The 72,089-nt window shown below is 34.3% G+C and overlaps 2 protein-coding genes across 3 annotated transcripts in view; both read right to left on the bottom strand.

Annotated features, from left to right (window-relative positions):
* Positions 1 to 15,349: 15,349 nt before the first annotated feature.
* LOC132557179 (nuclear valosin-containing protein-like) lies at positions 15,350 to 68,717 on the bottom strand. 2 transcript variants are annotated; one of them, XM_060221674.1, is made up of 27 exons: positions 68,711 to 68,717; positions 68,378 to 68,492; positions 66,608 to 66,749; positions 60,783 to 60,887; positions 36,470 to 36,546; positions 35,815 to 35,864; positions 35,463 to 35,556; positions 32,493 to 32,571; positions 31,370 to 31,795; positions 31,022 to 31,085; positions 29,448 to 29,512; positions 28,764 to 28,898; positions 28,154 to 28,255; positions 26,565 to 26,682; positions 26,265 to 26,406; positions 25,612 to 25,749; positions 24,615 to 24,889; positions 21,424 to 21,503; positions 20,828 to 20,950; positions 20,392 to 20,496; positions 20,078 to 20,140; positions 19,592 to 19,714; positions 18,640 to 18,739; positions 17,677 to 17,783; positions 16,426 to 16,502; positions 15,585 to 15,738; positions 15,350 to 15,441 (listed from the first exon to the last, which is right to left on the bottom strand). In XM_060221674.1, the coding sequence occupies exons 2-27, from the start codon at positions 68,488 to 68,490 to the stop codon at positions 15,394 to 15,396; spliced, it is 3,105 nt and encodes a 1,034-aa protein (XP_060077657.1). In that variant the 5' UTR covers positions 68,491 to 68,492; positions 68,711 to 68,717; the 3' UTR covers positions 15,350 to 15,393. The 2 variants fall into 2 exon arrangements, with proteins under 2 accessions (XP_060077657.1, XP_060077658.1); XM_060221675.1 differs by lacking the exons at positions 60,783 to 60,887; positions 66,608 to 66,749; positions 68,378 to 68,492; positions 68,711 to 68,717 and adding an exon at positions 36,959 to 37,327.
* A 3,020-nt stretch (positions 68,718 to 71,737) lies between these two features.
* LOC132557183 (uncharacterized) overlaps positions 71,738 to 72,089 on the bottom strand; it is an 828-nt gene continuing 476 nt past the window's right edge. Inside the window, exon 1 of the mRNA XM_060221680.1 lies at positions 71,738 to 72,089. This exon is cut by the window's right edge and continues 476 nt beyond it. Within this exon, the coding sequence (XP_060077663.1) occupies positions 71,738 to 72,089 (352 nt within the window).

Genomic DNA, 72,089 nt, shown 5'->3' with positions numbered 1-72,089 from the left:
TTGTAATTAGAGAGAAATTGATACCGAATTAAAAGTGGAACTTCAACATAAAATTTGATTATGAATAAAAACCAATTAAGAGCCATGCGAAGGCTAAAATCAAAACGGAAATAATGTCCTATGTCCTGTGTCCTGAGATGCTCTTGCTGGAGTAATTAACTTTGTATAACTATAAAGCCGGTTTGTTGATACTTGCAATTATTGAACAGCGCTGTGCTGAATTCAAATAATGACGCCGACGCCGCAAAAGTAACACTGCGGAAAAAATATCCAAAACTCAGAAAGGGATCTGCCAGGGTTAGAGCCCAGATGTGTTCCTGTACAGTTATTTCTTCTCTAGCTGGAGGACATTTCATCACCTAAGTTAAAAGAAACAAAGTGGACACTTACATATAAACACAATGTCTACACAACGGCAATGTAAAATAACTGATAATGACAAACTAGACAAACCATCCAGAATCAGGCAGTTCAGACCTGACACTCATTTTGTAATTAGCCCTAGCACAGGATTAAACTAAAACAACCTTACTTGACAGATATGTACATATACCTACTTAAACATGAGGAAAACTTCAGATTATAGTATTAATTAATTGTTGTCGTCTCTTCTTCAGAGCGAGAATCCCAGTGATGGGGAAAAGAATCAACACGAACGCAATCCCACGCAAAATCATACAGCCATTCAGACATCCAGGAGCATTCCTACTACAAATTCTATAAACACCTTGCCTTCCATCGATACATCATCCATGACTCCTGAACAGTCGTCTTTTGCACAAATGACACAGGCTGCAGCCTCAGCAATGGCTAATGTCAAATGGAATAGTAGGGATGGAGTCAATGTGGAGGTTGTGGAAAAGGGTCTGGTAGAGATTGCCCCTGCAATTGCCGAGTTAATGAAAAACATAGTTGCCACTACGAGTAGTGATCCTTCTAAGCTGGAAGAATATCAAAAAGTTCGAAATGAAAATGAGGCCCTCAGAAAGACAAATCGTGCTCTTGTGGAACAATTAAATTCGTTTCAACAAAAAATAATACAGCTCCAAATCGAAAACAAGAAGTTGCGCGACACTGGAGAAGGTACAAAGATATTGAAGGATGACCTGGAAAGCAAAGCGGCAACTCTCGAAAGTATTCGGAAGCGTTTAGAAGACCAAAAGGAGCAGTTAGAAGAAAAGGAAAGGGAATTAAACATACAGCTTCAGAAAATAAAGGACATCGAAGAAGAAAGGGATCGTTTCAGCCTTCAGATAATGAAACTTCAAGTACTGCATGACGATGGACTAGCAGAGCGTAACGCTCAAAAGGAACAAATAATAGAGCTCCGTGTTATAAAGGAAAAACAACAAAATCATATTGAACTATTAGAGGACATTCAGAGGCACGACGAAGAGGCCATGAAAATGCTGGAAGAACGCCTCAACTGTCTTGAACAATACGGAACTCCTCGGTATCAGACTGCCTCTTATCAAAAAAGTTCCACACGTGCTCGAAGAAACACCCGCGTTGTGTCTCCGCCACGTACGATGCCCTGGATGAACGGTATGGTGAGTCGTTCACACCACGCAAATGTAAAATTCCTCCCTCCTTCTCCGTCACCGCGAGAAGCAAAGAAAGAAAAAGGTTGGTCTTTCTAAAAGGAGTTAGGTCCGTGTATGTTTAAGGTTACATCTTACCGCTGACATGGACAGCCACCTCAGTCGAGCTCAATGAAGGATGCGAGACACAGATGGAGTGGAGATACTTTCTTCGTATGTTTAATAAGAAAAATATAGTAACGTAATCAATGCTGCTGTTCTCGCGCATGCACGGTGATTGGTTAGTGCAATGTAACTATAAACCCATACACATCTAGAGATATTTCACACTCAAATGATAACTATCAATTACTCGTGTTGTTATAATATTTCATATGGTCAATTATACTTCGTTAACCTGTAACATTGATATAAAAGGTGTAAACGCGCTGCCTAGGATATATCATTTCTTCAGATGATTTTTTTTTCTGTTTTGTGGGTGTAATTATGATTTTAATGGTAGATTATAAACCATGTCATATTATTATGTAAAAAACTGTTTTGAAGAAAGAAAACATGTCATAAGATTTGTAATGTTCACCTAGGATGATGTAATGTTATTATTTTGACGGGTAGTAACCATGGTGTAGTTCTGTAAACTTAAGGATATTGCAGGGTAACGCATGTCATACACGTATTCAAATATTAAACTATACACTATGTCATACTATATTAGGTAAAGTGACACGTGTATTCTAATTGGAATTTTAGCATAGCCTATTAAAATGTGGCACATTTCATCTAATTATATTAAAGGAAAAATATATATTGCCGCGTTGACTGAAATATGTACTTTTCTAATGTTAAACCATGTCACATTTCTGACATGAAGAATTTATTCCAGATAAAGTTATGTAATGTTACCAAACATGACAGACTGTTACTAGATAAAACATAACGAACGTTAAAAAACAGAGTATAGCCCTATTTGGAGGGTCGTTTGATATCACACAACTTTGTAGTGGATAGTTGACAGTGACACATCCTATGTTGCTGCTAAACTAAATGAAACTACTATTTGGAATTGTAAACTATCTTATATTGTTTTGGTTGATGTTTAAAATTACAACATTAATGTTTATAAAGATTTATCATTATCAAAGATACATCTCCAACAAACACTGCCATTTTCCTTCGAGATAATTTCTATGGTACCCTTGTCATTTCTTAGACTTTTCGATTGTCGACTTGGTACACAGAAATTCACGTAGCTAAAATAAGGTCACGTAAATGACATTTCATAATTTTTGAGTGTGATAGGCAACGGTTTTAATTGTGAGGAAAAAAAAAGGTGTCAAGATTTTTTAAAAAAAGAAAAATATCAGTCCTACCAGTTAAATATAAGAATATATACCATAGATATGTAGCAGTGAAAATACAATTTAAGAAAAAATGAAAATGCACCATGATGATAGCGCATGTGAAAGTATAAGTAATATCAAACACAAAGAGAGAACAATAAAGACACTGATCGAATGACGTTCAGGTGAAAATGTGTGATGGAGAAATTGTGTAAATCGAGTATAAAATATTCAAATGTCGTCTTATTATGTACAAATGTATATATAACTACATTCATGTAGCAATATTTGTTTTGCTCCATATGAATTTTCATTACCTGAAACAAGTCCACGGGATGTATCATATCTATATGACAGATGATGCAAATGAATATTGAAAAATCGTGGAATACATCCAATAGATATGGCATACATTTGTATATAAATCGCATCTTTATTACATGGATATCCATAATTATGACATATATGGATACTATAAATTATCATATGTTTTATGCTTATTCTCTATCATTATATGTTAGTAATACTTACTCCTTTGATAAATATTGCAATCACGTTCCATACCTTATAAGTACAATCCTATTATTTTGTATTGTTCGTAATTACTTTATTTGCTCTTGCTTCGTTACAGATGATCTTTAAATCTGAATTTTGTTTAATGGTAAACATACCAAGTTACAAACACACATATATATCATTACTTGACTTTTAATTGTCAATATAACTTATGAAGAAACTGCTACCTTTCTCAGGAATTATGTTTAAACATATCTCAAACATTAAACCCACTTATATATAATAACTACATGGCACTTAAATAATACATTGAGTTATCGGAAAGTTAATTGAAATATAAAATGTGAGAGAAATATTAAATAGATTGCAAGTGAATTCACATTATCTATAACACCATACAGCACATATTGAGGAAAATGTATACCCATATTTTTACTTTTAATTACGAATATAATTAACATATGGTTATCATTACATTAATTATATATATTAATTTTAACCTAAGTATAATATGTAAGTATCATATTTACTTTATTGCCTGTGCAATGTCAGTTAAATTAAACATGTTTCTTGCATCATTTACATTTCAAGTTCGAATACCGATTACAGCATGGAAAGTATTATCGCATCAGACGTATCCCGAGGTAAATTTTAGTAGTTAGGGAAAATTTGCTGAATTCAAAGTAATGTAATATCATCTGAAATTATTTGACTACCGAATGCTTATTGGTTCTGTTTAGGTCTAGATTTAAAATCAAACTGAAAGACTACATACAACCAACTTTCCATCACCACATATCAACAAATGAAGAGGAGGCCTGTGTCACCAATAACTAGCTTTAATTATTCATCCAATCATAACATTATCATGTTGTATAAACAAAACTTTACTGTTTCGTTAATGTGTGCTGTTTTAACTTTTATTTCGATTCAAATTGGGTTTATGTACTTGTAACATTTAACAAAAAATGTAAATTTCTGTCAATGAAATAAAATCAATTTAAACCCAATGAGTTGCCTTTGTTGATGCCTTGAAATCCAATCATGCTGTTCAGTGAAGCACTTTGAACATGTTTTTGTTCCCACACACATTGGAAATCTATTCAGCGTTGCGCTATCCTTAGATCAAGCGTCCAAGAGATCTTTATCTTGGTGAGTTAAATGATTACCAGTCGGATTATCTCTCATTAATATACCTATATCTTATTATCTTCAGTTCAAATACAATGTCCTTGAATGTGTTCGCTGGAACCGTACGTAAGCACTCCATTGTTTGAGACAATAAGCAGGTCGTTAGACTGTTTGTATATGTAGGTATACGACACTGGAGAAACAGTGGGTTTATGTTACCACCTATCCCACGTACACGACGAAGACACCCGTGGTAAAAAAGATCGTGACTCCGGCTCCTAACTCGAGACAAGTTCTGTCCGAAAGGCAGACCTGTCTATAAAACCAGAAGACACAAATTTAACTGCGGTTTATAAAACTCGAAGAATTTATTGGCACACATGCGAATTGTAAAGTGAACATTTGTGGCATATCACATTTAGTATAACTGTGAACCACGTAGCATCGCAATGCTTAACGGCAACAAATTCGACCTATCAAATAGAACATAAACACTAGATTATATGTAATATTATGCAATATAGTACTTCGATAATTTTAAAGATTTAGTTATGAATGGTACATATTTGATTGTTTACACCACAATAATTATTAACAAGGATCAGTAAAACAATGTGTGACCTGAATGAAACGTGTTATTGTCGTTCAGATATATTTATAGCGTTGGTGATCATCTCTATTGTGTTACGGCGCAATCAATCGTTTTACACAACACACAATGGGACAGTTTTAGAGGGAAAGTATTACTGGTTTGATTGAAGAACTATTTTACAAATCTAGTTAAAATATTTCTCATAATAAACTAACAGTCTGCTGGTCATAGAGGACAGTTTCACAACATTTATCAACATTAACCAAACCAAACTTCACTTTCTTACCATAAAATCAGTAGCTGTTTTAGTCAAATCATTGCTAATCAGTGTCGGCAATTTCACAAAGCTTTATGTGACTTTATGCAGGTAGTACCACGTGCTTTGTTCTACAAATGATCCTCTGATTAATCACTAAATACCAATTGAACTAATAAGTGCAATACATAAAAAATGTTTTAATTAAAGTTACAGGAACACGACGGTACATTACAATATACAGACATAATTACGGTAAAGAAAAAGACACGGTGTTGAGAGACTAGTTTTTAATTTCCTAGATTGTCCTTAACACGTCCCCAGCAAAACATGATTTATTTGTATACAGTTTATACAACTGAATAAACACTCTTAATACCTGAAACCTTTCTAGGTAATTATGCCTGTGCATTACAATCTTTAAATAAATCATTAGACAAATCAACTGTGTTCTATATTACAATTATTCTAAAAATAATGCATTAGTTTTCTTCTTCTGATGGTTTTGTTTCTCGAAAATGTTAACCGTAATGCCATGAATAGTTCTAGAGCACAAGGAAAAACATATAAGACCAGGATTAAATCGTAGGAATGATGAAGTTATTGCCGACAGTATCTGTATTGATTTGGCGACAACATTGCTGATGAATCAGTCTAAAGCATACCCATGAGAACGAGCTATATCCTTGTCCAAGTAAATTCGACCACAACAAACCGGTTAATGTTGATTGCTGACGGGAAAGTTGATGAAGACTTCAAAGTTAGTTGATGAAATTTCAGTTACTGCTATAATTATTTCATTGGGAAATATTTCATTAAAATACGACAAAACATTGGAGAATCAAAAGACGCCTACCTTTATTGATAATTTAGATTTTTTTTTCTACTTTTTACCTTTTGAAAAGTATTCGTGTAAATATATATATATCAGTAATTTAATTTTGTGTGTGTAGTAGACAATTTAGTCTTTCTTTTTAATACTTATCTTTGTTTACAAAACAGCAGTGGTCATTTAATATTTATCCAGATGACGTTCATTGTTCTTGTTTCGCAGCTGATCTGATAATGCTGACATGGACATTTTCATATCATCAAATATCTGACTGGTAAATAAACAAATAATTGAAGTATAAAAATGACTTAATACTATCAGAATATCTTCACAACAGATGGGAAACTAATCGTAAAATCGACGTACTTTATCTAATTGATAGACCGTTTTCTCTGTCAATCCGTTGTCGTATACAAACACGTTACTGACATTGAAGTAATCCGAAAATCTGCCGGAGAACTAAGGCCTGTAATGGTTTATATCTTATGATTTGTAACGACTTGGTGTATGGCTGGCAACTCAATGAAGAAGTAAACTATTTAAAAGCATAACGATACTGTATACCATTCCTTAGTGTACGAAAACATGTTTGCAGGTAGTTTGAATATCAAAAATGAGATTGTCAAATGTACTAACAGCGCGGGCAAAGCGATTGTTTTTTTGCATTAAAAAATATGTCAACTCTTATACCATTAGACGGTGAAAGACCTTTAAAATGAACAAAAATGATAATAATTATGAGTGAATTTGTTTCCGTAAACAATTTATTCTGCTAGACCTGTCCTCTGTCTACGACTCTGACATTTGGTCCAGGTAATTTCCCTATTACATCATAATAGTTAAATCCCTGTCTAATCCAAACCCTGTCCACTCTGAAAACTGGCGCTGCTTTTCAATTCTTTGTAAATAAAACGTATTTTTATAGCATATCTCTATGTCAAACCACAGGTCGCGACAGTGATCCACACTGACAGTAAGCTACCTTTTAAAATATCGCATGTCCTACAACTCGAAGACAACTGGACTGAAACATGACGAACAAGACAATGGAAGCGCGTGCCATTATAGGCTTGCATATGTATGATTTGAGTGAGGTTCTTTGTAGCTGTCAATATTTGGCCGATCCAAAGAGTACATCCAGACCGAGTTATTGATATTATCTGTAATGTTGTCAAATCCAATCAACATTCTGGCTATTTCTAATATTACTAGGAGCAGCTAAAATTATGTTGAAGCTTTTATCAACAATGAAACATTTAATTAGCAATATAAACCGTTTAAAAACAGCAAAACAAAATATACAAATGCCTTATATAAATACACATTTATTACTATTGTGTGTGTTTCTTGTCATTTTGTTAATTTCCCTCTTGTCATATTAATCAATTGGGTAGACAACATCCCACAAAAGAATGCTTTAATAACTTTATTATAACAAAAACTAAAAAAAGTTTTAATTATCGTAATGAAAATTGATATTACGAACTTTCTCTAACAAATTTGATATGAACATATGAAGTATTGGATGACCAAAATGTTAAACAAAGGAACTCAACCGAGTGATTTAAAGAGACATGCAGAATCAATTATTAGACCCACGGACAATTTCTGTTGAATCATGGTGTCACCTGGCGCTATGCCAGACCCGTCTATTGGTGTTTTGTAGTTAATGTTAGTGTGGACTGTGGATGTCACCTAGCAGCTTCTCTTCCACTACTTCCAAAGGATGGTGTGGATAATACAAGGTAATACACAACACTTTCACATAGAGTTAATGTGTTGATTATTATGACTTCAAATGTATTAACATGTATGTGTAATTCATTAATATAGAATATTTCTTTAATAGCATATATACAGAATTAACATACAATTAGTAAGGAAAATTCCTGTTAATTCCTAAATTCGAAATCCATGCTATGGTATTACCTATACCAGTGGAATGTATGCATCACTGTATCATATCTATTTTCACTTGCCCGAGCACTGAACGAGCTATATAGTAAACCATTTGGAGAAACTATATTATCAATATGTCATTCTTTCATCTATCATTGTACATTTATTAATACAATATACCATACTACGTTAATTGGTGATAGCCCGTGATAGTATCAATTGATATTCGATAATTGGCTATTTAAATTAATAACGACGATATCAGTTGGAAAGGAATCAAAATCACCTCGTGTGCCTTTTGTCATCATACACTGAAGTTGTATATGATGTATACCAAAGTATACGGTGGATGCCGGCTATTGTAGGGGAGGAACACTGGTAAATATTATATCGAAAATGCTTCAAATCTTTAGTGAAATGGTGTCATTTTGATATTTTAGTGACTTTCAATGAATGGCATATCTTGGGATTTATATTCTTTATCAAATTGTTTGTGTATATTCATTTGTATGGAATTTTGGTTTTATGCGTATGATTAATCTTCTCGTTCAACTATTGTAGAAAGAAGCCAAAATCAAAAGGAATGACTACTCCCCCAACAAATGTCAAATCAGTGAGATTCAATGAAGAAATAAAAGAAACAGAACTGACTGAGAGATGGAGTTTTCTGCGGTAAGTAACCAGTACATAGACAATCATTTCCTAGATATATGTATTTTATCTCACACTCATGAGATATGAAGACGATATATAACTGCCAAATAACCTTGAACATTGGACAACTCCTCAATATTTCACACAACTCGGAGTGCAGGTCATTTTTTACATAACTTTTGATAAATCTGGAGTGCTGGACACCCTACAACTACCTTATACAACTATAAAATATCAAATCAAGGAAAACCTTTAACAATTTTTTAGATAACGATTAAACCGGGAATGTAAGAAACACAAACAACCATAAAATTCAGAGTGCAGGACACAATGACAATCATTTTTACAATTATTAAATTTATGCTACATGACACACTCTAGAATCATTTCATGCAATTTTTGTTAACTTTCAAAAGCTGGAAATATTTTTTGCAACGTGTTAATATGCCTGATGGCTTGATTGCTGTTAATAATGTTCTAATTTGATAACTCATTACTTAACTGGATTGACCAAGATTAACAGCAGATGACGCTTAATCTTCCGAAACTTCTTGTACTTTTTCAGGAGTCTCTGTGTAAAGCTTTCTGTTATTTATGCTTGCTCTCATTTCATCGACTTCAGTTTTGATAACGATTCTGTTTGCATAACTCCTGAAATATTTCGTACAACAAACTACTTTTATCTTTTAAACCTGTGACACAGGATACACCAAAGAAGTGTATAGGAATGTTTTCTTCGTGTTTGGTAAATATCTATATAGAACAGAAATCCTTGATCTCAGCCAGTGAATTATTTATGTGTGACGTTCCGATGACTACACAGTCACCTTCATCAGACCGAGTGTGATGTTTCGATGACTACACCGTCACCTTCATCAAACTGAGTGTTGCGTTTCATGACTACACAGTCATCTTTATCAAACTGAGTGTGATGTTTCATGACTACACAGTTATCTTTATCAAACTGAGTGTGACGTTTCATGACTACACAGTCATCTTTATCAAACTGAGTGTGACGTTTCGATGACTACACAGTCACCTTCATCAAACTGAGTGTGATGTTTCGATGACTACAAGGTAACCTTTATCAGACTCAGTGTTAAGCAAAACAAATTCATATTTTTCTTTTTTTTAACAAAGCGTTTTGTTGATTTGATCTTATCCTCAAAATACTGACCAAATTGAGCCCCTCGGAACAGCCTTTCCATGGTATATAATTGGCGGTTATTTTCCGAATAAATCGTTATTGATAAGTGATCAGTGACTATTGTTAATTGTTCCTATCAGACTTTCACCAAACATAATGCATATATTTTTTAATCTATGTATCAATGTCACTACGAAATTAAATATTGAATATATCGGTGAAGTGGTTATTTGAGTTCAGCAGCATTGGTAGTGTGCGATACTTGATATACACTGAATACCGTATAATAACTGAAAAGTACACATTTATTTATCTGTATAGTGTGTATCTTTTAGGAAGATCTGAGGAGTTGTAACAACTTTGGTCATTTTTGTAAATCATGCAAAATACTATATCAGAGAATAGTAAAGTAATTTAATATGTTTACTTTGATTAAAGTACATTTACCATTGCAAAAAATATATTTCAACAGACGAAAATAATCTATTAATTGAAAACATGATTCATACCGAATATGGATACAATTTTGGCAATATGTTTATACAATGAAAGGTTCAAAATATAAAATGAATCATGAAACCAAGTACTAATAGCCGAGTAATTTTTATGAGGGTCTGGTCGTCAAAGCCAGTGATGTCGCAGGGCAAATCAATGTGATGACACGCTACTAAAGAGAGAGTCAGGGCACAGTCGAGATTCACAGAATTTCATAGTAACAATTGCAATATTCGAGTCGTGAAAGGAAATTGAATTCAGAATTCTTCAGTAAAATATTAATAGTTTGCATGAAATCAATTATTAAATAACTAAAGGGTATATAGGTATAATCACTAAAACCAAAAGAAATACAGCCTGGTGGGAATAAATCCATATCTGTTTCATTTACAGAGATACAATATCAACATATTCTATATGACGATAAATATTTCGATACCACATGTAACAAGACAGGTAAGGTAGATAAACGTCCTTCACACGTCTGTGTTAGGGTGTCATTGTGTTATAAGATGGTATCAGTTAGTCAGTCTGTATTATAATATCAATAACGATTAACGGTTTGTTACACGCGTTGTCTCCTAATGTGAACGCAATAGAGTATATTATATTGTAGCAACACGTCATTATAACTGCTAGACGCACACCAGTATATTTGGCAAGGTAGTTATATGTAAATTGTAGATTATCTAAAAATACGTACAAAATAACAAACTGTATATAATACCAATGACTAGGTTAAAAGCTATCTTAAAACTACAAGAATTTATCGGGAAACGATGTTAACAGAAAAAACTCACATATCACACATCTCTACACAGTAAATCTTACAATGTTGATAAATAGCCACATATCACAACTTAACACAGTAAAACTTACAATGTTGATAAATAGCCATATAACACACACCTCAATACAGTTTAACTTACAATGTTGAAAAAAGCCATATATCACACACCTCAATACAGTAAATCTTACAATGTTGATAAATAGCCACATATAACACACCTCATTACAGTAAAACTTACAATGTTGATAAATAGCAACAAATCACACCTTTACACAGTAAAACTTACCATGTTAATAAATAACCACATATCACACACCTCAACACAGTTAAACTTACAATACAGAAAACAAACACTTTGTTTGATATAACTAATTACATTCCTGGTGCAGTTGATAAAGAGAAAAGTAATGGTCCTTATTTGTTATTTGTTTCATCGTTATACGAACACCAGTGTGACGTCACGTCATGTGAAAACTGTGACGGAATCGGGATTTACCAGAAGACAAAATTGAAAATCAATAAAACAATGTTTTTTTTACAGATACCTCCTTACACTTAACGAAGAACTCAACTTACAGAGATTGGCGGATACTTTGGAGGACAGAGGCGCACTGACTCCGTCACTGAAGGACAAGGTGCTACAACAAACGTCTGAAAGGGAAAAGACCGAGAAATGCCTGGAGCTAGTGAGGAAGTCCGGGCCTAAGTCCTACAGTGTCTTGTGTGAAGTACTGAAGGACTGTGGCTACAGTCACATTGTAGAATCTCTCAAGGCAGAAAACGGCGAGGTGCCAAGCGAATGTAAGCTTCAGTAGCTATAGACGTGAAATATGCTAGCGATGTCGTTCAGATACTGGGAAATTATTCTATTGAAATATATTTTATATCTAAATTGTACAGAAAGTGCCTGTAAGCTAAAAGAAATGAAGCTACCAATTTACAATGACCATATGCCAATGGAAATTGGCACGAAAGCAGGTGCTCTGTATTGTCTTTGACAAATGAAACTCGTCATGATGGCCCGATTCAAATTCAAGAAAATAACTGATTGAAGTGAAGTATAGGTACAGAATTGATTTTAAAACCATGGGTTCTGATGCCGAACCCAAATATATTAAGATCTAAGATATCTTTTATCTCTATCGAAACCATGATTTTTTTTTTTTACAGATACGGACGAGTCCGAACAACTACTGTTAGATATTAAAGACTTAGAGGTAAGTATGGCAAAATATCATCAGAAACGACATGATGTACACTCAATTATCCCGGACATCTTCATTTTGAAAAACAAGTGCAGGACAACCACTTATTTTCTGTTATCATGAATAATCAAAGATATACAATTGAATCAGTACAATGTTTTGATAGATGTGATCAGTCCACATACGTTAAAAAATCGTGCTGTAAACATTTTAATTTCTCAAACATCATTTAAGGTTCTTTTTTACATTATAAAGCAGGAGATCAATGTAAATGTAGAAATATTTGGCTTAAAATTAAAGTGAATTTGTTTCATCATTGCTATATATACTTTACAGATCTCGAACATCAAGTTTACGCCAGACATTGGAACAACACCATCCGGGAATCTCTCAGTGGTAGGAATGAAAATGTCGTTAACTGACCTTGCCAAGGATACCAAGGCATCACAGAAAGACATTGCCATCGTGATGCAGAAACAATCAGACTTAGAACAACATCTCGAAGAGGTCATGAAGTCATTAGACCACGCCAAGGAGGCGCTAGCACGTGAGCGCGAGGAGAAATTGCAACTTCAAGAACAGTTAAGTGCTAGAACTGACGATTTAGAGGACATGCAGCGCAAATACCGCGAACTACAGAAAGCAATGGGCAAACTTAAAGAAACGAACAATAAATATCATGAAAAAGTGACAAAACTTCAAATTGATAATGAAGAATTACGAAAAAGTACGAAAGACAAAGGAAACTTGCAGATAGAACTAGAGTCGAAAAAAGAAGAAATCACATCACTGAAGAAGCAGATAGAAGAACAGAAACTACAGATCACAGATCAACAGACCTTGATCAGCGACCGACTAGGTGTGATCGATAACTTAGCCAGTGAACATCAAAAGTTAAGTGACGGACAGTCAAAACTTGAGAGCCTGATCAACCGACAGAGCGAGCAAATAACGTCATTGCTGACAGAAAAGGAGGAGTCCCAGGTGCACTTGTCTAATCAGCAACAACAACTCAACTTCCAGCATAACTCTATCCTGATGTTACAGGAGAGCATGGAAAAGTTACAACAGCAGCTGGAAAGCCAGGCCGAGCAGAACGTTATTGGGATCTACCCATCCGAGCAGCACCATCGTGCAAGGCGCGGGGCACCCTCCAAACAACCGGTATACTACAGACCTTTTAATTCCACTGGCAAACCAGAGAACTCCAAAAACGCTTTTTGGAAGCACCCACAGGATAACCGAGGTAGACATAAGTAACAATGTTAATTAAAGCCTGAAATAATTTAGTATCCTTACAGACAGACCATCGTGTTTCCTGTTGCACTTACTCAAGTTCTAAGCGTCCCGGAGATGGTTGACGACACTAGAGACAAGAACATTAATTTCTTTGAAAAAAAAATCTGCTGAATCCTAGACATTATTATTGAAACAGACAACGGTACATTTGTTGACAAAACAACCACAATTATCAACGGTACGAGTCTTCTGTGATATCAATGGTACGAGTGAGTGTATGTTTACAGAAGACGAAATGGTTATATCATAACGCCAATAAATATGAGAGTAGGTAGGTGTGATTTGACGAATAAGAATACTTCTTACAATATAAATCACAATCACGGTATTTAAACATTGACCTTTCCTGACATAAATCGACTTAGGAAGGATAGAAAGATTCATTAATCCTAGGCTCTAGATCATAAAGTCACGAACGTTTTGGACAACGATGTGCTTAATCAATTGACAGTATCTAGTCTAGACATTGTGTAAACATGAAATATATTGGACATGTATGAGCTTACATATATCTCTCGCTATATTCCAGTCATTAGTGTGCTCTGTGTAATATTTACTGTGTAAAGGCTTTATGTAGCAATATTTTATGAGTAAAGAATACTTATCTTCATCATTTTATAGAGATTGGAATAAAATAAAAATATCATAATTACCATGTCCTTTTCAGTTCTTTGATTTTGATAATTTTGATACAGTTAAGGGTACATCCTGTATTACATACAGGAACTGCACCACCTTACATTATTGTGAATGTTGGTAAAAAATTTTAAGCTGCTTTATATTGAGATGGAAAGGCCCGTAGAATACTGACTTTACTGTCAGTTACATACAGTATATACATAGCATACTGACTTTACTGTCAGTTACATACAGTATACACCATAGCATATTGACTTTACTGTCAGTTACATACAGTTTATAGTATAGCATACTGACTTTACTGTCAGTTACATACAGCATATACATAGCATACTGACTTTACTGTCAGTTACATACAGTATATACATAGCATACTAAGTTTACTGTCAGTTACATACAGTTTATACCATAGCATGCTGACTTTCCTGTCAGTTACATACAGTATATACATAGCATACTGACTTTACTGTCAGTTACATACAGTATATACATAGCATACTGACTTTACTGTCAGTTACATACAGTATATACATAGCATACTAAATTTACTGTCAGTTACATACAGTTTATACCATAGCATACTGACTTTCCTGTCAGTTACATACAGTATATACATAGCATACTGACTTTACTGTCAGTTACATACAGTTTATACCATAGCATACTAAATTTACTGTCAGTTACATACAGTTTATAAAGTCATCATTACATGTACTTGTCTGTCTTTAATTAATCATCATTAAAAATAAGATACAGATCAATTTTGTTTAAATTTAAAAACAAGTATTTTAGACATGCTGTTTCAATATGCATTTCGTGAATTTTATTCAAATAAATATTTGTTAAACTTAAAATTTCGAATTTTCTGACATTGGGCACGAGTTTACATTTCCATGTTGATGATGTGTATTGTGAATAGATTACTACTGAATGTTGTCAGTGATATCTTACCTAACCACTATGCTGTTAGGCTAAGATAGTGATAAAAAAACAAAAACACTTCCATTCCTTCATCAATTTTATTGATATTCATCAGCTTTGAGATATTAAAAAGCCCTCATCCTAAAGATAATGATTCTTTCAGCTTCTCATATTTTGCCTGATCCTGTAAAAGAGAAAATATACATATTATTAGAAGTATCACTTCATTTCATGGATACAACTACAAGCAAGAAAGCAAAGGATTTTTCACAAATCTCTCCATAATACTACTTCATTTCTTCAATGAAATCTGGATATGCACTGTACCTTTGTTGATACTGAGGGCTGGACTCTCGTGAAGGCCATTTCAAAGTGTTGCTTAGTAACAATTAGGGAAGGCTTGTCATTTCCGGTAGAATTGATGATTGCTCTTAGTGAACAAACAGATGCCTCTCTCACCAATGCAGCCAAGTCTGCACCACTGTAAATCAAGCATGACTGCATTCATGAAATTCAAACCCCATAGAAAATAATTCATGACTTATACAATTTGAAACAGAAAATCAAATCGCAATTTTAAAGAATTGATAGACTCTAAAACCTATGTATAGATGAAGTTTAACAGGAACTTCAGATTGAAAAGGGAATACCATAGGATTCAGAAAACATTGAGAAGCAGGCGAAATATATCAAATGAGGTACGTTTAAAATGACTTCACCTTCTAACCTCTATATAACAAAATGCTTTCCAATACCTAACTAACACCAATGAAATATTTAATGTAAAAGTATATTTTATCAATTCAATATTTTTTCATATTTCATAAAGTACAGAAAAATGAAAATTGAAGTATGCTTCCAAATTCAAATTCCACAGCCTGTACTTGCAAACCAGTTTTGAGGATAAGGTATGATTTTCAAAAACACTAAATCTTTTGTGGATCACAAGTCTTACTTGCATATCATGTACTGAACTGGCGTCAACAAAATACAACCTTTAACATTAGTAAGAGTTGTCATTACGGGGCTTGTCAGTATGCATGCTTGCTATATCTTACGAAATGAGAACAATTCAAAACAAATATCAACAATTAAATATCCCACGCAAATGAGTTTTGTGAGGCACAACATATGTGTATATTAAGTGTTTGTGGAAGGGTTTACATACGTATAGCGCTGACACCTCTGATCGTTGGCGACCTCTTCTAAATTCACATCCTCCTCTAGTTTCGGTTTTGTTCCCTTCTATTTCCAACATAAAGAGTAAACATTGATTTAGTTCCAATCAACAGCTGCAGCATACTTAATGCCCTACATCAGAGCTAATGACAGCTGTGGCCTACTTAATGCCCTACATCAGAGCTAATGACAGCTGTGGCCTACTTAATGTCCTACATCTGAGCTTATGACAGCTGTGGCCTACTTAATGCCCTACATCAGAGCTAACGACAGCGGCAGTCTACTTAACACTCTACATCAGAGCTAATGACAGCGGCAGTCTACTTAACGCCCTACATCAGATTATCAAGGATGAACAGCTATAAGAGTTGATTTCAATATCAACTTTTACCTAAGTGAGAAAATAATTTCTCTTCACTTTCTACATTTATTTTTTTTGACAAGCAAATGAAAGAAACATGTCCACTTAAGTTGAAAATACAAAAAGATAAAATTTGAAATCAACAGGGAATATTTCACACAACACATCAATAGATATCAAACAATTCTCATTAAATAATATTTTTCCCTCTATAAAAAATGTGATAACATATAAACTTATCAAAAATAATTTGTCAGGAATATTAATGCCTTGCCCCACATTGTAGTTATTGGTAAAATGGAGTTATTCCCTTCACTGTGTTTTGAAAGGTCACCTGCAAAGTAGGAATATATTCCCTTCTCTACTCAAGAGTCAGTGTTCTCCTGAATGAGGGTACAAAACCCTCAAATTGGTTAAATTCAAGACTTGTACCCCTCCCATTAAGATATATTGTTAGGGGTCACTGTACCCCTAGTTTCAAAGGCAAGGGGAAAACTGCAGAGTGGCAGGAGAAAATTTGGCAGTGTTCAACATTTCTTCACTATTTTTTATCAATTTGATGCAAGTTTAATTCTAAAACTTTAAAAATTTTAAATCAAATTTTCATTCAATGAAACAAGCTAAAAACAATCTTAACATGTTGGACATAATTTCAAAAAGGCTACATTGCCTTGTTACCAGTTAAATCCAACCAGTAAAATGTAGGGTAGAGTTGTTCTGTGTGTACCTACGCCACATACACAAGCAGTCAGGGTATCTAGATGTACGATCAGTACACAGAAAAACACCTGGTACATTAAATATCAGATATTTCTTATCGCTGTTTTTTTTATACATCATTATAAATTTCAATACAAGCTGGATCAGTTTCAATCTAACCTTTGTGATGGTCATCAAGATGTCCAGACGATCAGATGAATTAGGAAGTCCAACATAGATGGTCTTGTCCAGTCTGCCCGGTCGTAAGACAGCCGGATCAATTATATCTGACAGAATATGACAATTTAGGTTTTAGTTAATAATACCACACTATAAAAAGTCACATCAATCACATCAGAATGATAGATTGAATTTTCTTACCAAGTGAAGAATCAGTTTTATCTCAGGGGAAAAAAGTTATACAAAATCTTTGGTAAAAAACATAGGGTAAGAAAGCAACGAAATGACACTGAAAACACAAGCTTATTACTACATACATGATTGTTAATGGAAGTCTGGAGGCATAATAGCAAAACAGTGGCAGAACCTATCTTGATAGTAGGTAATGGTATAATCAGCAAAACATTGTATTTTCTATTATTCACCTGGGTGGATTATAGTAAAGTGTGGGTACTTAACTGGTCTCTTGCTGCTATGTGCTTAGTGCAAGGGTAGGGGTACAATAAGGCCGAGGGGTCGTCTTCTAAGTTATACTTTATGAACAGGTCAGGTAGTATAAATGACCACTCTCTACTTCTGTATCCCACTCTATTCCATCACTTCCTAATTTTTACTTTCTACTCATTTACTATTTTCTCTCATTCAGTGAAAGCCGAAAGGCCGTAATAGTGGACACAAAACCCGTTAAATAAATAGTTTGAGTAAGATATGAAGTTTACATGACTGACGAGTGAAGAAATCACCAAACATACTGTGAACTGAACCATTGCCTGTATTGTCTGTTCACTATATAAAGAGTAACAATGAAATGAACTTTTAACACACCTGACCTTCAGGTAAATTCAAATCAAAATATAATCATAATATAATAAGTCAACAGAGTAATGATACTAGATTGAGAACAAGACATGATAAAATGCAATGGTTAACATTATAACCACAGAAGATGTATGTCTGTATTACCTGGTCTGTTTGTAGCTGCCATGATAAACACTTGCTTCCTTTCCTCCAGACCATCCATCTCTGTTAAAAGTTGATTCACGACTCGTACACTGGATCCACCCTGTAACACATGTATACATTGATGTTAAAATTGTAAGACACCAACACCAGTTACGCAAACCCACAGCTACAAAATATCGATGTTTTCACTAAGAAAAAAGGCAGATTGTTGGAAACAACTACTTTATTAGCAATTTTATTGATGTTTTCACTAAGGAAAAATGGCGGATTGTTGGAAACAACTACTTTATTATCAATTTTATCCAAAGTACTCAGAAATAGGCCATTCCTGCTGAGAAATGAATAAACTTGTCTGGAAGTATGTCAGGGATATTCCAGTGGATATTATACCCAATGGGAGGACTCCAGGTTCATCAAATGGGAACCACTCATAGAAGTGAAGAAGTTCAAACAGTACCAGCTGATAGTAAGCTGCCTTTTCTGTAGCACCCACAATGAATAGATTTTATTTATATCTGGAGCCCTACTGCTGTATTTGTATTTTACTGAATTACCCTTAATCATGTCAAGAATAAGAAAAGCAGTTGTCTGTTTCATCAGCAATTGCATCATTAAGATACCACATCCTAATTGTTTGAAGGTTTGGACATATTGGAATGTTTTATGCCAGTGACAGTTGTTTCAGCAATTTTCGTGGAAAACTGTCAAAGATTCAGGCAACAAAATCAGTTGACAAATAGATACATTCTGCATTTGTACACATTCTATACAACAGTGACCAAGACAGACATACAGCAAAATGTCAGAATTTGATAAAGAAAACTTGTCATAAACATGTATTAGTTATCAAAGACAAAATACTACCAATGATCAGAATCAATACTAAGAAATATAGGATAATTACAGCAGCTTTTTGTTCTACTGATACCTAGCATTTTTTCTCTAGACTTACCTCCCCACTATCAGTTCTTCGTGGACAAAGGGCATCTAATTCATCAAAGAATATTACACAAGGTGATGAGTTCCTGGCTCGCTGGAATACCTGTCTGACGGCCCGCTCACTCTCTCCTACATACTGAAGTATCAATACTATTATCAGTGACTAAGGGTAAAGAGAAGATTGGACAAATGTGATCTCAACTTATTACTGTACAAACAAAATTTTCATGTGTCAATACTTTTGTATACCAATATAATGACCTGAACCAAGCTGAATTGGGTATTTTAAGACTATTACATTTGAATATATTCAAATGTCTTTTTAAAATTTATGAATTAACAAGTGAAAATCAGAGAAATATGTCCTTGCTTCCATTTTATGTAAACATGTCATTACACAATCAAACAATTAACACAAAGTATAACCAGAATGGGACTGACGTATAGGACAGATGTACACACACATCTCTGGCAATTTAATCCTAACAACCAAACATACCATGTTTAGAAGCTCTGGTCCCTTGACTGAGATAAAGTTTATTCCAGATTCATTTGCAACCGCCTAAAATCCAAATCAAACAGATTAATTAGTGTTTATACAGCTGTATGTGCAGAACAGACACTTATCTAACAGAAGAAATCTTCAACAAGGATGCATGAGTTAAAGTGACCTTAAGATTACTAATGCTTTTTGTGGAGTATAATTTACATTTCAACTGTTCATCAACGTCAGAGGTTTCAATAACCAAATTATATGATGAGAATGGTCTACTCTTCTTATATATGATTTTCTGTTGAGAATATAAAGCATACCTTAGCTAGGAGAGTTTTTCCACAGCCTGGGGGCCCTGCCAGCAGGATCCCCTGGGCTCTATTCAGCCCCAGTTCATGGAATGCATCAGAATGTTTCACAGGTGCCTGTAACAATGATTTTGTGTAATATCGAAAGAAATGCTTTCATATTAATTTTGATAATTGCTTTTAGTGGAATTAACACCTAAGAAATGTTTATTTTCATTATAACCATTGTGAATTCATAAATATAACATATATCTCTTCATATACAATTGAACAAATATATCATAGAGATTTCATTATCACTGACATGTCACGATTCACAATAATACTCACTGCATTGTCTTTTGAAACAATTGCACACTGATAAGCACACATGCTATGAGAATGTACTGCTCTCCTACTTGTGACATAGTCCATACATCAATTGCTTGATTAGAAAAGTATAACTCACAAGAATGGCAAGTTGTAGATCTTCCCGAACACTATGAAGTGCACCAATGTCATTCCAGGTCACATCAGGGATGGTAGCAAAGCCTTCCCTCTTGGCTGATGGTTGAACATGTTTCAGAGCTTCCTAAATACAGACATGATTTCTGTGATATATTGACAGGGTAATAATGTGAATCACCAATAAATAAAATTTTATAATCAGGAACAACTACAAAACATAAAACTCTATTTGTTACAGGCTGTCAATGACACTAAAGAATCAACGTTGAGATAGTGGATCTGAGCCTGTAGAAAACACTGCAAGAATGTAGTACACAGTGATAAGTCATTCCTGCAGGACTAACCAAACGTTGTCTTGTGTTCAGGTTCTGTCACATATACACACTTGTGTCTTTTGTACAAACTTTGTATTGAAAGGAGCTATTCGCTTGTGTCTTTTGTACAAACTTTGTATTGAAAGGAGCTATTCACTTGTGGCTTTTGTACAAACTTTGTATTGAAAGAAGCTATCAGTAGGTAAAACTATATGCTCTCTCTCTATAAAATTGCAGTGGCATAAAAATAATTTTGTTACTAATAACAGGATATTAGCAGTACCAAGAAGTCTTCCATTGTGATGAAGAGGTCCTCCATCTGCTGTGGGGTTAGGGGAGGATGATCCTTTAGCCAACTCAGCACTGAAACAAAGGAAGTCAGACAGACTTTAAATCATGTACTGGTTAACACATTCATCAAATTATGTACTGGTTAACATATTCATCAAATTATGTACTGGTTAACATATTTATCAAATTATGAACTGGTTAACGTATTTATCAAATTATGAACTGGTTAACATATTCAACAAATTATGAACTGGTAAACGTATTTATCAAATTATGAACTGGTTAACATATTCATCAAATTATGTACTGGTTAACATATTTATCAAATTATGAACTGGTTAACATATTTATCAAATTATGTACTGGTTAACATATTCATCAAATTATGTACTGGTTAACATATTCATCAAATTATGAACTGGTTAACGTATTTATCAAATTATGAACTGGTTAACATATCCATCAAATTATGAACTGGTTAACATATTTATCAAATTATGAACTGGTTAACATATTCATCAAATTATGTACTGGTTAACATATTTATCAAATTATGAACTGGTTAACATATTTATCAAATTATGTACTGGTTAACATATTTATCAAATTATGAACTGGTTAACATATCCATCAAATTATGTACTGGTTAACATATTCATCAAATTATGAACTGGTTAACATATTTATCAAATTATGAACTGGTTAACATATTCATCAAATTATGTACTGGTTAACATATTCATCAAATTATGAACTGGTTAACATATTCATTGAATTATGTACTGGTTAACATATTTATCAAATTATGAACTGGTTAACGTATTTATCAAATTATGAACTGGTTAACATATTCATCAAATTATGTACTGGTTAACATATTTATCAAATTATGAACTGGTTAACATATCCATCAAATTATGTACTGGTTAACATATTCATCAAATTATGTACTGGTTAACATATTTATCAAATTATGAACTGGTTAACATATTCATCAAATTATGAACTGGTTAACATATTCATCAAATTATGTACTGGTTAACATATTTATCAAATTATGAACTGGTTAACATATCCATCAAATTATGTACTGGTTAACATATTTATCAAATTATGAACTGGTTAACATATTTATCAAATTATGAACTGGTTAACATATTTATCAAATTATGAACTGGTTAACATATTCATCAAATTATGTACTGGTTAACATATTTATCAAATTATGAACTGGTTAACATATTCATCAAATTATGAACTGGTTAACATATTTATCAAATTATGAACTGGTTAACATATTTATCAAATTATGTACTGGTTAACATATCCATCAAATTATGTACTGGTTAACATATTTATCAAATTATGAACTGGTTAACGTATTTATCAAATTATGAACTGGTTAACATATTCATCAAATTATGTACTGGTTAACATATTTATCAAATTATGAACTGGTTAACGTATTTATCAAATTATGAACTGGTTAACATATTCATTGAATTATGTACTGGTTAACATATTCATCAAATTATGTACTGGTTAACATATTTATCAAATTATGAACTGGTTAACATATTTATCAAATTATGAACTGGTTAACATATTCATCAAATTATGTACTGGTTAACATATTTATCAAATTATGAACTGGTTAACATATCCATCAAATTATGTACTGGTTAACATATTTATCAAATTATGAACTGGTTAACATATTTATCAAATTATGAACTGGTTAACATATTTATCAAATTATGAACTGGTTAACATATTCATCAAATTATGTACTGGTTAACATATTTATCAAATTATGTACTGGTTAACATATTCATCAAATTATGAACTGGTTAACGTATTTATCAAATTATGATCTGGTTAACGTATTTATCAAATTATGAACTGGTTATCATATTCATTGAATTATGTACTGGTTAATGCTTTCATCAAATTACAAGGACTGACTGATAAGTTGTGAGCCTCATATTTAAGGGTTTCACTTTTGGTGGACATATTGCATTATTTTTCAACATTATCCCTTAAGTATCTATACACTTTTGCCAGCAATGTTTAAGGGCCTCAGTTCAACTTTTAAAGAAATCCTTTGCTTGACCATTCAGAAAGTCCTCTGCTGCATGTATGACATCATCATCTGACCAAAAGCGGTTACCGGAAATGTCTTTTTTCAATTTTGGAAAGAGATAAATGTCTGATGAGTGAACCAGGCTGCTTTCATTGTAGAGACTGTTGTTTGGCCTTTGAGTTGAAATGATTGACCCATGTTTCCTCCATAGTCACAGGATCTGCCTCTAAATGGCAGAGCTCTCGACCTGCCAGATTTGGGGGCCGATATTCAGCCCCATTCCCAATGCAAAATAGTATCTTTTTTTCCCAATTTAGACCCCAAGTTTTACCAATTCTAAGGAAAACACCATTATTTTTCCCAATTCAAAGGGCCCCGGGCCCCAGTCCCTAAATGGGGTGTGAGACATGAAAGGTTCAGATTAGCACACAACAAAGTTTACCTGGTGTGCTTCTGATCAACAGTCAAAAGTCTTGGTACCCAAATGGCTGAGGACTTTCTGATTGCAAAATGTGCTGTAAGAATGGAGTGTACTCTTTCCTGTGAAATTTCAACTGTACTGAATATATATCTCTCTGTAACTTGTCTGTCAGTCATAACAATATCATGAACTTTATTGACCATTTCAGAGGTTGCAACAGTGACAGGACTTCCAGGACAAGTGTTATCCACAAGGCTCTGTCTGCCCTGCTTGAATTCAGCCACCCACCTTTTAACTGTAGCAAATCAAGGGGCACCATTCTCTAGTGTTGCTACCATAACAGTATGAATATTATTAGGTGTTACACATTTTTATGCAGATATTGAATCACTGTTTTTTCAGCAATTTTGCCTTTTTTGTAAAAGTCTCTTGCCTTGTTTATTTAGAGTGCTACCTCTTCGACATAAATTGACCAAATGACACCAGTCTTGAGTACACAGCATTTAGTAGCCATGGAATAGTAGAGCTGAAAAAGGACATCGCTGCTTAACTTCTTCAATACAAAGTTCACAGCTTATTGATCAGCCCTCTTATGTACTAGTTAATGCATTCATCAAAATATGTACTCAGTAATGCCTCAGCTAACACCTATGTAATGTAGGATCAGGCAATACTGCACCTGTTTGTAATTCTGCAGTGGTATCTTTCTGTGTGTTTGCTGTTAAATCAGGGGTAGAATCACTTGAGCCTATCTCCATGGAAACATCTGTTTCTCCCTCCTTCATGGTGTCTGTCTGTGCCTCCTTCGTGGTATCACTGGGTGTGATGTTACTGACTACAATGTGACTTGGTGCTGGGTGACTGTCTGGCATGTCATTAGGTATGGGGTCACTTTCAGGAATATGAGTCAGTGAGGTGGGCGTTCTTTTAAGAGCCTGTAGCTCCTGAAACACTCTAAAGGATACAAAAAAACCAGTAAGTTTCTGTATGTGTATTTTAGACTTTTACAGACATAATCTCGGCTAAGGCAAAAGCCATCAGTTCAAGCATTTGACATTAACAACTTACACTGAGGTAGAGGAAACAGAAGGCCTAGATAAAAATCTAGAGTTAAGGTAGTCTTCATAACAGAGCATTGTTTAACTACATAGTTATAGTAGGGATTTATCTAAGTAGAATTGGCCTAACTTTCAGATTTTGTTTAGGTTTTTAGATTTCAATCTGAAGATACAAGGGATAATTACTTTTACAATGTATCTGCCATCTGTACATTTATCTTTAAACACTAAGTCAACACAATTACTTTCACAACATATCTGCCATCTGTGCATTCATCTTTAAGTATTTCGTCAACACAATTACACATTTCATGCCAGTTTGATTTGTTTTGTCTACTTCCTTCTACAGACGTTGGAGCCTGGAGTTACAATATTGCCTGTACATTATATTTAAGAAGTACAATATACCATACAGAGAAATTCACTTTGTAATCTGTTTACTTAAGGGTCAGTATGAAAGTGAGTACAATATGAATATGATGGAAATCAATTACATCCATTACATCTGGTAAATTCAGATTGATACTGTAAGAACAGAAATTTGAAAACTGAACAGTGAAGTCTAAAATTTGCAACATAAAATATCATTTTTAGCGTTGCAATAAGGCTTTCACCTACCTGTTAACAGCAGTCATTGACGCCTCTCTAGCTAGGGACATGAGATCTGCTCCTACATATCCAGGTGTATTTTTAGCCAGGAAGTCAAAATCAAAATTCTCTGTCAGTTTCAATTCTCTACACAGAACTAATAGTATTCTGTAAAGCAATAAAATATTGATATTAATTTGTTGATTTTCAACAGTAATATACTATGTAGTAGGACTAGACAGCAATACTTGTAATTTAGCAAAGCGCTGTAAAACATGTAACAAAACTAAGGGATATGCTGTCAAGATAATAAAAATTTGGTTAATAGATGAAAGTTGAAGAAAAGAGAGAGAGAGAAGAGAGAGTATGCAACACTAGTTACCAAACTACAAAAGAGCATTTTTTAAAAGAGATTATTGTGATATATGCTCTGGAAACCAAAAGATTAGTGATTTTGGACGTCTCCATGGTTTGGATGTCTCCATGGTAACTGGAAAATGTAGGAAAGGAAAGTACTTTTTTTTATTAGGAAAGGAATGACAAGAGCACAAGGTTTTGAGAGATATATTCGAGAAGCATTATAAAAGGATGCTTAAACGGAACCCATTGGTGATGTAACTTCACTTAACTTTGTTTGATGGGGATAAGAAAGTAGACCAGACTTTGATCTAATCTTTAATTACCGTTTCCTGGCTTTTTCATCCGGAATACCCAAACAAATTTCTCTATCAAATCGTCCAGCCCTTCTGAGAGCAGGATCAATTGAGTCAGGTCTATTTGTTGCTCCAATCACCAGCACATGGGAACTGACTTTACTACCAAGATCTGAAGTAGAAGGAGGACTCAAATACCACAATAATTCCTTCACAAGATATTGAAAGAAGAAATCTAAATCAACATATTTATCACACATGTCAAAATTATGAAATGGAAAAAAAAACCCTTTCAACACCAGAGAACAGGAAACAGAACTTAACACCTACCGTCCATACTGGTAAGCAGCTGAGCAACAATGCGACGCTCCATATCCTTGGAGGCTGTCTCTCGTTTTGGTGAAATGGCATCAATTTCATCAATAAACACAATGCATGGTGCAGACATCTGCAGAACAAAGACATTGTGTATTTGTACAATTTTTTCTAAATTATTTTACATGTACCTGGGTACATACAACATGTGACACATACCAAGTACATATATCTATCAATTAACATAGTAATTCATACAAGTACTGCAAAAGTATGTTTATTAAACTTTTTTCTGCAGGATTTTCAAATTTTGAGAAAAAATACTCTATGTTGAATTTTGAACAGACAATCATGATAAATCTTTCAATAATTTTCTTAATAACCCTTGTATGATGAGTCTTGAATGTGAAAATTAACACTTGAATATCTTGTATATCACTTTAGGTTAGCAGACCCAATATGAAGGCATCCCAAAACTGGTTAAAAAGTGAACAAGAAGCCCATAGGGCCTGTATCGGGTATTTCAAATACTTTTAATTAAAGCACAGTCAATTAACATCTTTGATGAGGCAAGACCAGTGGAAAAATTCTTATATCATGACTGTCTCTCTCTTATGAGTTATAATATTTATATGGTTATCACGTTGGTACCTCAACTATATCAAAAATACTATCCAGAAATAATGTCCCTTGAGGTGTGCTACACCCAAGGATCAATTCTTACATAAACAAATGTGTTTATCTCTTGATGCCAAGCAATTCTATATAATGCTATAAATGGTTATGGGATAAGGATCTCAACTATTTTCAATCACAATTCCCCTATTGAGCCCATCTCTTCTGTTCTAGGGAGCAGAGATCCATCATTTATACAAAATTGATTCCTTTATACCAAAACATGATTCACACCAAATTTGGGAAAATGAAATTATTCCTATCAGAGGATTAGAATTTCAAAGAATTTATTCTATTTCCCCTTTTAGGCCCTGCCCCTTCCATTCCAAGGGGTCAAGATCCATCATTTTAACAAAATGGATTCCATTTCACCTAAATATGAATGAGACAAGAGCCAATTATTCATAAGGGAAGAGCAGGATTTTAAAGCATTTGTTTTTTTTCTCTCTATTGGGTCTTGCACCTTGTGCCACAGGGGGGCCCAAGATCCAATGTTTATACAAAACTGAATCCTCTTCACCCAAACATGATTGACACCAAATTAGGACAAAATCCAATCATTCCCCTCTGGGTTAGGTGATATGAAAATGTTATTAAGTCTACAAAATTATCTGGCACAAAGGTTAAACAGACAATTACAAACACGTTCTTGTTGACATGATCCAGCAGACTATGTCTACCCTCAAAATTAAAGTGGCATCTTAGGTATACAAATGTATTGTATGAGTGTAATAAGTGTTTTATTTAGGTTTCTTCCACATTTCAGAAATAAATGCAGTAAAAGCTGGATCAAACTTTAAAACATGTTGAGATATGTTGAGTTTTAATTCTCATCGACATATCACCTGGCAAGGTACTAATCACTGTCATATGCAGGCAAGTACATGATGTATCAATTCACGACATCATTATCTTTATAAAACACTCACCACAGCTTTATCAAACAGATCTCTGATCTTCTCTTCTGATTCTCCTGACACACCTGATACCACTTCAGTGGCTGCTATCTTGATGAAAGGCAAACCTAATTCCTAGTCAAAACAGAAAATTAATGCAAAAATACATTCACATGAAACAATTCCTCACAGAATTATTACAATATTATCTAAATTTTCATTATTTTTTTTTTCAAATGAACAGCAAATAATGCTATGTTTTTTTAAATGATGTTTAGTGTAGCATGGTGCAGTAATTAATATTGATTTACTTACATACCTAAGCCTACACAACATTTTTAACAGCATGATGATCGCGCTTACATAGCAGTGTTCTGTTGTTTATGTACAACACCAGTGATTCCATCATCTTATCTATGCTTCAATCATATAATATGTAATTAAAAAGATAAAATCAACAAATGTTTGCTAACATTTTGAGGCCCAGCCAGTTTTGAGTAAGTCTTGCTTTAACAAGTGAAATAAAAGTTCATCAAAAGTTTTATATCAGTCACTCAGTAACTACATCTCAAATACATTATATATACATACTTCATACAAGACCTAATTATGACAAGGTTAACAAGGCTTAAACAACACTGACCCCAGCAATGGCATTAGCCAACAGAGTCTTGCCACAGCCTGGAGGCCCATGGAGGAGGAATCCACGGGGTGGTGTCACACCTAATTGCTGGTAAACCTCTGGGTGTTTCATATGGACAAGCAGCTTACACACCTCCTGCATTAAACATTAACTCAGTGTTAACTCACTGTTCTACAATTCCTACATAAAACATTAACTCGCTGTTATCTCACCATTGCCCACAACTTGGATAAACATTTACTCAGTGTTCACTAACTGTCACACACTTTCTGCATAAAACATTAACTCAGTGTTGACTCACTGTTACAAACTTCCTGCATAAAACATTAACTTGCTGTTAACTCACACATTGTAACAGTGAAGAGTTAAAACTGAGTGTTAGTCTTTGACTACTGATGATATGTCTATTAAATTGACTGATGCAACAGACAACATAAAGCTATTAAAAATTTGTTGAAATGTAACATTACTGTACATCAGATTTCCTCCAAAATGAGCAGGGGTCAGTAAATATGTTCAAAATGTGATAAAAAATGTCTTCAATATTCCAGTATCAAAGTTAAGAATGATTGATTATTTGACCAAATACTGAAAATACCATTGTACCCATATTTTTCTTAAGGAAATTTCATAATTTATTACAATTTATATCAAAAGAAATCATTGTTAGCCAAACTTAATTACCATCAAACATTCTTCATTTCCACCAAAGTCTGCAAAGGATGCTGACGACATCTGTACCTCTGGTGCTAATAAAAAAAATGATACAATCATTGGTATGTCTGTTTGAAAAGTCAAGCATCCACAAATTCTGCATGATTCTGTATTGATATGGAAGGATAATGTCCTAATTATCTAAAATATATTTATTATCATATAAATGGCCGATTCTGATATATCACACCATATCTCTCATGCCCTTTTCCAGGAGCTATGTCTGGCCAAATATGAGCCCCATTCCTAATTTTATTTACTTCATAACATGGCCAAATTCCCAAAACATATAGTTTTCTTCCATAAAATATCCTGCAATATTTATCATTTCCCCCAAAATGAGAAAAAATACCCATTCCCAGATAAGTGGAAAAATGCCCTGTCTCCTGCAGACTAGTTATTGTCAAACAGTATAAATAGCTAATTTTGATTCATTACAATATATAAATTCTTATTCCTATACTTTACTACCGATGAAGGGAAGGTGTGAACGTTTCAAGTACTGTAGTACTGAACAAAGTATTGATAGTATTGTACTGAAGTACTTCACCAATCGAATTCCTTAAATTTATGCAACAAGCTCTCTGATTGGCAGAGCCAAGTCTAGATCGATTGTGGGTGGAGCCAGGTGAAAAAATACTGTGCAGACATCGGCATTTTACAAACACTCGACTGTCGCAAGAGGTTAATTGGAAGAGTCCAAGTCACAGGTGGCTTCAGATCAAACCTAATTGGGTTGTCCCATTTTTTTCGTTCTACACCCAATGATACCTTGCTTTTTCCATCGATGGCACCGGAGAATTCATAATATCTTAACAGTGAATATAGTCATATAGTCATTCTGTACTAGTTTTTATTTATTTTTTTTGAAAGGGGGGGGGGGAAGGGTTGGCTCAAAATATTTCGGTTTAAGCCCAAGCTCTATTATATGTAACAAAGAATTACGAATAACCTGGGACCTCCTGATATATGCCGATAATTTACTACTGCAAGTTCTAGAAATTCTGACACAAGTCGGGTATTTGCCCGAAGCCTCTGTCTCATGACATTGAATACATATTCAGTTACGTTGTATTCCGGGGAATAAGGCGGCTGAAAAACCAGGGACACGCCATATTCTTTCAGCATATTTCTTAAAATGCGCTCTCCCTGTCTATGGTGATGGAATCCACAATTATCCATCACAACCACATCGCCTTGTACAAAAACAGGATTCCCCATATCGTTCGTATCGGACATAATTTCGTCAAAGAAAATTTTGCGTACTGTTGCCGTCGTCGGACATTTTTCCAGCGATTACTTAGTAATTGTTATGTAACTGATAGTGTACAATAACTCCGCCTACCGGAACAAATTGGGTGTCAGATCAACTATTCAGGTTGTCTAAACTCCGCCCCCGACCAATCACAGAGGTCGTTGTATACTTGACTCGATTATTTGAATACTTCAATACAATAGTATCAATACTTTGTTCAATACTATAGTAAGTGTGTCGTTCACACCTTCCCTTCATCGGTAGTAATGATAAACAATCAATACTTTACCTTTGCTTTTTTTAGTTCGACTTTCATCATCACTATCATCTTTCTTTTTTCGTTTCTTTACAATCTACAATAAGGAAAAAATTAAAATTTTACAGAGGAGTACACAGAGTTTATGGAGCATAAGATAATCAGAAGAAAAAAAAAAGAGTTCTTCTGTAAATCTAATTGGAATTTACAATTATAAAATATTCATAATATTAAACTACCTAAAAACATAACCAGATAATTGTGAAAGATGACCTGCATGCAATATTTTATCTATAGGACAAAAAATACACTACATTTTTGTTCCAAGAAATCTTTAATCTATAACCTACGATGTCAACATCTATCCCCATGCTAACCCACCTTTTTTGCAGTTCCTTCCTTCCTACCATCCTTTTTAGTCTGCTGGTCAGCCAAAACATTAACATCACTAGTATCAGTACCTGTTTTTATTTTAGGTTTACCACGAAGTTTATCTATAGGCGTGGAGTTACTTCCCTTTGATCCTACACGGTCAAGAAAGAAAGTGGCACTACCACCATCCTCATCCATTTCTTCCAGAAATCCACTTTTATTTGTGCTTTCTTCATCCTCTTTTGATAAATATGAACAAGGAGAGTCTGTTAAGTCAATCTGGTTACAAAATGACATTCCAGAATCTTTTTTAGAAGTCTGTGAACTAGAATCATACCAAGGAGATGATGGTTTTGAGTTTCTCTCTTTACCAGGTACAGGTTTGGGGCTTTTCTGGTACAGACTGGTCATCATGCTGTTCATACAATTAGAATCCTGGAACATAAACAGAGGCCCAAACATCAGCCAACATATTTGTTTGACATATAAATAGTGTAATTACATGGTAACTGAAAGAAGCAAAAATGAATTAAGTCTGACATCTCAGGTTTGATAAAATTTACATGAAAACAATGAACTAATAATAGATATTGATAAACAATTAAATTGGGGACCTATTTGATATGTATGATGGTATATGTGATGTTTCAATTAATCAACAGTTTTGGGTAATGGTTGGTTACACCAGTTAACAAATTAATTGACTACAATCTCACATGCAATATCCACGTTGCCCTATCTTTAACAGAAAAAAGTCTTGAATCTTGATCCTGTCAAAAAACATCACAAAAAGATTGGGCGTCTGGTTGAATGAGACTAGTCAGCATCAGTGCGTATGTGTTTAATAAATATTATTTTCCACTGCATACAAGACAAATATAATAAAAATGGCAGTCAGTCAATTCTTCATAACTTTCCAAACGAGAAAGTGTGAAGTACATAACACTCTCACTTTTCCTTTTTGTTTATTTATGGTGTTATCAATATGATATTATCAATTTATAAAAAATGGAGATGTATATGTATAAAATCACAATCTTTTAATTGATATCACTTGCACCTGTATGAGAAGAATGTAGGATACAAATTTTCTGAATTGATTAAAAAAAATCTTATATGATATTTTACAAACCTCATATGATACATAGTTGTCAGGATTGGAAGAGAAACTTCTGCCTGAATCCGAGGAATCACCATCATCTTCAGGCAAACTGAAAATTTCATTAAGGTATAGCATGAAGACCAATCTTACACTTAATAACAATATAGCCTTGTATATAATGTGACTTGTTAATGTACAATAAACATTGTCCTACTCTCAGCCCTGGGTACAAAATAATTCTTGACTAAAGAAGGGAGAATGAGCTCTAAATATAAGTATTAACATTTCTGTATAACAGGAGGAAATGAGGATAAGATTATTATCAAGACTCACTGCAAGCTACGCATGATACACATCTACCTAAAATATGTAAAATTATGATCATTCTGTCATTCTATAGAGAGAGGCTTTTGGTTGTTAATTTGGAGTATTTAAGTCCAACCAAGAAATATATATTTAAAGGTTTATTCAATACCCCCAACTTGGGTGAAATCCCACAAGTACAAATATTAATGAAAGGTATTAATGGAAGAGAAATTACTTTCTAAGAATTCATCTAAATGAAAAACAAGTGATCCCAGAGGGATCTTGGCGCCCACCATTTGAGGATCTGTTTTCAGTTCTTGAAGATTTGTTTATTTTTGTTTTGTTTGTTACAGGTGTTGTAAATGTTCATGAACTGGTCTTCATTGAATGTACTCAATGATGGCACAAGATATTTTTATTAAGCACCTATTAGCAAATATCATTTGAAAAAGATCCCAAAGTATTATTAGATAGCAGTCAGTTACAGATGGATAATGGACAATATACTTGTGCTGTATTACTGTCGACATCCAAGATGGCTGCCTGTGGGCCACCTTGATTTCAAATCAGTCCAAAAAAGGTACAATGCACAACTTGGGACTAAGGGGAAACTGCATATGAAATTTGAGAAAGATCCATCCAGTACTTTCCAAGAAATAGCGGTAACAAAACTTTTACATCCAAAATCCAAGATGGCCACCTGTCGGCCATTTTGAGTTTGAATCAGTCCAAAAAAGGTACAATGCACAACTAGGGACCAAGGGGAAACCGCATATGGAATTTGAGAAAGATCTATCCAGTACTTTCCAAGAAATAGCAGTAACAAACTTTTACATCCAAAATACAAGATGGCCATCTTGAATTCGAATCAGTCCAAAAAGGTACAATGCACAACTAGGGACTAAGGGGAAACTGCATATGAAATTTGAGAAAGATCCATCCAGTGCTTTCCAAGAAATAGCAGTAACAAACTTTTACTTCCAAAATCCAAGATGGATGCCTGTCGGTCATCTTGAATTCGAATCAGTCCAAAAAAAGGTACAATGCACAACAAGGGACTAAAGGGAAACTGCATATGAAATTTGAGAAAGATCCATCCAGTACTTTCCAAGAAATAGCAGTAACAAACTTTTACTTCCAAAATCCAAGATGGATGCTTGTTGGTCATCTTGAATTCGAATCAGTCCAAAAAAGGTACAATGCACAACTAGGGACGAAGGGGAAACTGCATATGAAATTTGAGAAAGATCTATCCAGTACTTTCCAGAAATAGCGGTAACAAACTTTTACTTCCAAAATCCAAGATGGCCACCTGTCGGCCATCTTGAATGTGAATCAGTTCAAAAAAGGTACAATGCACAACTAGGGACCAAGGGGAACCTGCATATTAGATGGTGGGCTAATAATTGCAAAAAATGAACTATTCTGGGTATTGATCATCTATACTAAGGATTACCACTTGAATATGAGGATCTGTTAAACTGGGCAAAACTCCCAAGAAAAATACCAATACTCCAAAAATGCAATTAGTACACAAAACAAGAGTATCAGCAAAAATGATGAGTGCTCCCAGAAAACATCTTCATTAGATACAAAATTTTAACAAAGGGCAATAATTCTGTAATCAAGGGGTTGCGGGCCCTAACATTGGTATACTGCCCATTTTCTTAGTATAACCAATGCATACACCAAGTTAAATGATGGTTAAAGCAAACAAGCCTATGCTTATCACACAAAATTTCAACACAAGGGCAATAACTCTGTACTCAGGAGTAATAGGCCCTAACTTTGCTACACTGCACCTTGCTTTGTATGACTGATGTATAAATCATGCTTCAATATCCTAGTTTAAATGCAGGCAAAGTAATGCACTGCGCACAAAATTTAAACAAAGGGCAATAACTCTGTTTTTGGGGGTTGTCGGCCCTAACATTAGTACACTGTGCATTGTCCTCATATGATCAATGTATACGCCAATTTTCATTATCCTTCTTTAAATAAAGTTATGCTCCAGATGAAATATTTTAAACAAAGGGCAATAACTTTGTAACTGAAGGGTCCAGAGCCCTGAATTTGAGTCAATTCAAGTCATATTAATATGATCAATGCATACACCAAGTTTTATCAGTCATAGGTCCAATGCAAGCAAAGTTATACTCTGGACACAAAATTTTAATAAAGGGCAGTAACTCTGTAACTGAGGGGCTGAGTCTTGTATCCTCTTAGTATGACTGATGTCTACACCAACTTTCATGATCCTTGCTTAGCTGTGGGATTGCTTAGCTGTGGGCAAAGTTATGCTCCGGACATGAAAGGATGGACAAGGTGACAAATATACACTCCTATCAACAATTTCTAGGAGCATAATATAAATTCACAAAAATTGGATGACGGAATAAGGAGTTAAAAACTGTATATCCTATGATTACAAATTTTTTAACAATCATAAAAGTGTAACTTCTATCATTGTGAGTGTATAATAGACACATTCAATATTCTCTTTTTCAGTCAATATATTCTTGAAGTGAAAAAGATTTCACCGATGTAGAAAGAACTTTAGTCTCAGGATAATGAACTTTGACATCAATTCAAAATTTTATCATAATTATCTACATCATAGCATATACAAACATCTTAAAATCAGCACAAAGAACACTAAGTTAAGAATCTCCAGTCCTGTAAATATATCATCACCTCTGATTATTTGTTTTTTGTCTCTTTCGAAGGTGCTTGTCTTCAAGTTGACTAGTGTTGTCCATGCCTTCTTCCTTGCAGACAACTGCGTATGCTGTGGATTGTACAGACATACAAGATGAAAGGTTTAGTATGTGCATGTATATGTAAAATTATAACTTGTATATTTCATAAAAGAGAAAAATAAGAAAACTCCTCTTAACTATCAAACATTTTCATTTTTGAAATAAAAAGACTTTTTATTTTTTAACAAGTGAATGTATACAGCACTATTCATGTTATACCAAAACTACACCTAAGAAGAAGTTATAATGTAGCAAAACACAAATTCATTACATATGTATACTTGTACCTTTTTCAACTGACTTTGTGAAAGCATTTTTTTTCTTCCTAGCATACTCTCTGAAAAGAAAAGAATTAATTCAACATCTTAATTTACTAGATCTAGAACAATACGGATTAGAAAGAAACACATTTGCAAACTTATTTTAAATGTACTATTCATTCAGTTTGCAAATTGTTTTTTTCTTTCATAACAATATGAAACTATAAAAAATATTCATACCAAAGCTTAAATGGTATTAATGATAAATAAGCCATATCATTTATGAATGTTTATAAAGGTTTAATTGAGCTACTGAATATATGTATTATAATGCCCCTGATTTAACATAACAAAGTTTCAGTTGGCCCATGGACATTTAGATTTACATCTGTATTTTAAGCAATAAAATGTGCACATAAACAATGTGTATCACAGTGGTTAAGTCTGGGGCGATGCAGTGGTAAAGCCTTTCACCTAAACATCCAGGATTTGATTTCCAGGACAAACATGAAATGTTAAGGGGTTAACTGCCCGACCTTGTGGGTTTTCCCTGGGCACTCTGGTTTCTTCCCCCAGTAAGAGCCCTCTCACACTTCCATCCAGGCCAACAAAAGTAATTAATATAAGCTGATGGCTTGTTTTGTAATGGCTGTACAATAAATTAAGTTTATGAAAGCATTACCCGAATTGATTTTGTAAGTCATCTGCCATAACACTTGCAACAACAGGTTTCCTTGAGGCATTAGCATACTTGACATACTGAAACAGTGAATGGCATTCATTTATACTGCATCGTTATATATAAATCTCACATGTCATTACATTTAGAAGTACGTATCAGTACTTATATTGTTAAAAATGAATAAAGCATCGCTAACTGAGGACGTCGGATTTTGTTGTGATTGCACCTCCGTGTAAATAAACCCCTTCCGTTGTTGGAGTAGGTTAGTCTGTAGTTCATAAATCAGGAGACGCTTTTACTTGAAGTCAAATTGACGGATCCATTTAGATGGCTGCAATAACGTGACGTTTGCTGTTATGCTTTAACGACTTTACGACTTTTTTCCATTAAACATTAAAAGCCATGTTATTGATATCTTAAACATTTGCTTATTAAGCAAAAGACTGAAAAGTCAACATTATCAGATTAACTTCTGTAGCTTTTACATACCTGTCGAACTCGAGATAACAACCGCGGATCACTAAAATATTGCTTCTTTTGTTTCCTTTGGGACGACATAATCGATTAGTAACATGTGAAAACCTAATTCATTTGAAAATAATTGAAACACGACAAATCATAAATTTAAAACGGTACCCACGAGTTTCTATCCGGATACAGCAGAACACGCGTAAAATGCTTAAAGAAGCGGATGAAATTTCCGGAAATAACTTGGAAGAGGTAGAAACTAACTACGAAACTGACTCCGGAAGGGCTTACTAGTTGTCAGCTTTCGTAAAAATGGATGTCGGGTACATGTGTCGAATACTTCTAGGTTAAAAATTATTCAATCCAATTCGGAAATAGCCTGTTTTTTTTTTTTTTAGAAAAATAGTGATCTAGCTTACAAAAAAAACAGTCTCTTCTATTTATAGGGCATGTTTTGTACAGTCAGGGACTAGCCCAATGAAAACGGGGGATTTTGGCGTCTGCCTTTGTATGATCTTTATAAGTTCTTTATTAGTTTGATCTTTACCTTTTTTCTCTTAATTTCATTCACTTCATTATAAAAAAATGAGAATAATATCAAACCATCACTCCTCAAGAAATGACTTGTACATGTAAACTTTAAGTGTCCAAATCCAAGATAGCCACCTGCTCATCATTTTAATTCTCTCTCTTTCTGATCAGTCCCAAAATGAACTATGCAAAAAAGTTCATCAAATGGAAGAATTACAGGAAAGCATACATAGGCAATGATTATAACCCGCAATCACAAGACACTAGGTTACCAATCAGAGTCTACTACCAAAGTGGAACTAGATGTTAGTCTGAACAACAAACCAATACGGCAGTCAGTATCAGCCAACAGTTTGTTTACATGAGAGGTCTTATATTTTATAAACTGGTTAATTACACTAATTTGTGATATTTATATTCATATTCATTTAAGATACATTAATTCATTCTTTTATTATAATTACAGATACAATTCAACTATATTGTTTACTGGCAACAATTATAGAATGTCACACACGAGACCTCCGTTATAACGTCATGAAGACGCATGCCAATAATTTATGTACTTCAGGGGAATAATTTCTTACTTGTTATGCCCTGACCAAGCCCATAAGGGAGCACAACCTGTCAACAATAAGAAATAAATAGTGCCAACTTACTTTGAGCTTGTTGCAGCTGATATCCTACTTAATTCACCCTACTCCCCAACCACCCTGCATACCTGTTAGGTATCCAAGCGAGGAGTATAAAGAACACCCTTAACCAACACCAAAGCAACAGCATTGGCTTCACTCCTTGGGTTGTATGTTGATTACAAGGTGATACAAGTCTGATTTATGATTTCTATTTTCAAATAAAAGAAGCTGACAAGTGAATAGATACATTATATGTGGAAGATTTGAAAAAAAAAACACTTTAAATATCTTTTGTGAAAATGTTTTGAAAACAGAAACAAGAATGTAATTAATCAAAAACGATTGATTGAATGTTGTGATCTGTTTAATACAATATCTAGAAAACAGGTTTAAAATAATTTTTATTGAAAGCACAAAAGGCAACAAAAAAACGGTAAAACAGTCTGCCAAATAGATGCTATACAGAATCAGTATATACTATGATACTTAGTAAACATCTATAATTGATTCATCATGAAGATATCCATGTTGTCAAAAGTTTTATACAAAAAACAAAAATGCAATATGATTAGTAAAATGGAAACATCTATGATCAAGCTTCTGTATGAACTATATACAGCTATATCAAATGTTTAATATTATCACTAACAAACATATGTCCCTATAGTTTGAAAGATGCTAACAGACTTGTAATTCCACAGCTAGCCCTTGCTATAGGCATCTGCTGAAAATATGAAGATCCACTGCCCACTATTGCGACTAGCTATATGTGAATTTCTATAGCTGAGACTTATGTGATAAAGTGATGCCAAACCACCAACAGTTGTAAACAAAGTACTAAGAAAAATACATACAAGTAAAAATTTTCAAAACACTGAATATATCACAATGCACTAATTATTGTTGACAATTGATGAAAGTGAATTCAAACCACAATCAGCAACGGTTATTAATGCTGATTATTCAAAAGACTTGGAGTACAATCTTTCATTGGATAATCACTTTTAGTGTGTAGCCAACCTCTGTCCTTTACAAAATATGGAGTACAATCTTTCATTAGATAATCACTTTCGGATGTCACAAAATGTAAACATGTAAAGATTTTGATAAAACTTTTCTGTGGTACCCGAGACAAGGTTTGTAAATAGGCTGGTTCCAGAGATAAAGGAATTGTCATATATCCCTCTCTGTATAACACACAAAATATATAATAGACTGTTTCTGATTCGATATGGAACACAAACCAGCAATATATGTAGACTTTTTGGTATACATAGGAATCTCTGTCAATGGTTTTGATTTTACATTAATTTACAATAATCAGTGTATATATATATACCATGTGCATCAAAGATTGTATCCATTGTACTGAAAATCCTATCTCTGATTGATTTGACTAAAATCCTTGATTCCAGAAGATCTACATGAACAGTAAAATTTATGACTGTAATACATCAAAACATTTCTAGCCATGTTACTTATATCAAATAGTTCTATCTGCCTAAGTGTTAGTTTAATACAAGTAAAAAAATATATACAAAGAAAACACCAATGTTATCTGGCCCCACTTGTATAAAACATCTCAACTTGAGATTTCCTCAAGTCAAGATTTTCCTCAGCTGATATCTCCTCAAAAACGGCTTGCATAAAATTTTCTCAAGGAACAGGAGGAAGGCATCGGCTAGGATGTCCTGAAATTCCTTGAGGAATTTTCATACAAGATATTTTCAAGGAGGTATTAGCTGAGGAAAATCTCGACTTGAGGAAATCTCAAGTTGAGATGTTTTATAAAAGTGGGGCCTTACTAGTTCATCAAAATGATCACACCTGAAAATTTAGAAATGAGATTAATAAGTAGGCCCTGAATTGACTGGGAGATATAGAGAATTTATTTGACACTTGGAAAATCTTGTTCTTGATTCTTGAACACAATACTATTTTCACGGAACTTGTAACTGATCACACATGATAGCACAAGGTTGTTTATAACCAACATATATTAAATAGTGCTTTAATCATGTGCCTCTCCTTTTTTTGTTTTCATTTTTTTTTTGGGGGGGGGGAGGGAGGGGGGAGACGTTAGTCCTGTTTTCAACATCAATTGATACACATTGTGTTTACATACTGAAGTCAACATGTATAAGAGGTATAATTCAGTATTAATCTAAACTTAATGTGCAACATATACAGCATCAAAACTTCAAATTACTTAACTCACAATATTTGTAGATCTTTTGACAATCTTGGTTTGAAATATCACAATGCAATGTCAAAATTATTGATAGAAAACTTATATATATCAAAACAAGAGATCCCATCATTTGGTCTTTATTTGTTCTATCAAAAATGGATCTTTCCACTTCTTTTTTCTGCTTTCCTCTGTTTTTGCTCTAAATTATGAAATTAGAAAATTTCTCGTTAGAATTAGTGATAAGAATTCTTAACTGCCAAATCCAAGAGGACATACAAAATTTTAAAGAGCTCCATCCAGTACTTCAAGAAATGGACATAACAAATTTTCATTGTCAAAATCGAAGAGTGCCACCTGTCAGCCATCTTGTTTCTCTGATCAGCCCCAAAATGGAATACCTGTATGCATAACTTTGGACTAAGGCAAATATACATTGGAAATTTGAGATTGATGTACTAAGGACAAAGAGCAATTTGATGGATCCACCATCTGAAATGAAGGGCTAAAATATTCCTATAAATAGACCAATGCTAAATAATAACTCATCACCATTGACAGTATGCTTGACTTACCTGTAACAAATAAATTAGTATTGTTACAACTTGCTTACAACCAAAAATCAAATTCCAACATTGTGCCATTAGCACACACTCAAGCCTGAATATATTCAAGTTTTTTGAAAATACCAATCTTAAGTTTTAAAATGCCAATCTTGCTTTGTTGATGTCACATTTACAATAGTCTGAATTCTATAAGGAAAATTTCTTATCAAGTATTGTGTTTTGAAAGGATAATAATTAATTTGCATGCCAATGTGGTTCAAACAATGCTTAGTAGTGATATGTAAAATTGATTATTGAGATTTACCACTGAAACAAGTACATGATATAGAGTTGGGATCAAAATATCAAATTGTAAATATAAATTGCATATGTAGCCTTTGTTTCTCATTGATTGTTATAACCACTGTTTAGTAAAATTTGGTGAGTATTATTTGAATGATCGAACAACTAGTGCATTAAATATCAACAATATGACAAACCTAAATATATAAACATAAACATGTGTAAACTGATTTAATTATGATGAAATGTATGGAGAGGTAACTGGAACAGTCTCTTTTACTCCTAATATCATCAATATGTATTCAAGATCCCATACACTGCGAGAACTGATTGCAAGTCGGTAGTTTTCTCCAGGAACCCAGGCATTCCTCCACCATTCGAACCTAGCAATTCCTTAAAAGTCCCTGTCAATTATGATTTGTCTTTCCTCACTTGTGTACCCTGTGAAAAAGTTAAATACATATTGATGATCAGGGTAAGTGACCGCTACTCAATCAGAACACTGACAGTAAAAAAAGTGATCTGCCAGTAAGACCGGTAAAGCATTGGTCACAAACCCAAAGTTCCAGCTACTCCTACAACAAGAAAAAATAACTGAAAAAAGATGTATATGTCGTTAAAAACATGTCTAGAAAACAACATGTACAAGTATATCGCATGATACTGAAAACAGGACTAAATAAAAATTCATTTATACCCACAAGACTAGAGACCCAATCATTGACTACATCTAAGGATGCTTTAGCATTTACCAGAGGACTTTCAGTATTAGTTTTTATCAGGTAAAATCCTTTGTTCATTGGAGAAACCATAAATGGGTGTATAGGCAAAAACAATAACATAAGGATATTTGAATCCATGCTGTGGGGAAAAAATGAAGTTTAAATTATTCAAAATTGGCAAAAAAATCTAGGGCAGAAAAACCACTTGAAGTTATCAAAAGTTTGTGTTACATGTTGTCACCGTAATTCTATTACATTGTAAAATGATATCAACGATTTCTGTTTCACTAGATCATCAATACTGATCTGACACAATGCTGGACTAAATCTCACGTAATCCTTCTCTTAGGACATTAACAACAGATGAGAATAGATGAATAGTTGCAACATGCTTGAATGTGTTTATCACTTTTCCCACCTCAACAGTTTGTGGAAGTCAGCAATCAAATGTTTAATACTGCATTCATTAGTCAATGCAGAAATATCTTTCCAAACGCACATGGTTAGCAAAAAATTTTTCTGTAAAAAGTTTACAACTGTGAAAAACCTCCATTTCTGTTATGATAAAATTGATAAAAACTGAAAAATAACCCCTCTTGGACATTAACTTCATCAAGCAAAAGCAAAGTTATTTTGATGTACCAACTAAATGAAAACAAGCTATGTGTTTTGCAAACAAATTCAATATTGGCCAAGATATCTTCATTAACATACAGTAAACTTTATCACTGTACTGCTACAACAGGACAAGTTCTTTTGCGATCTACACCAGACTTCAAACATAAGAGTTAAACATTAAATGAGGGGCTAGAGTGTACTCTTTAATAAATGAAACCGAAGAGGTGAAACATAGAATTCTCAAACATGGTGTTATCAATTGAATTTCTACCTTACCGATAAGTCAGCAAGTGAGTCAATTCTATCACCAAAGTTGTCCATTTAATTACCAAGTATAGTCATTACTTGTTTCTGATTACAGATTGATTTTGAAGTGTACCACCTCAACACATCTACACTGTGCTTGAATCACACAAATGTTTGACTGACACCAAAAGTGTCAGATATGTATCACTAGTACACAAGACAGTGTCCTACTCTATATTTTTTTGTAATTGGTACTGGGAATACAGGAAACTGGGTCAAATCAGACAGCTATTTTACTTTTTGTTTAGATATTACTTAAAAAGCGGTTTTAACAATGATAGTATGAACAATAATATGATGATGCTACCTTAAATTAACAGCTTAAACAAACAGACTATCTGATAAATACTACATTTGTAAACAATTGGTCATTCATCTTGTTATTAACAACAAAACAGAGCATGAAATTCTTCATCAATCCTTTGACTTCTTTACGATGCTTTTGTTTGTCGTTATCAATTTTTTTATTACACAGAAGGTCTTTAAGCTTTCCAACCACGTCAAGACATCGGTCATTAGGGAAGGCACATTTTTGGGCCTCATTTCCTTTCTTATTACAGCCAGAAATGTTTCTCTTTGGGTGGTTATATTCCCATAAAGATGTTGAAACATGGGTAAAAAAACAAAAGGAAAACATATTGCAAGGTGGAACTATATGATGGTACATCAAAGCTTTACTGCATGTGATGAGTTGATGACTGAGAGACATCCATTTCATGCATTCAGTGATTATCCACATTATGTGATCAATGTTAGTATTACAATTATACTGACAAGCAACGTTTTCTACATAGATGGCTGCAAAAAATGCACAATCATTGTGCATCTGGAAACAAGGCCCGCCTTCGTTAGGGAGGATTAATTCCATTTGTGTCGACTTCAATTTTGATAAAGATAGTGTCATCATGAAGATACGTTCTTGTTTCCAATACGGTATGAGAGACAAAAAGGGGGCAACCAGATGCAATGTTCATCTCAGTCTGTGGTCTCCTAAAGCTGTTGCTGTTGGGGTCAGGTCTAAAGGTGTCAGAAAGGTGTCTTGTTCTTGTGTCCTGATCTAGCAGCATCATCACCACTTTTTGTTGGAATGGCCAGGGAAGGAGACTATCAAAGTCACCTCTCATAACCACAAAAAACAAGGACATGTGTGTACCTGAATAAGTCAAGATTTCATGATTATATCATTATACATTTTAAACAAAAGACCCATATTTCAAAAGTTAATATGGACTTCATAAAATGTTTAATTTGGGCCAGGTGAGCTATTAATGTGAAAGAAGGTCAAGGTCATTTATATGAAGAATCTCAATAGCATTTCACATGCTACAGGGCAAATATCAACATTCTTGGCCATTTTGTTGTTCAGTCAAACTTAACAAAGGCTACTTGTTTGAATGAAGCCATTTAAGGTACTAATACGTTCGATTCAAGTGACCTTGAAAGTAGATTGAGGTCAGTTATAGGCAAAAAATTAAAACCACATAACCCCATCAGGCTTCATTAACCTTTGCCTGTTTTCTTCCCTCAAAGACTGAAAATAGATGCCACAACAAAGTGACCATAATCTCACAGGTGTTTTGTGACAGGAAAATAACTATCAAGGACTGGAAAGGACCGATACCTTTGCCCATGCCATCTCCGTTCAGATAAACTCGAGCACACATCTTGTAACCAAACTGGCTGGTGTAGAACGGCTGACTGTACAGAGACAGTGTTCGTCCAGTCTGTGCTTCCTGTTTTCTTCTTGCAAAATCTCTTATTTTCCACATCAAGGTGCCGTTGAAAGAAGCAGTCTCATGTATCTGGAGTCTGAGGTCTAATTCTGCTAGGCGGACATCTATCAAGCCAACCTGTCTCTCATGGTTCTGTATCTGGTTAGCAACATTACCTACAATAATCAAAACAAGATAAACATACTCAGTACTGCTAAAGCAACACATGTCCCATACCAAAAACCCCCATTCAGCTGTTACACTGTAATAATTTGTGAAGATGGTGCTATTTGATATAAGTTATGAAAAAAAGAATATGCCATTATTTTGTTACGGATTTTGATAAGACTGACAATATGACAATACAGTTTTATAAGATTGACAATATGACAATACAGTTCTATAAGAGTGACAGTATAGTTTTATAAGAATGACAATACAGTTTTATAAGATTGACAATATGACAATACAGTTCTATAAGAGTGACAATATATTTTATAAGACTGACAATACAGTTTTATAAGATTGACAATATGACAATACAGTTCTATAAAAATATGACAATATAGTTTTATAATTGTGACAATATTATGACAATACAGTTTATAAGATTGACAATATTTTATAAGACAAAATACAATTCAATATAAAAATGACAATATAGTTTTATAATTGTGACAAAATGACAATATATTTTGATAAGAGTGACAATACAGTTTTATAAGACTGAAAATACAATTTTATAAGATTGACAATATGACAATACAGTTTTATAAGAGTGACAGTATAGTTTTATAAGAATGACAATACAGTTTTATAAGATTGACAATATGACAATACAGTTTATAAGAGTGACAAAACAGTTTTATAAGACTGACAATATGACAATACAGTTCTATAAGAGTGACAATATGACAATACAGTTCTATAAGAGTGACAATATGACAATATAGTTTTATAAGAATGACAATACAGTTTTATAAGACTGACAATAAGATTGACAATATGACAATACAGTTTTATAAGAGTGACAATATAGTTTTATAAGACTGACAATATGACAATATAGTTTTATAAGACTGACAATATGGCAATACAGTTCTATAATTGTGACAATATGACAATACAGTTTGATAAGACTGACAATATGACAATATAGTTTTATAAAAATGACAATATAGTTTTATAATTGTGACAAAATGACACAGTTACTATAAGACTGTACAATTTTATAAGACAATATGACAATACAGTTTTATAAGAGTGACAATATAGTTTTTAAGACTGACAATATGACAATACAGTTCTATAAGAGTGACAATATGACAATACAGTTCTATAAGAGTGACAATATGACAATATAGTTTTATAAGAATGACAATACAGTTTTATAAGACTGACAATACAATTTTATAAGATTGACAATATGACAATACAGTTTTATAAGACTGACAATATAGTTTTATAAGACTGACAATATGACAATACAGTTCTATAAGAGTGACAATATGACAATACAGTTCTATAAGAGTGACAATATTACAATATAGTTACAGCTTATAAGAGTGACAACACAGTTCTATAAGAGTGACAATATGACAATATAGTTTTATAAGACTGACAAATATGACAGTTTTATAAGAGTGACAATATGACAATACAGTTTATAAGACTGACAATATACAATTTTATAAGATTGACAATATGACAATACAGTTCTATAAAAATGACAATATAGTTTTATAATTGTGACAAAATGACAATATATTTTGATAAGAGTGACAATACAGTTTTATAGACAATGACAATACAGTTCTATAAGAGTGACAATATTACAATACAGTGCTATAAGATTGACAATATGACAATACAGTTCTATAAGAGTATGACAATATAGTTTTATAAGAATGACAATACAGTTTTATAAGACTGACAATAAGATTGACAATATGACAATACAGTTTTATAAGAGTGACAGTATAGTTTTATAAGACTGACAATATGACAATACAGTTCTATAAGAGTGACAATATGACAATACAGTTCTATAAGAGTGACAATATGACAATATAGTTTTATAAGAATGACAATACAGCTTTATAAGAGTGACAACACAGTTCTATAAGAGTGACAATATGACAATATAGTTTATAAGACTGACAATATAGTTTTATAAGACTGACAATATGGCAATACAGTTCTATAATTGTGACAATATGACAATACAGTTTGATAAGACTGACAATATGACAATATAGTTTTATTATTGTGACAATATGACAATATAGTTTTGTAATTGTGACAATAAGACAATATAGTTTTATAAGAATGACAATACAGCTTTATAAGAGTGACAACAACACAGTTCTATAAGACTGACAATATGACAATATAGTTTTATAAGACTGACAATACAGTTTTATAAGTGACAATATAGTTTTATAAGACAGTGACAATATGACAATACAGTTCTATAAGACTGACAATACAGTTTTATAAGACTGACAATACAGTTCTATAAGACTGACAATATAGTTTTATAAGACTGACAATATGACAATACAGTTCTATAAGACTGACAATATGGCAATATATATTTATAAGAGTGACAATGTGACAATATAGTTTTATAAGACTGACAATATGACAATACAGTTCTATAAGACTGACAATATGACAATATATATTTATAAGAGTGACAATGTGACAATATAGTTTATAAGACTGACAATTTGACAATATAGTTTTATAAGAGTGACAATATAGTTTTATAAGAGTGACAAGGTGACAATACAGTTTTATCACCAATATGTAATTAAGTGATATAATCAGTTGTAAGTGTATGAGAATCAGTCAGGAATGAAGCGACTAGATTGCTGGTTACAATTCTTATAAAAATAGAAATTTTTTGACCTAGTAACAACTCTGAAACTCAAACTTGCTCAAGACATTTAAATGCTTTATAAGTGAGTGGGTTTTTATAAAAATTTCTTCAGATGAGAAGTTGCTATAGTGCTGACATGATTTTCTAAAAATAACAAGTGACCTTGATCTTAACTCAACAACCCTGAAACTGGAACTTTTCAAAGATATTACTGTCTTTTGTAAGTGTGAGTTGATCAAAATCTTCTAAGGAATGAAGCCATTAGAGCTCTGATATAGTTAAATGTAGTAGCAGTTTACCTTGACCCAACAACACTGAAAACACCAAGTTGTTAATGTATGTTGATGCCTTATATGCGTGTGAATTTTGATGTCAATTCTTCAAGGAATGAAGCTCCAAGATAACAACTTTTTGAAAAAAGTAAGGGTGACCTTCCTGACCCAAAAACCATCAAGGAATGTCACTAGAGCACAATAATTTTTTAAAAGATTAGAGTGACCTTTTACATAACCTGAAAATGGCACTTGTCTTAGATATTTTGATATTATAAGAATGAAAAGTGCCTTAGATATTTTGATATTATAAGAATGAAATTTGATGGCACCTTTATTAGCTGTGAGTCAACTGACTCATAGACTGTGACCATGAAACTATAACTCCAGGTATAATAATAGCTGACCTTCGAGTAGGTTTACCAAAGACCTTTAAGAAATTATGTTTCTAAAGTGATAAATGACTGTGACCTTCAGACTGAGGTATTTTGACCTTCGGACTGAGGTATTATCATATATGACTTCTGCTTGTAGTTTGATCAAAATGAACTTCAGATCTAGAGTTGACAATGAATAAAATGCCTTTTTTCCTATAAATAGAAATGTTGACCTATATATCATTTTGCCCGGCATGTTAGGACATGATGCACTGGGATATCACTCAGAGGAACAAGAGAGTCATATGTAACATTACACATCAATCTGTGACCTCTATTACATGGCTGGGAATGCAGTTTATGTAAATAAGTATCGGTAACTGTGACTTTTGAGCCATAAAACATATTAATCCTTCTCGTACTAATGATAAAGATCATGTGATATTTCAAGTCCTAGAAAGAAAATATGTTTACATGCATGGATCCTGTTTCATCAGCATCATATATATTGAGTGAACAAAGCTGAAGAAATAAATCAATGTTAAACAACAATGTATTTACTGGAAAACTAGTGTTATCAATGTTATCAATACCTGGGACACCCTCTCCTATTCCTCCACCAGCTCCATTTCGTTCTATCTGTGTTACTCGTTCCGAGATGTTTGTCTGACCATCACGAAGGGTTTGGATATCACGTCCCTGTTTATCAACTGTATCTTTCTTTGCCAAATCTTCGACTCTTCTTTCAAGGTGGATCACCCTTTCAGTCAGAGCAACAGCTCTCAACTAAATAATTTCGTTGTAAACTCTAATCATTGATTTGATTTCTCTTGTTGATTAATGCATTAACCATATAGAGAAATGTTTCCTGCTGATACAGAATTTTACCATCTAATAAAATTATTTCTATCCTTGCCTTATATTTACTGTATCAATACACACATGTCAATCTGAATACAAATTCTAAAATAATAGTCATAAATGTTTTTTCTTTCATTGGATGATAGGATAATCAAAGACATATTCATGAATCTTGATTATATTTACTGTGTCTTATATCTACTTTATCAAAATTTCCTCTTTAATATTAATCATATCCATATGAAGAATAGTGCCAGTTTTAAAGCAAAAGTATTGATAACTGATGAATACATTACAATTACACAAAAGAGTGGTAAAACAAAAAATGAGATAAAAGTTTAAGGCACTTGCCAATATCTATTTTAATTAATCATATCAAACCTTCATATCCTTGACAGCTATTCTGCTGGCTTCCATACCATCTTTCACCAAGGCCACTTCTCTCAGACACTGATCCACCGTCTTCTTATAGTCCTTCCGACTGGCAGAGATGTCCTGTTACAATATATAGTAAATGATGATCTAGATATGGCTTTATGACTCTAGTGCTGTATAATATGTTTTCTATTGTCCTCTCACTGCCTTTCTATATTAACTATATGAACAAATATGGAAATACTCCTTCATTATGCGAGGAAAGAATTCCATTTCCATAACATTTGCCAATATAAATGTAAAGATCTTACACAAAGCATTTTCACAAGTTAAGTGTAAAAAACATTACATACCTTTTCAATGATGCTGGTTAATACCTTAACACACTGATATTTTTTTTTTGAAATGTACTGAAAAGATTTGTGTATACACTTAAGTATTAACACATTAAAATAATAAATTATATTTAGCTAAAGATTAAGTAATGACCTGTATCTCTCTACGAATCTCCATACTCTGTACATCAATGCTGGCTGTATACACAGTGGTCAGCTGCAGGTGGTGGTCAATCGACTCCTGTTCGTGCTTTTTAACATTTTCCTGTGATCCCTGGAATAACAGCAAACAAGAATACAACTATCCAAACAATGAAGGGAATATCCAAACAATGATAGGAATATCCAAACAATGATGGGCCTATGGGAATATCCAAACACTGATGGGAATATCCAAACAATGATGGGAATATCCAAACAATGATGGGAATATCCAAACACTGATAGGAATATCCAAACAATGATGGGCCTATGGGAATATCCAAACACTGATGGGAATATCCAAACACTGATGGGAATATCCAAACAATGATGGGAATATCCAAACAATGATGGGAATATCCAAACAATGATGGGAATATCCAAACACTGATAGGAATATCCAAACAATGATGGGCCTATGGGAATATCCAAACACTGATGGGAATATCCAAACACTGATAGGAATATCCAAACACTGATGGGAATATCCAAACAATGATGGGAATATCCAAACAATGATGGGAATATCCAAACAATGATGGGCCTATGGGAATATCCAAACACTGATAGGAATATCCAAACAATGATGGGCCTATGGGAATATCCAAACACTGATGGGAATATCCAAACAATGATGGGAATATCCAAACAATGTGATGGGCCTATGGGAATATCCAAACACTGATGGGAATATCCAAACAATGATGGGAATATCCAAACACTGATGGGAATATCCAAACACTGATGGGAATATCCAAACAATGATGGGAATATCCAAACACGAATATCCAAACAATGATGGGCCTATGGGAATATCCAAACACTGATGGGAATATCCAAACACTGATGGGAATATCCAAACAATGATGGGAATATCCAAACAATGATGGGAATATCCAAACACTGATAGGAATATCCAAACAATGTGATGGGCCTATGGGAATATCTAAACACTGATGGGAATATCCAAACAATGATGGAAATATCCAAACACTGATGGGAATATCCAAACAATGATGGGAATATCCAAACAATGATGGGAATATCCAAACACTGATAGGAATATCCAAACAATGATGGGCCTATGGGAATATCCAAACACTGATGGGAATATCCAAACAATGATGGGAATATCCAAACAATGATGGGAATATCCAAACAATGATGGGAATATCCAAACACTGATAGGAATATCCAAACAATGATGGGAATATCCAAACACTGATGTGAATATCCAAACACTGATGGGAATATCCAAACACTGATGGGAATATCCAAACAATGATGGGCCTATGGGAATATCCAAACACTGATGGGAATATCCAAACAATGATGGGAATATCCAAACACTGATAGGAATATCCAAACAATGATCTGATGGGAATATCCAAACACTGATGGGAATATCCAAACACTGATGGGAATATCCAAACAATGATGGGAATATCCAAACACTGATGGGAATATCCAAACAATGATGGGAATATCCAAACAATGATGGGAATATCCAAACACTGATAGGAATATCCAAACAATGATGGGCCTATGGGAATATCCAAACACTGATGGGAATATCCAAACAATGATGGGAATATCCAAACACTGATGGGAATATCCAAACAATGATGGGCCTATGGGAATATCCAAACACTGATGGGAATATCCAAACAATGATGGGAATATCCAAACACTGATGGGAATATCCAAACACCAATATTTAAATATCAATATATATATAGGATATCTATCAACCCTTAATCATACATTCAGTACAGATATAACGTATATTGAGAAACCTAAACCTGAAGTACAGGTTGTGAAGAGATCTCTGCAAGAGCTGACCTAAAATTTCCCTTGGAGCCTATTATCCATTCATTTACTGTTGCTGTGTAGGAAAATACAACTTAAGGTCATGGTGCTTTAAGTCTACCAAATTTGAAAGAAATTTATTAAAAATTGTAAGAAATGATCTTTGGACAAAATCAACATTATGAAAACAACAAGGGACAGTGGCTCTTCCAAATAGAGTCAAATCCAACTACTGTTCGTGAAAGCACAACTTCAAGGTCATGGTGATTAAGCCTACCAAGTTTGAAAGAAAACTATGAGAGGAGATCTGTTTATAGGATTAACAGTATGAAAAAAAGGATGTGCAATAAATCTTCCCAATACAGTCGAATCAATTAGCCATTCAGGAAATCACCACTTCATGTCATGATGAACTGGTATAAGCCTACCAAGTTTGAAAGAAAACCCAAGTGAAAATGGAGAGAGGAGATCTCCGTACATGATTAACATTTTGAAAACAACAAAAGGTAGTAGTTCTTCCAAATATTGTCCAATCAAACTGCCACTCATGAAACCACATTTTTATGTCATAGCAATTAAATGTACCAAGTTTGAAAAAGATTGGTTCAAAACTGAGGAGGAGGTTTGTGGATAAACAAGAGTCACAAGGGTCTTAACGGTCACCTGAGTCACAATACTTCTTGTAACATGTCATAGAAATGATTTTGTTAGAAAAAGTAACTTTAACTAGAGTTACTAGAGTGAAGGTACCTTTTGTAAGGATGAAAGAATTATGGACTTATAACAGAATAATAATCAGAACAATTTGATTTTTGTTCATCATGTAAGTCAATTCTTATTTATAGTGGACGATGTAATCGTTAATAATGATAACTCTTTTACACCATATTGTACATAAGTAATTCAGATTTATCGCCCCTATACTAATACATGTCACATAATAAGGGGTACCACTTTGGTGGTACTTCAGTGCTGAAAATTGTCGTGACTTTGCCCGGACGAGCCGTAACTGGCGAAACCGGTTGGCAAGAATAAAAGTTTAGAAATTTACTGATCCTGTTAAGCTGATCGATGTTGAGTTCACACGTCTATGATGATATTTGTATTACGTTAAACATTGAGTGACTCCCTGCATACCTAGAGGTATCCATTCTTCAGCGACTGCACCACCAAAGAAACTTACCTACATTCTCCTGTTAACTTTAATTACATTCACCAGGAACAGACAGCCAGACAACACCTTCGGTAGATTAGGTCAAGTTTAATGGTTGACATGTTTCGACACACTAGGTGTGTCGTCCTCATCCATTTTGGATGAACAAAGAAACTTATCTCTTCGGTATTCTTTCTCCTAAAGCTAATGTTGTAGGTAATGAAATTTTAATTATGATTAAACATTATATATATAAGACAAGATGTCTGCACAAGTCTCTAAGTTTAAATGGTCTCATAAACACAATAAAAGATCACTTCCGAGTACAAAAATACATTGTTTCTTCTAAAAATTGTCGCATAAAAAGGAATTTCGAGAACTGCTGGAAAAAATGGAAACCTATTTTGGAATTATAAACTACATTTTGAGCTGCTTTCTCCATTAACCTCGACATCACCACAATTTCGGTTATCATTTCAATTTTTTCATTTTGACCTATAAATTAACTATAAATGTAGAAATAGGCAGTATCTGATATAGCCCTCCAGCTTGTTTCTTCCTCTTTTCTCCCTCTTTGATCCATTGCCTTTTCTCTCCCTTCTCTTCTGCCCCACCCTTTCCCATCTATCATATTTATATGTATGTCTGTGTGATCGTGTGTGTGTATGTGTGAGGGAGGGTGTGTATGGGTGTGAAGGTGTGTGTGTATGTGTACTCATTCCATAGCATGTATAGGCTGGGCCAAATTTCATAGCCACCACTATATGCTGGTTCGGAGTTTGTCAATTTTCTAGTTAATGTTTGATGATGATGATGATGATGATGATGATGATGTTTGATGTGATGATGATGATGATGATGATGATGATGATGATGATGATGATGATGATGATGATGATGACGATGTTTAGATGGTGATGATTGTTTGATGATGATGATGATGATGATGATGATGATGATGATGATGATGATGATGATGATGTTTGATGTGTGATGATGATGATGATGATGATGATGATGATGATGATGATGATGATGATGATGATGACGATGTTTAGATGGTGATGATTGTTTGATGATGATGATGATGATGATGATGATGATGATGATGATGATGATGATGATGACGATAATGATTGATGTCTGTTGATAATGTATTGTGAAAGATGATGTTGGATGATGATGATATGTTGGGTACAATCTATATATATATTATTTATGATGATGATGATTATTAAAATGTGACTAGACTGAAAATGATATTAGGCCCTTAAATATTGTGGTGTGTCTGTGTATTGGCGTGTATGAGGGCGTGTGTGTGTACTCCAACCATGTGTGAGTGTGGCGTTGGTATGGGTGTGAGTGAAATATTTATGCTTTGAAAAATCGTCGAAAAATAAAAATATTATGAATTTAAAAAAAAAACTTTGAATTAAAAGAAATTGCACTCAAGATTTTAATTTTCCTTTATCAAATCCTCCATCCAGGAACAGTAGAACATCTATGAAATTTTGGTCAATTTGACCTATTTTTGGCTCTGCGTATCAGCCCCTTGTGATCAGTCAAGGTAAATATGTGTATACATCTCATCAAAAGTTAGCTTATATTAATAACCATTCTGCCCTTTCCATGCCATCCCCAGCAGTAAATGTAAAGAGTTCCAAAAAGTAAGATATTGCTACAAGATATTTTGCGTAAATGAAACCATATCTGTGTACCAAGCTTCATTAATTTGGACTCTAAGACTTACAGAGAAGTCACATCCAACGTTAATGAATTTACAGCGAATTGGTTTTTTCGGACATTCTGGTTCATGTTCTTGCATCTGAAAAATTAAAACAATGATATTTAAGCATTGAACTGTCATATACCAGGTAATCACATTTGGTTGTTATAAATGACAAAACTATGCAGGCAAACATTTAACTGCGTTGTCTGCATAACTCTGTCATTTATAACAACCACAAATTAACCTGACACGACAGATCAAGGGCCATATCTACATTCTTTATATATGTTGCCATCTTCTGACATTTTTTTAGCTTTTTTTAACCAAGATAAATTATTCATTGACAACAATGCAAACCATTAATTGAAAGAGCAACTTTGACATTGAATTGTCGTCGTTTCTATGACCACAAAATGGAAAGGCGGCCATCTTGTATTTCAACTTCGAAAGTTTGTTATCGCTGCTTCTTGAGTATAATGAGCATGCATTGGTTGGCATTTAAAGTGTCTTTAAAAATCACTGATCTCTCTGGTCAGTTCCTACTGTGGCATGGACATGTAAATACAATAAATATTAAAAGTTGTTTCAGACAGCAGTTACAATAAACGCAATGTTTAGAATTTTTCAGACCTATCTAAAATAATTCTATTTTCTAACTTGTAACCTGATAAACTGATAATTCAGTAATCAGATGACCATATGGTACCAGGAATTTGTAGCTTATCTGCAATAACATTTAAGAAAGAAATTTGAAAAAGTGCATGAATATTTTTGATAAATCACAGAATAACTCGATCATACCTTGGAATTTCAAGGGATCAAACAAAAAATAGTTTTTGATCAAAAACATCAAAACAGATATTAAGATGTTGAGGTATATTCCTGTACACCTGTGTGGTAGTATTATATTAAAAGTAAAGAATGAAGTGGACAAGTGACTTTCATTTAATTATAAATTATAGCCCAACTCATTCTGATACAGCATCTATACACTTACTTCTTCTCTTGGTAGATTCTGAATACCACAACTATTTGGGCATGAAACCAGAAACTTTCTACACAAAGTTGTTTCATGTTCCTATAAATAAAACATATTAATTGATCATATGATTGATTAAACTGTTATAGTAATCACATTTCAGAAACATGTGGAAAGTATCATTAATGTTTTTCATCAATTTTAAACTAACACATTTTCTTTTTCAACACTGAACTAACATTTTACCAGTAATGTAAGACACTAAATACCAAGACAATTTGCAAGTTACAGTCCCCATCAACACACCACTTCGTCAACATGAACCTATATACCTCAAGTATGAAATTCCAGTAGTTAATTAGTAGTGTCAGAAACCTAGAAACCTTTTTCATAAACATAGGTCAAAGATCATAATAATACTGATTGTAATAAACAAGACTTATTCTGATGTGAGAAAGTAAATTTAATACAATGATATTCATCACAGCTCATACAAAACACCATGTTCTTCTATAAATTACTGATTAAATATGATACTGACCCACAGAAAGTAACAAAACCTATAATCATGATTACTTGTTACTGATAGAAGATGGTCCTGTCCCCACAGAAAGTAACAAAACCTATAATCATGATTACTTGTTACTGATAGAAGATGGTCCTGTCTCCACAGAAAGTAACAAAACCTATAATCATGATTACTTGTTACTGATAGAAGATGGTCCTGTCCCCACAAAAAGTAACAAAACCTATGATCCTGATTACCTGTCTTTGATTGAAGATGATACTGTCCCCACAGTAGGAACAGATAATATTTCTGTATACACATCCCTTTTGATGGTCCTCCATGGTCTGTTTACTGATACACTCAGTACATCCATTCCTCATATAGACACACTGTATAGGTTTGTATTCACATTTCGTCTGATGCTCCTGTTCAAAGGAAAACATTCAACAAGTGTTTTCTTTCATATATTTTGTCAACAATCAATTACCCTAGCCAATATCTTGACACTCAATGTTATGGAAGCAATCAAAACAGTGCTGTATGCTTTGATGATCAATCAAAACATACAAGTTCAAAAGAGATGGGTTTAAAACTCAAAGAAATTTCTGAACAAATCAAAATATTGAAAAGAACAAGAGGCCCAGAGGGCCTGTATGGCTCATCTGGATATTTATGACCAACATTACTACATCTGTGCATATGTTCCACGTTTAACACATTTGACCCATGTGACCTTGACAATGGGTCAAGGTCATTTCTTTTACTTTCTTGGACCTCAAAAAAGGAAGATACTGGCTAAATATAATGATTCTAGGCTTTTCGATATTTCAGAAGAAATTGTTTAAACACATTTGACCTCTGTGACCTTGAAGATTGGTCAAGGTAATTTCTTTTAGCAAACTTTGTAGGACACCATAAGAGGAACATAGTAGCCTTATACCATGATTCTAGGCTTTCCAGTATTTTGAAAAAAGTCACTTAAATTTTTTAACACATTTGACCTCTGTGACCTTGAATATGGGTCAAGGTTATTTTTTCGCAAACTTTGTTGGGCTTCATCAAAGGAACTATCCAGCCATATATAATGATTCCAGGCTTTCCAGTATTTTGGAAGAAGTCGTTTAAATGTTTTAACACATTTGACATCTGTGACCTTGAAGATTGGTCAAGGTAATTTCTTTTAGCAAACTTTGTAGGACACCATAAGAGGAACATAGTAGCCTTATACCATGATTCTAGGCTTTCCAGTATTTTGGAAGAAGTCGTTTAAATGTTTTAACACATTTGACCTCTGTGACCTTGAATATGGGTCAAGGACATTTCTTTCTGCAAACTTTGTTGGGCTTCATCAAAGGAACCATCCAGCCATATATAATGATTCTAGGCTTTCTGGTATTTTGGGAGAAGTCATTTAAATGTTTTAACACATTTAACCTCTGTAATCTTGAATATGGGTCAAAGTAATTTTGTTTGCAAACTTTGTTGGGCTTCATCAAAGGAACCTTCCAGCCATCTATAACCATTCTAAACCTTCTGGTATTGTGGAAGAATTCGTTTAAAGGTTTTAAGATATTTGACCTCTGTGACCTTGAATATGGGTCGAGGTCATTTCTTTTTGCAAACTTTGTTGGGCTTCATCAAAGGAACCTTCCAGCCAAATATAATGATTCTAGGCATTCTGGTATTTTGGAAGAAGTTGTTTAAATGTTTTAACACATTTGACCTCTGTTACCTTGAATGGGTCAAGGTTACTTTTTTTTGCAAACTTTGTTGGGCTTCATCAAAGGAACCTTCCAGCCATATATAATGATTCTAGGCCTTCTGCTTTTTTGAAAGAAGTCGTTTAAAGGTTTTAACACATTTGACCTCTGTGACCTTGGATATAGGTCAAGGTCATTTCTTTTTGCAAACTTTCTTGGGCTTCATTAATCGAACCTTTCAGAAAAATATAATGATTCTAGCCCTTCTGGTATTTTGGAAGAAGTTGTTTAAAAGGTTTCAAAAATGTAACAACACTTGTGCAGGACAGTGTGTAAAACATCTGTACCAAGTTTGAACATGATCCACCCAGTGGTTCTTGAGAGGAAGTCCAAAATGTCTTAGCCAAGCAGAGGCCAGGGTTGCACATTTATATAAAGCAAACCATGTTTTCATTTACAAGTTGAAATATAGCTTAGTAGATACATGTATAGCTAATGTATACAAAAAATCAGATCAATTTCAAGTCTATCCACAATCTTTTCCTTGCCTTATACAATAAGGTATCCAACTAAAAAAACTCACATAAAACAATGTGAAAAAATCTTGTGGTACTTCTGAGACAGGAATATATATGTATCAAGGCTGAGAAATATAGTGTTACCATAGGTATTGAACCATATTATACATGTAGCTCAGAACATAGAAGGTTCAGCAAGTAATAAGATCCAGGTTTGATGAAAGATCTGGCTACACATTTTTTCTCGCCTATATGGTTGTCATAAACACACAACATGTCTTTATTGAAGATTAATATATAACATATATCAGAAAGGCTAATTTTGGACCAGTTATTTTTATTCTCACAAACTTTGCAGTCCTTTCCCTAAAGATCATCTATATGAAGTTACACTTTTGGTTCAGGACAACAAGATTTGCTAAGATTTAACAAATTCTACCCATTTCTGCCCCTTGTATATGCCCCCATTGAGGCCACACCTTTTTCTATTGTAAACTTAAAGAAACTTAACTTAATTTTACTCCTTTTTTACCCCCACCTGGGGCCCCTATTGCAGCCATTACTGTTTTTGCCCCCAAACTAGAAGTGTCTTATTACACAGATGCTTTGTGCTTAGTGTAGTTGTAACCCGAAAACATGGCCAATGCCATTAGATCCCATTTTCAAAAAAAATCTAATTGACCCCTTTTTGCCCCCCCCCCCCCATGTGGCCAAAGAACCCCTCAGACACTTTTTTCAACTCAAAGTCACATGTTCTTCACTAGGGGACCCTATATACTAAATTTGGTTGAAATCCCTCAACTTTGAATTTTGACCCCTTTTTAGTGCCCCCTGGAGGGCCTGTCTATGACCCAATATTTTTTTCATTCAAAAACCTTGAAGACCTTACCATAGGGACCCTAAATATCAAATATGAACTTAATCTGACTGTTGGGTTACGAGAAGAAGATTTTTAAAGATTTACCTAATTTTACCTCCATTCCACCCCTCCCACCCCTCCACCCCTACCCCCGGCCAAACCCTTTTTCCACAAACTTGAAGCGGCTTCCCATGGGGATGCTTTGTGCCAAGTTTGGTCAAAATCCATTCAGTGGTTCTTGAGAAGAAGTCATTTAAAGAAGGTTTTTACATATGTCCCCTTTTACACCCCTTATGGGCCCCAAAGGGGACATAATCACTTTTTTCAACATAATTTCATATGTCTTCACTAAGGGATGCTTTCTACCAAATTTGGTTGAAATCGGTTAAAGATGAATTTTTTACCCTTTTGAGAGCCCCCTAGTGGGGCTGTTTTTGACCCGGTTTTTTTTCATTCACAAAACTTGTAGACCTTGCCATAGGGACATTAAATATCAAATATAAACTTAATCTGACTGTTGGTTCATGAGAAGAAGATTTTTAAAGAATTACCTAATTTTACCCCCTTTTTCCCCCTCCTGGGGCCCATATTGGGGTCACGCCCTTTCGCTTCACAAATTTGAAGCGGCTTCCCATGGGGATGCTTTGTGCCAAATTTGGTCAAAATCCATTCTTGAAAAGAAGTCGAATATGTGAAAAGTTAACGATGCACGACTGACGACGACAGACATATCATGATGGCCTTCAGCTCAGGTGACCTAAAAACCAAAAGGATAAAAATGGAAGTGGGGTGGGGGACAATGATTATAACAAGAGAACAACAGTGTGGAACAATACACTTCTGTCCCCTGCAACAGAAATCAAATGCTTGATGATAAATCAAAGCAAATAAAGTTTTGAAGAGATGCTAAATCTAAAATCAAAATGCTGAAAAAAAAACAAAAAAAAACAAAGGCCAGTCTCTCTTTGGATCATTGTTTTATCAAAATACTGTTCATGAAAACATAACTTACCAACTTTCAAAGAAATTGGTAAAAGGAAATGAGAGAGGTGATATTCAGACAAGATAAACTTTATGAAAAAAAAAACAAAGGGACTTAACTCTTCCAAAAATTGTAAATTCACAATGCCATTCAGGAAAACACATTTTCTTTTATGTAATTGTTATGAAGTTCACCAAGGTTCAGAGAAAAATTATCTAGAGTTTGTTATATCAAAAAGAATACAAATATGAAAATGGTGATAAGTAAAAATGTCAAGAGGGAAACCAGTGCTATCTGTTTTTATGATGAAATATTTAAAACACACGTTTTAAAGAAAAAAGTGGACAACCGTTATTCACAAGAGTTTCAAGATAAGATACAAATGTTTAAAAAAGACAACATCTTTCCAAAACTGTAAAATTACAATGTGAATATGGAAAGCATGTTATGGTTATAAAGCCAAGAACTAAGGAAAGAGATCCCTACACAAATACAAAATGTGGAAAAAACCAAAGGCGGCATACCTCAAGTCAGGTGACCTATAGTATACCTCCTTTAAAAATTGTTGAATCAAACTGCTGTGTTGGGAAAACACCAGTTCATGTCAAGGTGATAAAACATTTTTCACAATGAGGAACCAATGTGCTTTTAATAGATAATCAAGTGACCTACGTCCAACCTATGAGAAAAATTAAAAAAAAAAAAAAAAAGAATAATGAGCACTAGGCTGACATAAATGATACCTCCAGTTGTTTCCACTGCATTTCTGCTGGACACCCTTGATCCTTGTTAGTACAATATACAAGAAGGGCTCTTATCTCCCGTCGTGCACTTGGGTCACGAAATATCTGAAAGAAAGGAAGTAAATATACCTACTCTTTACATTTCTAAAGGTGCTGTACACACAACATAAATGGCTGCATGCTTTGGAAAACATGCTCTGCTATATGCTCCAGAAGAATTGCAGAAAGTTCACCATGCCTGTTATTTAGTTTTTTTATTTGGTACAGACTTACTCCAGTAATAATATAACTCAATTGTAATACAACTCAGTCAAAGAATTTCTGTTCTACACTAGCAGCATACTACAGAAACAGTGCTTATAAGTACTCAGTTATATGTGTCATCTGAACTGGTTTTACCATCCAAAAAGATGGACATGACCACACTGTAGCTTTATCTTGACCTAAATAGCTATTGATCTCAAAATGTTCAGATCTAACATGATAATTTCGAACCAATTTTGACATATCAACAAATATCAACATTTAGTGAAATAAGAAGCCAACAACTAAAACTCAGTATGTACAACCAGAAACTGTCGGAAATTAAAGCGATCAAACATGATAAATGAGGACAAGACAATATCCACAGGAAGAATTAAAACTGTTTAATAGTTGACATGCGTCGGCAAGCTAGGTATGCCTTCCTCAGAACAGAGTAACTAATCAAAATACCAGACTTATATACTATGTCTCCCTAGCAACTCACACACACAGGGATTCTCAACCAAACAAATAACTAGGTACAGATTATCATTGATTGAACATCAGACTTTTCAAACTTTTTTTTTTTTTTTTAATGTTTTATCTTTTATTCACCAATCACAGAATCTACAACAACAGTTATCGTTTTCATGACCTTGACTTGTAAAATACATCAGGTTTTAAACCAGTCTTGTTGACATCTGGCAAGCTAATGTAATATTCATTGGGATACCAATGATGAACTCAAAAGCATCAAAAGCTGTCACTGTCATGAACTTAGTTGCAAAAACCGATAATCCTTCTTGTTCTGTTGTGTTTGGGCTTAACTTCCATCCTTTGATATATTTGTTGACATTTTTTAAATGTTTTGATTAATCTATTTAATAATATTTGTGATTCCTCTCTTGATAAATTTATACATATGTAACATTTTGTAACATGGTGTTCCAAGGAAAAGAGGCAAGTCTGTTCACAAATAGCAATTCCATTGAGAAATACACTTACTGAGTATGTATATAATATAGTAGTTATATTTAAAATTACATCAATCACAATGTCCACTAATCCAGCACTACATTATAAAGTTGTATATTCATGTCATGATCCTCTTTGATTTATTTTCGGTCTGCAGAATAGCCATCCTTTCACACAATAACATCCATCATATCTATAACACACAATTAATTTGGAAAATGCTTGATAGTGCTTTTCTTGTTCTGCCATTCTGTCCTGGAATTTGTACGATGAAGCAGATTAAATGCCAGCACATTTGTCCATACTTCTATGACTTTTTGAAGTTCTCGAACTCTGAATCAAAGTCCTTATCACTCAAGTTCAACATAAGGTTTCCAGCATTCAAGTATACTCTGTTCTATGAAGCAGAGACGGTTCTGTTCTTAGTTGGTGGAGCCATTTGTCTGGTTAATTCTGATAACGAACAAGACTCTAGCCTGCTAAATAGTTCACTGATCTGGCGTTGGTGCAGCATCTTAGCGGGACAAGTGGCGTTTAGCCACACCAGATTGAGCAATTACAGGTCTGCAATGCCCTTAGATCTTCGGGGTCGCACGCACTACACTGAAGGAATCAACATGCTCTTATCCTTGCCCGAAAGGGTTGGGTAACCTGTTGAACCTCCTTCGTGCTAGGGATTGGGGCTTGTAATTCTTCCCCATGAACGAGGAATTCCCAGTAAGTGCGAGTCATAAGCTCACGTTGATTACATCCCTGCCCTTTGTGCACACGATCCCTCGTTTACACAGCAAGTGTATGGAATCCACACCATGCCAAGGACATTGATATTATTGAAAACGTCCAAAGGAGGGCTACAAAGTTAATACCTGGGTTCAAAAATTTATCTTATAAAGAATGTCTGGAAAGACTTGATCTTCCAACTCAGGAACAGCAAAGGATGAGAGGAGACATGATAAACACTTTTAAAGTTATTAACAATATATATGATAAGAGAGCTACTGAAAATTTATTTGAGATGTGTACCACAACCACAACAAGAGGGCATTCTCAAAAACTGTATAAAAAGCATTCGCGATTAGACAATAGAAAACATTTCTTTAGTCAAAAAACTGTAAATTTGTGGAACAGCTTGTCCCAGCACGTTATAAATGCTACTACAGTCAGACAGTTCAAACTTTTATTTGATGAACATTATAAAATTAATAAAAATATTAGCGTTTAATGAATTCACGGATGTAATATTAACACAATTTTTTCATGAATTGTTAAATACTGACAAAGAGGCTAGCAAGCCTGCATCCATCATGTATGGTAATAAATCATAATAAATGTAATTAGGCATGTCAACATAGCAGCCCATCTCTTGCGATTCGCTGCACCTCCACAGGTTTTCCAAATCATGACCTTCCATAAGCCAAATATATCTACTCTAATTGCGGTAAATGGAGGCTTCGCATTAATCTTCTGACAGGTTTTCTATCTTCTGGTGTATGAATGGACCTCTAAGTTTCCTACATACCACACACTTTCTTATCATGAAAGAGACAGGCCTCTTAGCTCCAACTAGCCAGAATCTATAAGAACACCGAGACTTTTTTTAGAAGCATACAAGTAAATATACAACTAGATTCTCCAAAGAATTTAAAGATGACTTGACAAAAATTCTTGAAACCTCATAACCATTCAAATGCTGCACCGTGTAAGAAATCTAAAAGATAATTGTTTTACAATCCTAGCTAATTCCATCAGAAAACACTTCTCCGAGAAGCATCTTCCCGATGAGTGACCATGGTGCCAAGAAACCCTAAGATCATATTCAGCAATCAGAGCCAACAGCAATCTCCATCTCAAGAAAGGTCTATGTACATCAGGTGCAGAAAACTAAGGTCTCGGGATCTGTCATCTTCTCTAGCTTCCAGCAATATCATCTCAAATGCAGGTATTGCAGTAGGAGAAGTGGGTGGAGACACAAACGGAGATGCCTCAGATGACAGCATTGAATGTTTTTCAATAAAACCATTACATTACTATTGAACTGGCAAACTGCGAACATAATGCATGTCCTTTCCTCAGAAATCTCCCAGATTTAAGACTCTCATCTTCCGACTCCAAATATGATGCCTTTGCATCAGGTCAGCATCATATTCTGCCTTAACTGTCCTTTTTAGCTTAAGCTAAGCAACCAACTTCCTCTAAGGCTGCCATCTTCTTTTGAAGAACTGCCATTTCTTGGAAAACTTTGACCTTGCTCAAGCAGCCTCAGCCTTAGGCCTCTCTTTAGAAGCTGTGCTACTCTTAGTTTTCTGGCTAATAAATCCTTCTGCCAGGATTGTTAAAAATCAGTCATGTACTTTTCCTCAGTATGAAGATACCTACCAAGTAGCTTCCTATACGTTCCTGCCCTCTTGAACACTAACAGTCATTAAAACATCCATTATTGCTGAAGTCGTGAGATTCCCTATTTTCTCTATGTTCCTTATGTTTCCCTAAACTCTCCATAGTTCTTGTCCTCTGTAAATATCCTGGGTACTCTTTTAGCAAGGCTATATACTTTATTCCAACACTGTACGCTTTGTGAATCCCTGAAGTGTCACTTTATGTATAATTTTAACAGTATCAAAATCAGCAATGTTTTTTGTATGTCATAGCTAAATGAATGTATCTCTTTAACATAATGTTCACTGGACTTGACATACAGGGCATAGACCCTAAATCTTTGCACACTTTTCCTTGGTTTATCCAATTGGTTGTCAGGTTTTATTCTTCAAATTGTGTGGCCATTTTTAAGGTTGTGTACCCTATTTTCACTATTCTGCTATACATACGAGAAAAATTGCAATGCTTGTGACGGAAATTTGGATTAGAAACAGACAACTTAAATGTTTATCACAAATAACCAGAAACTGTCTGAAATCATTGTGTATTTAGCTAATGATCAAACATTAAATGCAATTTTTTTTCATGGAAAATAATTGACCATTTGAACTGATTTTATTTTTTTAACCCTGAAAATGCACAAGGATCAAAATAGATTTTAAAAGAATAAAAGACCACAAATACAAACATCTTCTCTGTCCTACAAACATGCATAGATTTATCCATATGCTTAGGCATAAAGAAGGCCATCTTCAGACCCCAATTTCTGAAACTAAAGACACTAAAATCCTGATTAAATGACACTCAAAAAATTAATCGTTTTTGAAAGAATGTGTACAAAATCTTACACAAGTAATTTTCAAACCTTTTAGCATTCTGCAACAAAATTATAATGAATTTGTTTTCCCATAACTGTTTGTGTCATGATTTACCTGCATATCTAATTGATTGTGGCAGGTCTTTTATTTTCTTACTGAAAATCCTGTAAAATCGACATGTTTTTGGCTTTGGTAGTATGCATTGCTCCTTTCTGACAAAAATAACCTATCTGAATCAAAGTAAACAAAAGGCCTAACAGGCTGGAATCGCTCACCTGTTCAGCAGCTTAAAAAGAATTTTTATGTCAATTTCTGAAAACTAGAAAGTTGATTTCCCAGGCATGCTATTACTTTAATACCATGACTCAGGAACTAGTGGTGATTGAAAGAACCCTTTGACCTTGAAAGTGGTTCAAGATCGCTCATTTGAACAAACTTTGTAGTCCTTCATGCTACATACCTCATTCTACATGGCTAATATCAGCACCAAAGGCCTATTAGTTACCGAGATGAAATAATTTCAAGATTTTAAATAATTTAACCCCTATGACCTTGAAAGCAAATAAGTCATTCAATTGAACAAATTCTTTAACACTTCATCCCAGCATGCATATATTGTACCTGCAGAGTACTTGCACCAGAGCCATTATGATAATGAAAATTTATTTGAAGATTTAACATATTAGATTCCAGTGATATTGAATCTGAGTCAAGGTCATTCATTTGAACAAAATTGGTCCTTAATTATCCGAAGATTGGAACCTATACTTATTACTTATTCTAAAATAATACTTATCTAATGCATTTTAATTGAAAATTTTCATAATCTTATCCCAGAAATACATATAAATCAATTTCAAATATAATATCAAAACTAAATGAAATCACATGTCACATGGTCTATTGTCTCCTAGTTTTACTTGATAATTCTATACCTATATCCCAATCTCCATCTGAAAGAATAGTACATACAAATTCGGATGAGTCTCCTGTTATAATCTCATGTCAATGCCTCTCCATTATGTCTATCGTTTTAACGATTCGTGAACAACTACGTTTACCATTCAGATAAAGGTATATGATGACAACTTGATTGGGAAATGGCAGGAGTTAATTTACGTCATCAACTGCTGAAAGGAGTGGTTTGATTGGCTGAGAACATGTGAGAGACATTTCAAACAAAATTGTGCAGGTTTTAGATTTTGTTGAATTTCATTAATATTGCGATAACTTCTCTTTTAGACTAAAATTATTTTAGAATGTTTTAGTGCTTAAACTGGAATGATGAATGACCCTAACTGCAAGAGGTCACCATAAAACTTTGTATAAGGTGACTTAGTAATATGTCAAACAATATTTCATTATTAATTTAAGGATTCTGAAAGTATTCATCACAGCCCTTCCCATACCTACCTCATCCTTTTTAAGAACTGGCACACATGTTTCTTCATTTCCTGGACACCTTATAGGTGGTGGTTCATCAAATGCCTTGAATGCACAGATCTCACACATCCTGTGGCCACAAAGGGTTTGCACTGCATCTCTTAACACTTTCCTAAAAACAAATTTTTTTTCCTAAATATTAGAAAATGTAGTCTGTACCATACCAAGATATTTATGCCATATGTGATAGCTGCCTGATCAAATGTCTTCAAGGCACAAATCTGGTACCTCTCTTTAATACTTTCCTGAAAATTAGCAGCTTCACAAAATTTTCTGTTTACCGTAAATTTTCGCGGATAGTGCGCACTTTTTCATGCTAAAACTGTCGTGTCAAAAAGGGTGTGCGCATTATACGCAGGAACATGCCATTCTTGGGGTTATCATTCCCGAGTTATGTAACTGGATTTGGAAAATGTCAAAATGTGACTCAAACCAATGACCTTAACTGTTGATTTTTAAATGGACAGATCACACCATAATTTAATACTAAGTAGGTCTATTTCTGCTACATTAGTTTTGTTCACCATTACGAGATGGTACTGAGTTTTTTTTATTTTGAGTCCCTACCTGTCACATGTTTGTGACTGAAACAGATTGTCTTGAATGGTCATTTCCAATCATGTACAAGATGATTTGTAGATTGAAATAAAAATAACATTCTCATGGATTTAATTAATGATACTTTTTAATATGAATCACCAGAGGTTTGCAATAGCATTTTGCATCCTGGGTATATAGGTTGTTGGATTTTCTGTCAAACTCTAGAACAACCGCCATGTTTGTTTACGATATGAATGGCTTCGTGTAACATAAAAGAAATAATATTTGGCTTGTACATTTAACACATATTAACTTCCTAAAATTTTTAAATGTATAATGCATGAAAATATCTCCTCTGATACCTGTTATCATTGCAACGATTCAAGAAAACTTTTAAAGATTTTGGTACTAGTGTATTTGTTCTAATAGTATATCTTCATTGGTAAAGAAAGGGGTACGGGTGTGTTTACGTTAATTTGACTGAATTTTTTCTCAGTTGTCAGTTTGTGTTATGTAAATTACCTTATGGGTTCATAATAGTTTCTAGAGACCAACTGGATAATCAAAGGAAAATGTTTACAAACTGTTCTCATAATTGAAATTGTACAAAGTCATCTCTATATGTATGCAACATTTTAAACCTAACAAACATAAGTGTCAATGGAAAATACCACAGAAGTAGCTAAAAAGCTATCAAACACATGTTGGAAGCTTCCTTGTATATCATTTTAGGGCAGTTAAAACAGCTTCGAACTTCTGACATCACGAATGTGGGCTTCCAATATTGAGGCGTTTTTGTAGTTGTGTCAAAGGTTTGCATTTCAGATAAATCACAATCACACAATTAACTAAAATGTTCTTATTTTCTTGACTTTTTATACAATAAGTACTTTATAGCTAAATATAGCAAAAACATTACTTTGTACTTTAACCTTTGACCCATGGACCTGAAAAGCAAGCCCAACCAAACACTTTCCCCAAGAAAAGGATGAAATCTGAATGCAACTGGCCTCTCTTACAGAAGAAAAACAATTTTAAAGTATTAGCTTGATTTCCCATGTGGCCCCACTCCTGTCTCAGGGGACTGAGGCCCAACGTTTATACAAATTGTTTTCTCTTCACCTGGATTCTTCAGAGTTAATTATAATGGAGAAGTCATAGTTTTGATGGGATGTTAAGTTAATAAGTGTAATATCCTACCTGCACTTCAGACAGTTGAACTTTGGATCACGGCTCACAAAGATTGGATTTCCTGGAGGAGTCTGTTGCATAGAAACGGATGCTGAACTCATCGAACCGAGGGAAATTGCCATTTCTGCAATATTCAGTTAATTATGAGGAGTTATTTAAAGATTTTAACTAGCGATGCTGATTCAATAGAAATAACTTTTCTCATTTGGCAGGTATTTTTTGTTTTTGTTTCCATGTCAATACCATATGATACAAAACTTTTTGAAGGCAGACTTTACACACTGCCGTAATGGTAAAATTTGACTAATGTTGAAATGAAAAGTACATGAACCTACAACTTACTTTTTTTCAATATGGTGACTGCAACTCATAACTATTTGAACTAAAATAGTTAGTTGTAATCAATATGATCTCTAGGCGTTTTTGTCTGGCTTATCGATTCAATTCTAAAATGCAAAAAAAAAACACAAAAAAATGTTGTGGATAATTGTATGACGTGAAGACAAAGATATCCTCTAATATTTCATAACTCAGAAAATATCATTGTTATCAAAAATGTATAACTTACATATATAATGGTTGTAAATATTGTACATTTTCATATGTCTTGACCATATGGAAGATGAGCTCTACACTCAATATGAAATCAAGAATAAATAAAGATTATTATTATCATACAAACTAACACTAAATTCATATCCATTACAATGGTGGCCTTTGACACAAGTATCAAACAGAACTAAATTCAAGCAAAACATCTCCATACTAAATTGGTCATTCCAATAAAAATTTTAAATGATTCATGATGAATTGAATGCATGCATAGCAGGACAAGATTCTATTACAGATGGATGGACGGACGGACAGATGGATGGACAGATGGACAGACGGATGGATGGACAGTCAGACCTACATATGAAATTTGAAAATTGATACTCCTTTATAGTTTTGAAAGAGAAAATGAGAAAATATTTCACATCAAAACATTTGTTTAGTATCATTTTGGCTATATCAATATAGTTGTACATTTATATCCTTTACAAAGACATTGTCCATTATCACAAGGTAAGTACATACATTTTCTATTGCGTCATCAGAGAAGTAAAATTCAGTTTTAATTTTTTTCTTTAGTTATTGCAACAGTTATTGGGAAAAACAGTCAATCCATAAAATATCAGTGGACAGCAAATGCTATCATCATACAGTGTAATTGATGCTTGACTAGTTTTATATGTTGACCAATTCTGAAGCAATTTTTGGCAAAGTTTCAACATCATCTCTTCTTAGTTCGTTTGATAAAATTGAGGTTTTTGTAGTAAAACCAATGTTTATGATATAATACTCACCACCATATAGACAATAGCGTATTCCCACCGGCAGTCCATAATTTACATAACAAAAAGGAAATAAATATCCCGTGAGAGGACCCTTAATGCTTGGTACGAACGCACCGCGCATGACCCAAAACCTCACTTCCTCACCCAAACAAATTGGATGAGAAGACAAGGGGAGGAGGGAGGGACCTCCAATATATGGTGGTGAGTATTATATCATAAACATTGGTTTTACTACAAAAACCTCAAGTTTATTTCAATAATACCTCACCACCATATAGACAATAGTGAATTTGTCTTACCGTAGAGGAGTCTTCGCAGACAATCACTAATCGTAGCAAAAAACAGCATAAAAAAACCCATAAGGGTAAAGGATATTTACAATTAAAACTCTAAATATCCTTCTGAGCTGCAAGGTAGCCTTCCTAAGAATTGACTGGGGGACATGTGACTGTCTGAGCAGTGACAAGAGGACCCAGAGAGTACAACCCATCTGCATGGAAGGAAAGCGACTGAAGGTAAAAATCAGCAAAGGTGTTACGGCCTCGCCAGAAGGCTGACGCCATGATATCCTCGAATGAGGCACCATTGAAAAGGGCCCAAGATGCTGAAAGAGCTCTAACCTCATGTGCCCTCACTCTAACCTTGTCAGAAGTGTCAGCACTAGACCCCTCATAAGCAGTCCTGATAGTGTCACAAATCCACCTGGAAATAGTCTGAGCAGAGATATCAGTCTGCCTTGATTTAATGGGCAAGAACAGACGGGATCTAGACTCCCGCCGCCCCCCTTGGTTTTATCGAGGTAATACCTCAAAGCCCTACAAGGACAGAGCAACAAATTCTGATTCTCAGCACCAGAGACCTCCTTTAAGGCAGGAATCTTGATAGGCTCTGGTGAAAAATTAGGAACCTGATTCTTTGCCAAAAAAGAAGGGTCAGTAAGAAGGGTAACCGAGGAATAGTCCCGAGACCACATGAGACAAGAACGAGAAGAGGATAGAACATGGATTTCACTTCTCCGTCTCCCAGAAGCCAACGCTATCAAAAAAACTGTCTTCCAAGAGAGAAACTTGGAAGGAGCAGAACCCAAGGGCTCATAAGGAGGCTTAGTAAGAGAACCTAAGACCAAAACCAAATCTCACTGTGGCATCAGCAGTCTAACCCGAGGCTTCTCCAAAGAGAAGGATCTGAGAAGATTGGACAAGGAGGAACAAATTCCGATATCTGAACGACCACGGTAAGAAAAAACATTGGCAATGGCAGAACGATAGCCACGTATAGTGCCTGGAGTTAATTTCTTAACTTTAAAAAGATAAAGGAAAAACTCAGCTGTTGATTGAATAGAGGCACAGAGTGGATCAATCTTCCTGCTGTGACACCAATCACAGAAGGCTGACCATCTGGATTGGTAGACGGCAGATGAGGAAGATCATATTGATCTGGTGATGCCATCTGTAACCTCTTGAGAAAAGCCTGCCTGGAGGAGGGAGACCGAGATAGCCTCCACGCGTGAAGGTGGAGGCGCTCTGGGTTCTGATAGAACTGTCTGGATTTGGGTTGACTGAGAAGATTCCATTTGGGAGGGATAGCCAATGGAAGATCTATCAATAAGTCCAGAAGAGCAGGAAACCAGGGCTGTCTGAGCCACAGAGGTGCTATCAGAAGAACTGAGCAGTCGTGCTCCCTGACCTTCTGCTGCACCCTGCCCAACAGATTGAAGGGAGGAAAAGCATAGGCCAGGAGACCGTCCCAGCTTAGGGACAGAGCATCTACTGCCCATGCCACAGGATCTGGGACAGGAGACACAAACGTCTGAATTTGAAAATTCAGAGCTGTGGCAAACAGATCCACTAGGGGAGTCTCCCACACCATACAAATGGCTCTGAAAATTGACCTGTTCAAAGTCCATTCTGTGGTAATTGGAATCCGAGACCTGGAGAGGGTGTCTGCTAACACATTGAGATGACCTGGAAGATGTCTCACTGTTAGGGAAAGCCCCATGGAATGACACAGGAGCAGGACCTGACAAGCGAGATCAAATTTTGTGAGACCTTGTCCCTCCCTGACTCTCCAGATAAGCTACTACTGTGGCATTGTCTGTAGCCAGACAGATGGACTGATCCTGAAGCAACAGACGCAGAGACTGAATAGCCAGCAGAACTGCCCTCATCTCCAGCACATTGATATGCTCCTGGAGTTGATCTCCCTGCCAGACACCCGAACGACAATGACCGTCGAGGTAGGCCCCCCAACCCATCACAGATGCGTCCGTATACAGGGAAGCTGTAGGGGGTGATCTCCGAAGAGAGACGCCCCTCAGGACATTGCTCTCCAAGGCCCACCACATTGCTGACGCCTTCACTGAATTGTCCAAGGAAATGTGAACA

The sequence above is a fragment of the Ylistrum balloti genome, unplaced genomic scaffold (assembly GCF_031769215.1).
Source record: "Ylistrum balloti isolate Yb309-2 unplaced genomic scaffold, AGI_CSIRO_Ybal_v1 Utg370638, whole genome shotgun sequence".
NCBI classification, from domain to species: domain Eukaryota; kingdom Metazoa; phylum Mollusca; class Bivalvia; order Pectinida; family Pectinidae; genus Ylistrum; species Ylistrum balloti.
The sequence above is the reverse complement of the archived record's forward strand: the minus strand, read 5'-3'. Positions and strand labels throughout refer to the sequence as shown.

Bases quoted from the DNA above. Each gene is read 5' to 3' on its own strand.
- LOC132557179 (XM_060221674.1), bottom strand. From the start codon at position 68,490: ATGGCAATTTCCCTCGGTTCGATGAGTTCAGCATCCGTTTCTATGCAA. The intron at 31,796-32,492 runs GTTTGTAAAATA...TTTATGTTCCAG, and splicing joins ACAACTATGTATCATATGAG to GATTCTAATTGTATGAACAG. The intron at 20,497-20,827 runs GTGAGTTATACT...TCATTGTTACAG, and splicing joins ATCTACAACTTGCCATTCTT to GCACCTGTGAAACATTCTGA.